The 72089-nt window shown below is 39.0% G+C and overlaps 1 protein-coding gene across 1 annotated transcript; it reads left to right on the forward strand.

Moving 5' to 3' along the window:
• The first annotated feature begins 5406 nt into the window (after positions 1-5406).
• On the forward strand, positions 5407-43926 carry atpsckmt (fATP synthase c subunit lysine N-methyltransferase). The gene is made up of 5 exons (XM_028803409.2): positions 5407-5491; positions 15841-16122; positions 20043-20180; positions 35686-35736; positions 43548-43926. Exons 2-5 carry the CDS (start codon positions 15850-15852, stop codon positions 43740-43742), a joined length of 657 nt encoding a protein of 218 aa, XP_028659242.1. The 5' UTR covers positions 5407-5491; positions 15841-15849; the 3' UTR covers positions 43743-43926.
• The last annotated feature ends 28163 nt before the right edge of the window (positions 43927-72089 follow it).

Genomic DNA, 72089 nt, shown 5'->3' on the forward strand with positions numbered 1-72089 from the left:
AGCATGAATTTTTTGAGCAGTTTATAATATATATACACAAACACACACATATCCTGCCCCCCCCAACATGTGGAGTGTGCATGTTCTCCCCATGTCTGTGTCAGTTTGTTCCCACAGTTCAATGACATGTATATTAAGTCGACTGGCAGTGCTAAGCTGGCTGTAGTGCCTGCGTGTGTTCCCCTGCGATGAACTGCTGCTCTGTCCAGGGATTGTTCCTGCCTTGTAACTTACGTTTGCATGGATAGGCTCCAGCCACCCACAAACCTGATCTAAATTAGGCAGGCTTAGAAAATGCTATGGTGTGATTTGGAATGTTCTATTCCACTTTGTTAAAAGGAGACCACAAACTAGTTTGAAACGCAGTATTTTGACCCAGGGGGTACCTTTGGGTTTGTTTTTTCTCTTTTCACTTTTAAGGACAGTGCCACCTGGTGGCTCAGATAGCAAGTGAAACACCACAACAGACTGAAGCCAAGTTACTAGACAAAAGGACCCAGAGCTTACAATTTATTACCCAGGCATTGTTCAGGGTTGGGTAGATATACATTTAACATGATGAAAATTCATATGAAATTTTTCTGTTTCAGTACACTAAGCAGGACAACACAATTTAAATGCATAAATAAGATGTTACTTTACAGAATCACAAGCAAATGACTGTTTGACTCGTTCATGGATTTCATTCAGTTCACAAATCAATAAGCAGGTAATGACTCAGGTGAAAAAGTGTGCACTAAAGTAAATTTGAAAGCAAATAAATGTTTAAAATTAGAATGATATTTTAATAAGGTTCATTTTTTTGTGACTAATCTGTTGAATGTACAAAGGGGCATACACATATTAGTTTTAACATTGTTTATATATTCAGTTGAAACAATTCCAATAATGGATGGAACAAAAAAAATTTAATAGATTCTAATTGTTGCAGAAAATATCAAATAAAGAAGAGTCTTGAGCCATCGTTACATGTGAAATTCAAACATGGCTGTCCAACATTTGCACCTATAGGGGCAGCCACCATGTAACTTTTTCAAAGCATCATAATAAACTGGAGAAATCTCTCAGAAAGGTTCTTTTTATCAGTTAAGTTCATTTACATAGCACATTTCAATATATTTTAATTTTCCCCAATTATCTTTAGCTAAATGCTACAGTATACCCCCAAAACACAACTCTGAATTAAGTATTAAAGTCACAAACTAGTTGAGCACTTTTTTCTCTTTCCCGTTACACTAAATATAAATGTTTTGTCATTGGATCGTACTTGCATGAGCAGTAAGAGAATCATCAGTGGCTGCTTTGCTGGTCTTGATGTAATGTGGTTTGAACTCCAAAGAATCCAAAGTGAAGCGAGTCAGACTCGCGCTCCTTGCACATGCGCTTTAAACGTCTACTAGCGTTCGCGAAATGAAAGCGGCCGATGACACGCATGCGTTTAAGCACTCCCACTGAGCTCGCAAATCCATCCATCCATCCATCCATTTTCCAACCCGCTGAATCCGAACACAGGGTCACGGGGGTCTGCTGGAGCCAATCCCAGCCAACACAGGGCACAAGGCAGGAAACAATCCTAGGCAGGGTGCCAACCCACCACAGGACACACACAAACACACCCACACACCAAGCACACACTAGGGCCAATTTAGAATCGCCAATCCACCTAACCTGCATGTCTTTGGAATGTGGGAGGAAACCGGAGCGCCCGGAGGAAACCCACGCAGACACGGGGAGAACATGCAAACTCCACGCAGGGAGGACCCGGGAATCGAACCCAGGTCCCCAGATCTCCCAACTGCGAGGCAGCAGCGCTACCCACTGCGCCACCGTGCCGCCCACGCTCGCAAATCGATTTGTTCAAAAAGAATGAATCGTTCACAAGTCGCCCATCACTAGATCAGTGTGGAGGGCAGAGACCCCTTTAACCAAGGTGACAATTACAAGAATGTTTTAACTGGCTTTCCATCTTGCAAGCTTCCAAGTTTGCATTCAGTATCAAGGTTAAAAAAAAAGACATGCAGTGAACAGAAATTAAAACGTTCATATCAAACAGTGATTGCCTTTTTTACTTTGTATGGCTACTTTGTTTTCTTTGGAAAGATTTTGAAGTAAATGTTTGTATCGTTTTTGTTTGTATAAATTGTTAGATTGTGTAGCATGCCATTGTAATGTTTTGCTTTTCGAAAAAATACGTATATAATGTCAAACAATGATAAAGTCTGAATTAGCGGTGGGAGTTCTTGAGGAATGAAATAATTTATTTCATGAGGTAGAAGTACATAATTAACAAGAACAGTTGCATCAGATAATAAAATGGATGCTTCTGTTTAATTGTTAAAGTCTAAATATTCTCGATTGTAATAGAAGTGTGTCATTTTTCACTCTTATAGAGGTCCATATATCTCTAGAAAATGATCAAAAATCAAAAAGAAAATCACATCTGTATTCGCCAGCCTTGAAATAGTCTAAACTGATATCCCACATGGTTATGTTATAAATGTGTCATTTTTTAATCGTGGCACTTAGAGGACTGGGACTAACCGTGAAAAATCCAATATCAAAAATATCATATCCGTGATCAGCAATGTTGAAATGGCCTAAAACGAGACTCCGCACGCCTGTATTAGCGATCCTCATTGGTCTGACGTTTTCTGAGAAGGAGTAACTCTGACCCCTCGTGACATGAACAACTTCAAGTTCTTCTGATCTTTTTGGATGAAGGCTCTTATTGATTTACATTTTATCATAATGATATGATTTCCTGCACAAAGTATGGCCCAAAATTGCCTATAAATCACATTTTTTTTTCAGATCCAGTGGGCCAAAAATAGGCGGAAAAACCAAAAAGCTCGAATACTGACATTATTAGACGTCAAGGCGAGTCGAATGGGTTTCGCATTTATTAGAAATATGGTAGCCTGGGGAGGCACGGTGACGCATTGGGTAGCGCTGCTGCCTTGCTGTTAGTTCGCTTCCCGGGTCCTCCCTGCGTGGAGTTTGCATGTTCTCCCCGTGTCTGCGTGGGTTTCCACCGGGTGCTCCGGTTTCCTCCCACAGTTCAAAGACATGCAGGTTGGGTACATTGGTGATCCTAAATTGTCCCTAGTGTGTGCTTGGTGTGTGTGACCTGTGATTGGTTCCTAATTGTGCTCTGTGTTGGCTGGGATTGGCTCCAGCAGACCCCCGTGACCCTGTGTTCGGATTCAGCGGGTTGGATAATGGATGGATTGGTGTTACCCTTTGATGAACTTTATACAAAATTAAACTTCTCATGCAGTCGTAAACAATAGGATACCTGTATTAAGAGTATTAAGAGTATAACTGCTTTTTTGATGAGTAAAAATATGATTCCTTACTTACATTCACCCACTAATTTTGCACCTTTGTTAACTGATGATCAAGATTTTATAAATATAATTTTGCCAGATAAAATAATGTCTCAGATTTACACAATTCTATCTTTATGCATCTTTAGTCAATGTGTTTTGAAGAGATTGTGTTTTCTTTTTAGAGTTTGCCTCCAAAAGCTGAAGAGGTGCATTATAAAATATTTAATGACACAAATCCATCAAGAGAGTTTCTGACTCTGAGGTAAAGATTTCCTCTTGATCACAATAACTGCACATTTTCTGTAATGGATACTGAGACTGCAGACTATTTGTTGCCCTCATGCCCTTATAGTAATACATTTTGGAATGATTTGTTCGACGGGATTCACCCAAAACTTCTCTCCCTTTCCCATTTTACAAGAAATTATATCATCTTTGGAATTGTACCGGAAGATGAGAATGTTCAGGGTTTGTTAAATGATCTGTTTAATTTAGTGAAACATTTTAATCATAAATGTAAATACATCCAAATAAAACCTTCATTAGTAGTTTTTAATAAAGAATTTACATTGTATTGTAAGTCATTAAAGTATATGAAAATGAAATCAGGAAAAAAATTGCTTAATATTATTGTTGATTTTAAATTGTTTGAAGAGACTCAATTAACACTCCCCATCCTACCTTTTTTTCTACTGTATGCTCTGTCCATTTTCCAACCCGCTGAATCCGAACACAGGGTCACGGGGGTCTGCTGGAGCCAATCCCAGCCAACACAGGGTACAAGGCAGGAAACAATCCTGGGCAGGGTGCCAACCCACCGCAGGACACACACAAACACACCCACACACCAAGCACACACTAGGGCCAATTTAGAATCGCCAATCCACCTAACCTGCATGTCTTTGGACTGTGGGAGGAAACCGGAGCACCCGGAGGAAACCCACGCAGACACGGGGAGAACATGCAAACTCCACGCAGGGAGGACCCGGGAAGCGAACCCAGGTCCCCAGATCACCCAACTGCGAGGCAGCAGCGCTACCCACTGCGCCACCATGCCGCCCAGTACTGTATGCTCTGTTTCATTACAAATCTTGTTTAACTATGGACATTTAAATTTACTGCTGCATTGTTGTTTGTCATTTTGTTATACTATTGTATTTTTGTACTTTTGTATTTATAAATAAAAAAACATTGTTACAAAAAAACAGACGAGTCGAACGGAATGTCATATCTGGGGGTTTTCCCGGACCAGTAAGTCAGGAGGACACACACAAAGAATAAACAGAAGTGATGACAAAGCTTCCTTTAGTAATTCTAGTAAATTCAATAGCTACATTTACTGCAGTTAAACGCTTCATAAACACAATAGTATCATTTTCTTTGACCTGATAGCTTTGAAGATGAATGGTACTGTAATCACCGTAGCGAATATGCGCATCAGGCACACCCATCAGTGTGGAGAACAGCGACACCTTAAGGCAGCACAGCATTGTGACAACTGCAGGAGGCCGATTACCATCTAAACTTCGGAGGCTGCATTTGATACCAAAGTCAAAAAATATTGATATCAAATTTGCAATGATTGTTAACAAAATTACAAATTCTGATATCAAACATACCGCGATTCCGAAAGATGAAATTAGATGACATATCAGACATATGAAATTTCAAAAGAACACATCAAATTGGAAATTGATGTTATCTAACTTAACGCATACGAAATCAGCTATTTGTTTTATTTAATTTTTTTTAGATTAAAAAAAGAGTAATTTAATGCTAAAACGACTTGCTATGCACATATGCTTTCCGTCTCTTCCTTCGGTGGACGAATCCTGCTTCTATGTGATTTACTGTATTTTAGAGTTTACTTCACTAACTTAATGTGCAAGAAAGGGCTAAATTCAAACAGTTCCTAATGATCAGGTAAAAAAGACAGGGATGTTTTCTAAAGGAAATTTTTATAGGCTGTCATTGGCTTGAAATTATTTTTTAAAAGTGCCGTTATTCGCCGAGGTAAAGTTCCATTGACTTTCGACATTCGTTTTGACAGTTGAGGTTTTTTTTTTTTTTTCGCGTCTAGGACACATTTAGGTGCGGAGATTTCGATCCGGGGTGAAAGAATTTGGTGTTGCACGGAGGCTGAGCACGTGGAGTTTCCGGAAGTAAGGAGTTCACGATTCGTTTTTTTTTTCCCCCCATGTCAGTTGAGAAATGTATGAGATAGTAATAATTTTGTTTGTAAGCTCTTTTAATAACTAACATTTGTAATTAGTTTGTTTTGTTAATTAATAAATGTAGTAATCACTGTGAACCGCGAAGAATGCTGATCAGAATGTGAATGCGTCAAGTGGTGTCGTATATAAAAGACCTGTAAATCGCCGCGCACGTTCAAGTCGAAACGTGAGCATTAGTTGATTAAATTGCGTGTCGTTAGGATGTTTAGAAGGGGTGCAAACTTGGATTCTGGGGAGGAAAAAAAAAAACCGCAGGGGTCGCCAGTCCTGTTTTTACTTAGTATGGCGGAGACATGACTGGTTCTCAAAGGAGAATACACGTCTGGGGAGCAACCCATGAAAAGGTGTGTAGTGAATAGTGGCGAACTCCTGCGCTGCAAAGGCTACAGACACAGAGCTTCTTCCTAGAGCAGCTGCCTCTCTTGTCAGTCCTGGGGTTCACTCTCACCCGATGTCTGTGTGGATTTTTCACGATTTCCTCCACGTATGATTTGTTTTCTCTTCTACACTCAAACCTCGGTCTTGTTCGAAACTGGCAGTGTGCGCGACAGTGGGGTCTTCTTTGGACTGTAGTGAACGAACCGGTTCACTGACATGAAAGAACAAATATTTGAGGCATGCGCAGTGCGTCCTACATTTTAGATAGCATTCTGCGACAGTCTGGAGCTGTCATCTTAAATTAAATACTTAATTGTTAGGCTCTTTCCCGAAGACAGCTATCAGTAAACTCAGTCAGTCAATCATTATCCATCCCGCTATATCCTAACACAGGGTCACGGGGGGGTTTGGGTCTGCTGGTGCCAATCTCAGCCAGCGCAAGGCAGGAACAAACCTCGGGCTGGATGCCAGCCCACCGCTGGGCACACACATGCACCAAGCACACACTAGGGACAATTTAGGATCACCAATGTGCCTAACCTGCATGTCTTTGGACTGTGGGAGGAAACCGGAGCACCTGGAGGAAACCCACACAGACACGGGGAGAACATGCAAATTCCACTCGGAGGATCCAGGAAGCAAACCTGGGTCACCTAACTGCGAGACAGCAGTACTACCACTGTGCTGTCGTGCTGTTTTAAGCAAAACGGGCATGATGACAACAATCCACTATGACACCAAGCACCTCCCATTGATCAGATCACTCTGACTGAGTGACTATGACCGTCTCAGTATGTACACTGATTGAATGAAAGAACTAGTATGTCCCCTACTGATCTGGAGAACCATTTCAAGTTCATTCAGGAACTGCAGACAAGAGACTTGCAGTACAGTACGCTGAACTAATTCACAGAAACAATCGGTTTGTGCACTGAACTGCAGAGAAGAGATGGAGTGGTGGCTCTGAGGCTAGGGATCTGCACTGGCAATCGGAAGGTTGCCGGTTCTAATCCCGTAAATGCCAATAGGGACACTGCTCTGTTGGGCCCTTGAGCAAGGCCCTTAACCTGCAATTGCTGAGTGCTTTGAGTAGTAAGAAAAGCGCTATATAAATGCAAAGAATTATTATTACACTGAATCCCAGTTCAGTTCACTGATGATACACAGAAAGGACGGGATATAAAAGAAGGAAATTGCGGGAGATTAATCCAAAACTAAAAATAATTGTATTTAGTCATATTTCAATATTCTCACAATTGTGATGTGTGCACTATTCTAAGGTTCTAGGTCTGTGTACTTTTTGGCATTTGAAATTGCGTTTCAGAAAATATCATTTAAAAAACAAAGAGACATTTGATTCTCAACTTTAAAGGGAAGAATGAAAAACGCAAAACAATTACTTTTGTTCTTTTGCACATCAGAAAAGAAAAATGCAAGAAACGAGAATGAGAAAACGCCCTTTAGTTATTTTGTCTGAGCCGGAAGTTTTTGTAGGTCAACAACCTGGTGAGGTAATGCGCCACTTGCAGCAAACACTGGTCACTGGTGTGTAGACTGGACCATCATCATGACGTTGGAGCAGTACTCGGACGTGATTTGAGAGATGGCAAGACAAGGCCTGTCATTGAAAATGAGATCTGTAAATCACCAAATGTAAGCTGTAAGTAACAACAATAACATTCATAAAAGAACTGCTACATCAATGAAGCAAAGTTTGCAAAGCTTGTATTTTTACCTGAAAGATGCGACTCGGTTTTTCTGCAGTCATGTCCTCATCCTGGAGTGTCACTTTTTTTACTGTTCCAAAGCCAGTGTAACTTCAAGGCCGTCGATCGATGTGTTGTGAGGAGGAGGACTGTTCGCATGTGTCATCAAAAATTGTGCAGAAGAAGAAGTACCTCCGGTTTCAGACAACAAAAATAACAACAACAACAACATTTATTTATATAGCACATTTTCATACAAAAAGTAGCTCAAAGTGCTTTACATAATGAAGAAAAGAAGAATAAAAGACAAATAAGAAATTAAAATAAGACAACATTAGTTAACATAGAAAAGGAGTAAGGTCCGATGGCCAGGGTGGACAGAAAAAACAAAAAAAAACTCCAGAAGGCTGGAGAAAAAAAATAAAATCTGTAGGGGTTCCAGGCCACGAGACCGCCCAGTCCCCTTTGGGCATTCTACCTAACATAAATGAAATAGTCCTCTTTGTAGTTCGGGTTTTTCACGGAGTCACTTGATGCTGATGGTCATACAGACTTCTGGCTTTTAATCCATCCGTCATTGTTGGAACATCATGGTGCTTTGGGTAGATGGTGGTGGCACAAGCCACCACCAATAGGATACCGGAAAAGGAAACAGAAGAGAGAGTAGGGGTTAGTACAAATTTTGAATGAATAGTTATTATAATGAATTGGATATACAGAGTGTCAGGATTAAATTACCGTGAAGTTATGAGAAGGCCATGTTAAAGTAATGTGTTTTCAGTAGTTTTTTAAAGTGCTCCACTGTATTAGCCTGGCGAATTCCTACTGGCAGGCTATTCCAGATTTTAGGTGCATAACAGCAGAAGGCCGCCTCACCACTTCTTTTAAGTTTTGCTCTTGGAATTCTAAGGAGACACTCAGTTGAGGATCTGAGGTTGCGATTTGGAATATAAGGTGTCAGACATTCCGATATATAAACCGGGGCGAGATTATTTAAAGCTTTATAAACCATAAGCAGAATTTTAAAGTCAATTCTGAATGACACAGGTAACCAGTGTAGTGACATCAAAACTGGAGAAATGTGTTCGGATTTTCTTTTCCTGGTAAGGATTCTAGCAGCTGCATTCTGCACTAACTGCAAACGATTGATGTCTTTTTTGGGTAGTCCTGAGAGGAGTGCATTACAGTAATCTAGCCGACTAAAGACAAACGCATGAACTAATTTCTCTGCATCTTTCGATGATATAAGAGGTCTAACTTTTGCTATGTTCCTTAGGTGAAAAAATGCTGTCCTAGTGATCTTATTAATATGCGATTTAAAATTCAGATTACAATCAACGGTTACCCCTAAGTTTTTACCTCCGATTTGACTTTTAATCCTAATGCATCCAGTTTATTTCTAATAGCCTCATTGTATCCATTATTGCCAATCACTAAGATTTCGGTTTTTTCTTTATTTAATTTGAGAAAGTTACTATTCATCCATTCTGAGATACAGTCTGTTTTGTTGTTTTTGAGCTATTTCATTATTTGAATCACAGATAAATCCAGAAAAGTATATGTAAGTGTATGACTGCTATTTGTTACCATAGAATTAAAAAATACCTTATTTTCCCTCATTTTATTCTTTAATCAAAAATCATGCATCCATCCATTTTCCAACCCGCTGAATCCGAACACAGGGTCATGGGGGTCTGCTGGAGCCAATCCCAGCCAACACAGGGCACAAGGCAGGAGCCAATCCCGGGCAGGGTGCCAACCCACCGCAGGACACACACAAACACAACCACACACCAAGCACACACTAGGGCCAATTTAGAATCGCCAATCCACCTAACCTGCGTGTCTTTGGACTGTGGGAGGAAACCGGAGCACCCGGGGGAAACCCACGCAGACACGGGGAGAACATGCAAACTCCACACGGGGAGGACCCGGGAAGCGAACCCAGGTCTCCTAACTGCAAGGCAGCAGCACTACCCACTGCGCCACCGTGCCGCCCTAATCAAAAATCAAAATCTGAAAATTCCTTTCATTTTTGTTTTTTTGTTTTTGTTTCTAAAATGAAATTTCAAATACCAAAAAGTACACGGCTCCTTCTATTTGTACAATTTTTTTTTCTATTTATTGTTGAATTTTAAAATATTGCAAAAAATTCAATAAAGAGGATAATTATTATGTGTGAATTACTAATTTTGTTGCTTGCTGTTTATATTATTTGTGTTGTTTGGTGGTTCAAGTTGTTACACAGTTTTGATTCTAGAGTATAACGTGTTGTTTTTGAAGTGAACGAAATGAATCGAATCACTGAAAAGAATCATTTTGCACCTTCCTAGTGGAGTGGCCTCCTGTCAAAACAGTTTGTTCAGCCTTGCACTGAGTATCGACAACTTCTTCTTCTTCTTTCGGCTGCTCCCGTTATGGGTCGCCACAGCGGATCATCTCTTTCTGTCTTCTGCATCTTGTTCTGTTACACCCATCACCTGCATGTCCTCTCTCAGCACATCCATAAACCTTCTCTTACGCCTTCCTCTTTTCCTGTTACCTGGCAGCTCTATCCTTATCCTCCTTCTCCCAATATACCCAGCATCTCTCCTCTGTACATGTCCAAACCAACGCAATCTCTCCTCTCTGACTTTGCCTCCCAACCCTCCCACCTGAGCTGACCCTCTAATGTCCTCATTTCTAATCCTATCCATCCTCGTCACACCCAATGCAAATCTTAGCATCTTTAACTGTGCTACCTCCAGCTCTGTCTCCTGCTTTCTGGTCAGTGCCACCATCTCCAACCCATATAACGTAGCTGGTCTCACTACCATCCCATAGACCAGGGGTTCCCAAACTTTTGGACGTCAAGTACCACCTGAGGTTAAGTGAGTTGTGTTGCGTACCACTCGAATTTTTAACAAAAAAATTAAAAAGCAAGTACTGCAATGAATGATTAATTCTTAATTAGATAATATACAGCAAATTCACGACACTGACTACAACCGCCCCGAAATCTGAATAAAAGTTAAAGAATTGTAAGAAATCATGCATAAAATTAATGAAAAAATTTGTGCATGTGCATAAATTGACAAATTCCGCCCCGAAACTAAATCCTGCCTTCGGCCTGTATGTGACGCAGTTACCGAAGACGAAATGGTATCGGCTTTGTGCTTAGATCTAGTGACTACGATGCGATACAGCGGCAGTGCACGTATAACAACAAACGCGAGCGGTTTCTGTGAGGCAGAGTTACTGAAGACTAAATAGTGTCGGCGTTGTGCTTTCATCTAGTGACCAAAAGCTCAAACGGTGAAGAAGTAGAAGTTGACTTCCGCGAAACGGAATTATGGTAGCGTTAAATGAACTAAATACTGATTCGAATAATAGGTTTTCTTTATTCAGATGACGAAATTTCACACCACACTAAATCTGGGAATTCACGTATTATTGTATTTAAACAGTTTCATTGGTTTTTGCTCACAACAGGCTTGTCATAAAGGGTTTTGCACAGATAAATTAAATTTCAGGGACCGCGATGCGTACCACCTGAAAAGGCTCCGCGTACCACAGTTTGGGAACTGCTGCCTTAGACCTTCCCTTTCACTCTTGCTGATACCCGTCTGTCACAGATTACTCCTGCCACTCTTCTCCACCCATTCCACCCTGCCTGCACTCTCTTTGTCACTTTTCTTCCACAATCCCCATTACTCTGTACTGTTGATCCCAAGTATTTAAACTCATCCACCTTCGCCAACTCTACTCCCTGCATCCTCACCATTCCACTGACCTCCCTCTCATTTACACACACATATTCTGTCTTGTTCCTACTGACCTTCATTCCTCTCCTCTAGAACATTTCTCCACCTCTCCCCATGGGTGAATTTTGCTTAAAAGTGGGTGAGAACAATTAGACGTCTCACCGAGTGCCACATTTCTGAACCAATCCAATGCCTTTTGAAGGCGGCACTGAAGGGAGGACAGGCTACTTTGAACTGCAGAGACATGTCTAGATGACCCCTGCTTTCTATTATGTGGATTTCAGAATATTAAGTTTGTACCCCCCTCTGAACATCCTAATGAAATGGCGCAAAACATGATCTTATCAATTAATGCTCACATTTTGACTAACATCCACGCTGACTGACAGGTCTTTCTACAACACCGCTTGGCACAGATGCGATCTGACAGGAAGACTTCATATTCCAGACTGATCGTTTGAAAAATATAATTGTGTCTTTCTGTGTTTATGCATGCCCTAGAAAATGTATCTTTATTAGATAGATGGTACGTTATTTGTCCCCAGAGGGAAATTCTGCTTTTTACAGAAGCTCAATAAATATTGTATTGTTAGCAGCAGCAGCTGGCATTGCCCGAGTAACTATCTATCAAACTAGTGCTAATGGAGTTTTTTTAAGTGTACCTACCCAGAGACAAATTCATTACTGTTTTGTGTGACTCCAATTGGAGTTCACCTCTGAGGTCATCAGAACAAGCTGTCACGGGAATAATTGGATTTAGTTATTGGTTTTATTTTATTATTCCATAATACATTTTTTAGATTATTTTAGTAAAACAAACTATGGGAGATATATAGAATTGGCTAGGCCTCTGTCTTCAGGAAAGGAGGGAGGTGTGTGTTAACATACACTGTTAAAACCTTCGCTGTGTCGTGGGCCTTAACTCTAACGAAACACCAACAGAGTGAAGGGGCCCACCTGATGACCTCAGTGATGCTCCTGTGAGGTAGATGGTCAGCCAAGTCGCAAAGCCATTGTAAGCAACAGCATGAAAGGCTTACTACATTTACAGTTCCATTAGTATAAGGTGGGGAGGGATTCCTCTGAGTCACCTGTTTGGTGCAACACACTATGTGACTACATTCAGAGCTCAAAATCTGGGAAGGCACTGTCATTAAAATTCACTGTAGGAAAAGGGACCACCCCCAGCGTCAAGTTTTGGGTGCCAGAGTAGTCTAGTGTCAGCTCCTGACAAAGTGGTACCTCGGTATACGTCCGCTTTGGAAAAAGTCCAACTTGTTATACGTCCTGTTTGGAAGCGAAAAATTTTGCTTGGTATACGACCTTTGTTTGGAATACAACTCGCATGCTACCCTTGTTTACCAGACTGCCTGTGGTATAGCGGGTCCGCGGCTTCAAAATAAGGGCCAGGTATTAAATCCGTATAGCTGTGTCGTTCTCCGTGGGCGCGATTGCACGACCGCGGGGAGTTAATGAGGTAGTTGGAGCGAGTCGCACCTGCACGTGTGGGTGCGATCGTTCTCAATTGTTTCATTGGCTTCCTGCGGCGTGTGATTAAGGCGCTGCAGCCACGGAGGTGCGGGTGGATGTATATATACGGGTCGGTACCAGGAAGGGTCGGATAGATGGATCGAGGAAAAGAGGAAGATAAAGGAGGTTAAAGGACGGGGAAGAGCAGTCTTAGCAGGCACTCGACTCTTCTCAGCAAGGTAAAGTGAGGTTAAATTTTCATTTATTTCATCTAATTGCTTTTGTATTTATGTATTTTAGTATTAAGCAGTGTTTAAATTATTTTATACAACCCCATCAATGTATAATATTCCAATAACAATAGGATATTTTTTCATGGGAATGGATTAATCATTCTCCCTTTATTTCTTATGGGAAAAATTAGTTTGGTATAAGTCCTGTTGGGTATAAGTCCAAGGATCTGGAACGGATTAAGGACGTATACTGAGGTACCACTGTATATGTTTGCAGAAGTTTGCTGAGATTGGACCAAAAGTGTGGAATTGTGTAAAGAACAAACACACACACAAACATGGACCTTTATATATTTGATAACAAGCGACAACCTCCCTGTCCCAGTGGCAACCGGAATGACTAAAAGAAAAGAAACCTAAAAAGAAGAAAAACTTCTGACTTGGCTAATATCGGTCGAGTTTCTTATCAGCCTTTGTCGATTTTCGTAAGGTGCTCAACTCAGTTGATCGAGCTGCCCTTGTGGCACATCCTGAGACTTTGCGCGATCCCCCTAAAGTTGTTGAATATCATGGCTGCCCTGTAGTGATGTGCAGAGTGGAGACAAAACGTCTGTGTTTTTCCCCAGCTGATTTTGGGGTTCGTCAGGGGTGTATTCTGTTCAGTGCTTGAATGGGGTATGAGTGTTGGGCAGAGTTGTGGGGTCCAGTGGCTGTGGGCCATCCATTGGTGAAGAAAGATTCACTGATCTTGACTTTGCTGATGGTGTGATCTTTGCAGAGTCAATGGAGGCTCTGATTGGGGCTCTCAAGTGACTGAGTGAGGAGTCTGAGTGTCTGGGCTTATGAGTGTCCCGGATAAAAAACAAAATCCAGGCCTTTAATGACCTCTTAGGCACAGCCATCAGCAGTGTGTCTGTCTGTGGAGAGAATGTCAACCTTATCAAGGGGGTTTATTCACCTCAGCAGTGACATTCATGTCTCTGGTGACTCTTCCTATGAAGTCAGCAGACGGATTGGAAGAGCATGGGGGGGTCCATGAGGTCTTTAGAAAGGGGCGTGTCCAAGTCTTTAGAGTCCTGGTGCTTCCTGTCTTGCTATATGGTTGCGAGACATGGATGCTGTCCAGTGACCTGAGACGAAGACTGGACTCCTTTGGTACTGTGTCTACAGTTGGTTTGGCTTTGTGACGAATGAACGGAGTCGTGAACGAGGCACATTACCTGCATTGTGAGAGGGTGTCAGTTACGGCACTATGGCCTTATGGTGCAATTCCCTGAGTGTGATATGGCTCACAAAATCCTTATTGTTGTGGACCTGAGTGACTGGATCAGGCCAAGGGGACACCCACGTCACATCTGGCTACGGCAGATAGAGGGTCTTTTCTGGAGAGTGGGACTGGACCACATGTCTGCCTGGGGGATTGCCAACCAGGATCCCAAGCTGTTCCGCCGTGTGCTGGGTGCAGCTATGAGCTGTATCAATGCATGCTCCCCAACCTGACCTGACTTGACCTGATTATATATTAGTAATTTGGAAAGTTTGTATTCATATCTACAGTACCTGTGAACTTGTCACAGTGCACATGTCCTGCAGTCAGTGGAGAGCACTATATAAAAATAAATAAATGGATTAAACTTAAACTGAGAATTAGTTGAACTCGACAAAAATTCCATTTGGGGTTGGTTCAAGCCTTGCACCTGATGGTACTGAGATGGAATCTAGCACTTCATGGTCTGGTGGAGAAAGCTACCTAAGAAAAGCGTGAGAAGAGCTATATGGTCCAGTGGAAATTTGATTTTTTTTTTTCAAGTTGTGTTTAATTTTTTAGTATTAAAATCATTTTATTAAAAACAATGGTGAAAGTCTGATCTTTTAATGTAGTGTATGTTAAGGAGTTTCTCTAAAGAAGTATTCATTTCATTTTTAACTGTTGTAACCACTAGGGGCGTTGCAGCACCAAAAACACAAAAATTGCAGATACAGTCTGAGGTTAAGAAAATGAATATGTATTTCAATAGAACACCTGAAGCAGGTTCTCTCTGCTGAAACGGCACAGCAGTGTAATTCCTTCTCTCCTCTCTCTCTCTTTTTCTGTCCTCCATTTCCCCACAGAGAGTGTTGTCCAGCTGCTCTCCAGTCTCTGACTCAGTCTGAGTGAGGCGGAGGCACTGCTCCTCTTATACAAGATCCAGACGTATTTTCTGTACCTGGACATTGTCCATAGGAAGTACCCCTGGTTCAGACATAAGACTCACAATAGTAGGGAGCACAACTCCCTGTAGTACCTCCTGGCAATGGCACTCCAGGAACCCAACTAGGCCAGAACATGAGACTACAATTCCCAGCATGCCCTGTAGGTGTCCATACAGGTACTGTACTCCAGGGATGCTGCCATCTAGTGTCTTTGGGAAGTGAATAGTTCATATACTGTAAGTTATCTCCCCCGGCATTCCAGCATGCTGGCTTCCGAGCCAGGTGGTAAGGATCCTTTACTGAGCCCTTCCAAGGATTCCGCAGTCCTGGTTGTAGCAGAGTATTCCCCACCTTCCTTCTTGTTGAATTACTGGTTTTTGCCCCCTGACTGTGTAGCGAATTTTGAACTATCCTGCCCAGAATGCCAGCCCATGCTTACAACTGCTATTAGTAGAACATCTCTCAAAATCGTAACTTATCTGCAAATAGATGTATATGATGATGTTGATTTATTTTTGATCTTTGTTGCATTTGCTGTTTTATTTTTCACACAGAGTCTTGATATGCCCGTGTTTGTCAAGTCTGGAGAAGATGAACTGCAACAGTCTAAGCCAAGCAGTGGGTCAGGAAGGTACTGGGGTCTACTGGGGACAGGAGTACTGGGAGGAACATTGGTTTTATTATATGCTGTGGCAACCCCATTTGTAACCCCAGCTCTCAGAAAAATCTGCCTCCCCTTTGTACCAGCAACTCCAGCTCAGATAGAAAATGTACTGAAAATGCTTCGACTGAGAACAGGATCGCTGGTTGATATTGGAAGTGGTGATGGGAGAATTGTGAGTAACCAGAATGATTCCTTTTGCTATTAATAATGGTAGGATTTTTGCACATAAGAATGTTGTTGATTTAAAAAGTAGCTCTTGGAAGGTTTGGGAGAGGATAAACTTACATACTGTATGGATATAAAGTTTTCCTTACATTTAAGCATCTGTGACCCATGTTCCCAAGAGAACTTGTCACTAATCCAGGCTTCAGTCACACATTATGTCATTTTCATCGTGCAGGGGTGTTCACAACCAAATTTTGTATTTCCTTATGTGTTCAATCCAAGTTTTAATATGGGGATAGAATACAACACCAAAGAATACCGCTGAGAATAGCATGTGCTTCCAATTCTGGGCAGCTAAGGAAAACCCGTATTTAATGTCCTGACAGTCTTGGCAACAATGGCTTTCAAAATTGCTACCCATGCCCGTTAATGGAATTTGAGAGTGTTGTTCCAAGCACGGCAGCTAAAGGTGTGCGTATTCTCTCAGAGTGCTCATGAATGACCTTCATTTGCCTGGGATCCATTAGCCTAACTCATACAAAATCCACCAGCCAATCACATTCAGCATTAATAATAATAATAATAAATTTTATTTCTATTGCACTTTATATTTTAGCAATCCCAAAGTGCTACAGAGTAAAAATAGAATAATAAAATAAAAAAAAAAAACAGAAGAGTCTATAAAATACTTTAACAAAATGACTTTCTAAAAAGATGAGTTTTTAGGTTTCGCTTAAAGGCCTCAGTCGACTGTGGGGCTCTCAGGTAATCAGGGAGGGCATTCCACAGCCTCGGCGCCACCGATGAAAATGCCCTGTCACCCATGCTGCTGAGCTTAAGCATTAAGCATTAAGTCATTTTCTTCACAGAAAAACAACAGCATTTATTTATACAGCAAATGATATAGCTTAAAGTGCTTTACAAGATGAAGAACGAAAAAATATAAAAATTAGGCAACACTAATTAACAAAGAATGAAGTAAGAGAGGAGAGGAAAAACAAAAAAAAAACTCAAAAAAAAAAATCTGCAGGGGTTCCAGGGCCATGAGACCACCTAGCCCCCACTGGGCATTCTACCTAACATAAATGACCTCAATCAGTCCTCATTGTTTTCAGGCTTCATGTGGAAGAATTAGACGATGATGATCATGTGGACCTCTGACCTTCAATCCATCAATGGAGGGACGTCACGGAGCTCTGATCAGGTGGTGGGGGCGCAGATCGACACCACAGAAAACCGGAAAATGAACAACAGAGAAAGTAGGGGTTATTACGGATTCCGGAGCCATGAAAAAAACGATCATTAAATGAATATACAGAATATTAGAGTTAAAATAAAATGAAGCTATAAGAAAGCCATGTTAAAATAATGAGGTTTTAGCAGTTTTTTAAAGTGCTCCACCATATTAGCCTGGTGAATTTCTGTCAGTAAGCTATTCTAGATTTTAGATGCATAACAGCAGAAGGCCGCCTCACCACTTCTTTTAAGTTTAGCTCTTGGAATTCTAAGCAGACACTCATCTGAAGATCTAAGGTTATGATTTGGAGTGCAAAGTGAAAGGCATTCTGAGTTATAGGATGGAGCAGATTATTTAAAGCTTTGTAAACCATAACCAGTATTTTAAAGTCAGTTCTAAATGGCACGGGTAACCAGTGTAGTGGCATCAAAACTAGAGAGAGATGTGCTCTCTCCAGAGATGTGCAGCACTGCATCAGTCACCGCACCAATTTCTGGTTTCTTTAATTGAAAATGGAAAAAAAAAAGAGGAGAGCACTCGTCTTAATCTTTTCCCTGCCCATCTCCCTTTACTTGCAGTCACAATTTCCACGCAGCCCATATCAATGATGCTTCCGTTCCCACCTGGCACTGCCTTGTCATTCTATATTTGTTCGCTAAAGGTAATAATAATACTGTCCTTTTTTGTTCTTGTCTTTGTGGGGCAGATACTGTTAAATTAATGGAAAAATGCTGTGCTCAGTATTGTATTGCAATTATGCTGTCAGTAATACCAACAGAAAGAACACAACAGAAGGCAGGGGCACATAATATTTTGGTAAAGCATTATGTAAATTAGCCGCCTGTTTCCAGTGCCCACCATGGAGGAGAGCTCATAAAACGCAGGCTGTCACCCCGTAGCTAGTTTTAGTCATCCACAGTGCCTGAGCGAGCAATCCTTTTCAGGACAGTGAGGCAAAAATCTGTAAGAGATGAGCTGTGTTCATCTGATCACCCTGAGCTGGTGCGGTGCTTCACTGCAATATGTTGGATTTGTTTGCAAATGTAGGGGTACACAGTGTAATGCAGTAGCTGTGAATGAGCCCACTGGAAGTTGGTAAACAGCTACATTATTGAATCTTTGATGACGAGAAGTGACCCATTCCGAGATGTCTTTTAATAATTACTGTTTTAAAGGAAGTTGTTGTTATTTTCGGAAAGATGGGTGTTAATTTGGGGACAGAGGAGCTCATTCATTTCTTCGCCCCTGAAATCAATGTTGATTATGTTTATATTATATCATCTAATGAGGATTTTCTTTCAGGAATGAGGAGTACAGTATACCCAATACCAATAGAACATTTTCTTTAATTAATGCTTTAACTTACTGTTGGACCCTGACTTATATGTCAGAACACCATACTAACACATTAAATACTAAATTAGAGAAGATAAACTTTATTATTCCCATAGGGAAATTCATGTACATACCGAAGCAGAAACATATAAAACAAGGATACAGACTCCAAGGACAGATAACACAGCCAACCAATCAATTAATCAGTTGAAAAGTGAATAAATAAAAATAAAGAAATGTATATTGTGCAGATATTTCAAAATGAACTTGGCAAGTACATTGTGAGGTAGCGTTGAATTGCCTGATTTCAGTGGGCAGAGAAGACCCCCAGAGGTGCTTCTTAACACACTGTGGTTTAATGAGCCTGAGAGCACCTCTTGGAGGAGATGGAGGGGATTTTTATGTTTTCCAATTTTGCCACTATCCTCTTTTCCGCACAGTTTCCAGTGTGCCCTGTGATGGGGGAGGCTTTCCTGATAAGTTTGTTCAGGCACTGTGCATCTTTTGAGCTCAAGTTGCTTCTCTAGGAGACTGCAGCATAGAGCACCACAATGGCTACTCTGGACTGGTAGGACATTTCCAATAGCTCGCTACACAAATCAAAAGACCTGAATCTCCTTACTTAGCAAGTCCAGTCTGCTCTGGCCATTCTTGTACTTCATTGTGTTGTCAGACCAGTCCAGTTTGTTGTTTATGTGAACTCCCAGGTACTTGTAGTTATGCACTACTTCCATGTCCTCTCCCTGAATGGCGACTGGTCTTAGAGGCTCCTTGACTTGCCAGAAGTCTACCACCAGCTCTTTTGTTTTGCTGAGTTGCAGGTTGTTGTCCCACAAGACAAAGTCCTCCACAACTTTCCTGTACTCTGACTCGTCACCTTTATTAATGCAGTCTATAATGGATGAGCCATCTGAAAATGTCTGTAGATGGCAAACGTTGGTATTAAGCTGGAAATCTGTTGTGTAGATGGTGAACAGGAAGAGAGACAGGATGGTTCCCTGAGGTGCTCCAGTATGACACACCACCATCTCTGACACACAGTCCCTCAGCCTTACAAACTGCTGTCTGTTGGTCAGGTAATCCAAGATCCAGGACATTTTTTAGATTACAAATTGGTTTAAAGCACTATAGTCTGTCGTTGCATTCTTTAACTTTCTACTTGCTCAGTTTATGGTTTGCTTAAATGTGGTGAATTAAATTCCACAGACTCAGCAGTATAAACATAGTTTACAATTGATGCCTTACATTTCATGGTTGTCTTATTATTATAACCTATTTGATAGTCCTGTAGGAATCACTGCACCGCCTGATGTAATTTTACACTGTGTTTCTTTATGTTTTTGGTTCATGAAAAGGTTATTGCAGCAGCAAAACAAGGATTTAAAGCTGTTGGATATGAGCTGAACCCTTGGTTGGTTTGGTACTCCAGATACAAAGCATGGAGAGAAGGCGTACATCACAACACAGAGTTTTATAGGTCCGATTTGTGGAAGGTAAGCTGACCTTATGTCCATTTTAATTACTTTATACTTCCCATTGGCTTACTGGTTTGATTGGTACAAACAATGCTTTGCTTGTAATTAAATCAGTAAAAATGTATCCATATTACTATTTTTTTAAATATAATAAGTAGTTAATGCTGTGTATGACCAAATGACAAGTTAATCTCTCTAGATTGTATCGTTTTATACTTGTTTAGCCACTTTATAAGTTTTTTTTTTTGTCCGAAATAAACTAATGCTTCTTTCAAATTTTTTAAGGTTGACATAATTTTTTTTATGACCACAAGGTGGTAGTGTTGTACTGCATTTACCAATGTGATAGAAAAACATTAACGTGTTTTTGATAAATGTGTCTTTGTCCCAAACATTATGGACAGCACTGTATGTTTACTACATATTAAACTATATGACCGATGAAGAAAAGAAATTAAATGCTGTCAATTTTCTACAATTCACTGCTGAAATAACAATTAAACATAAATAATAAGGAAACAAAACAGTCAATATCTGGAAAACAATAACTGTGAACATTAACAACATTGATCTTGCAGCCAGTACCTGACATCACTAGCAGACGCAATGAGCCCCTGAATCTGCACTTGTTTGATGTTCTCCCGTTCCTGCAGAAGGGCCTGATTAAGTTACTGGCCTGTGACAGACAGGGGGTCCTGTCTCCACATGTTGAAATTAAGGGCATCTCTAAGGTGCTCTGTTTGTTTAAGGTCCTAGTAACAATTGTGAAAAGAGTAGTTTTGTGTTGACAGGCATAGCCTTGCTGTAGGGTCTAGGATGTGTGAGTAGAGGATCTCTAATAGGTTGCATTGCTCTAAACTCCCATCAAAATAGAACCTGTCTCTCTCTTTCCTGTCACTGATGTGCAGGCATTTTGTCTACCAGCAGTGTAGTTACACCCTGAGTGGCCCGATACTGGACTAAGTGATCATTTAAAAATCTTTTGCTACATCGTACAAGTGAACTGTGTCACACACCGACACAAACAATACCTCATTTGCAAGCGGCGGGTGTAAACTTCACATTCCTAGCAATGAAATTGCTATCGTGGGCTGCATCAGGAGTGGGCAGGAGGAGGAGTATAGAAACCTCATCAAGGACTTTGTTAAATGGTGCGACTTAAACCACCTACAACTGAACACCAGCAAAACCAAGGAACTGGTGGTGGATTTTAGGAGACCCAGGCCCCTCATGGACCCCGTGATCATCAGAGGTGACTGTGTGCAGAGGGTGCAGACCTATAAATACCTGGGAGTGCAGCTGGACGATAAATTGGACTGGACTGCCAATACTGATTCTCTGTGCAAGAAAGGACAGAGCCGCCTGTACTTCCTTAGAAGACTGGCATCCTTCATTATCTGCAGTAAGATGCTGCAGATGTTCTATCAGATGGTTGTGGCGAGTGCCCTCTTCTACGCAGTGGTGTGCTGGGGAGGCAGCATTAAGAAGAAGGATGCCTCACGCCTGGACAAACTGGTGAGGAAGGCAGGCTCTATTGTTGGCATAGAGCTGGACGGTTTGACATCCGTAGCAGAGCAACGGGCACTCAGCAGGCTCCTATCAATTATGGAGAATCCACTACATCTATTAAACAGTGTCATCTCCAGACAGAAGAGCAGTTTCAGCGACAGACTGCTGTCACTGTCCTGCTCCACTGACAGACTGAGAAGATCATTCCTCCCCCAAACTATGCGACTCTTCAATTCCACCAGAGGGGGTAAACGTTGAACATTATTCAAGTTATTGTCTGTTTTTTACCTGCATTTTTTTATTACTCTTTAATTTAATATTTTTTGCTGCTGGAGTATGTGAATTTCCCCCTGGGATTAATAAAGTATCTATCTATCTATCTATCTATCTATCTATCTATCTATCTATCTATCTATCTATCTATCTATCTATCTATCTATCTATCTATCTATCTAATTTAGTATGAAATTATATGTGTGGTGTTTCATAAATTGTTGCAAAAACTGTTTGAAAGAATCACAGAAAGTATCCTGTATTAGGAGTACCCAAGTGTAATGCATCAATCAAAATGTCCTGACCAACAGATTTCAACCAAAGCAATGAACCCTCCCACTGACCGAGCAAACAGGAGCTATAGGCTGAAAATGGGAAACAGCGTCTTCTGCTTTTTCATGTGCTCTCACCTATTACTTAACAAAACAACAGCAAATATCTACGATTAACATACTAGTACTTACAGTAGAGTTAATCTGATCAAAACAAGTCTAAGGACATTATTATGAGATATTCTCCAAATAAGAGGAGGCATGAGGCCACCTTTGGCAAACACCTCATACCATTGGCTGGCAGCGACTATAACATCTCCAATAATACCTAGATGTCCATGTATGAAGATAATGAGACACAGAGTCCGTGCATAATTAGGTATAAGTCTCTAACAGACACATGGCGCATCAGCAGACAAAGAGCATCGAAGAGCATCATTGAGCATCGTTTTCGGTTATGTTCTGGAAAAAATGGTTTCAGGTTTTTTTTTTTTTTTTTTTTTTTTTTTTTTTTTTAGCAATTTTAATTAGAAGCAGATAACATTCCATACAATCAAGTCAAATTTAACAAAGCAAAATTCAACCCCCACCCAAGAGAAAGAGAGGGAGAGCCAGCATCCAGAGCTACTCTATAAAAGAAGAGTATCCTTTTCCCTGAAGTGGAAGCTTATTCTAAAATATTATTGATTAGATCCTGCCATGTTTTAAAAAGATTCTGAACAGATCCTCTAAGTGGGAATTTGATGTTTTTCCAATTTCAAGTAGTATGGAACACCAGTTACCCACTGACTTAAAAGTGGTGGGGTGGGATTCTTCCAATTGAGCAAGATAAGTCTGCGTGCTAGTAGTGTAGTAAAGGCAATTACAGTTTGTTTGCCTTTCTCCACTTTAAGCCGATCTGGGATTCCACCAAACACAGCTATCAGTGGATTAGGAGGAATTGTAACACCGAGCCTGTCTGATAGGCATGCAAAGAGTTTTGTCTCAAATGTTGTCAATTTAGTGCATGTCCAGAACATGTGGCCCAGTGAGGCTGGCGCTCGATTGCAATGTTCATAAGTTAAATCTTGTCCTGGATACATTTTGGACAATTTTAAAAGAGATAAATGCCCTCAGTAAAAGATTTTAAATTGAATGATTGAATGCTTTGCACATATGAAGCTAGAGTATATTATGTGCATGGCTGCCTTCTGCTCCTTTTCTGAAATATTATGTGACAGATCCTTTCCCCAATGTACTCTGGGGTCTTTGAAAGGAAGGGACTTTAAAATATTTTTATAAATTATAGAGATGCTATCTGACTCATCAAGACTGATGAATATTTCTTCTGGAATAGAACAAGGTGAGAGGTGAGAAAAATTGGGTAGATTTCGATTAGCAAAGTTTCTAGCTTGAAAGTAGTGGAGGAATTGTGTTGATAAGAAGCATAATTCTTCGTAGAATGCAAAGACATTATCTATGTACAAGTCTCTAAATGTTTTAATCTCTGACATTTTCCAGACATTAAATACTGTATAAGTTTGAGGGGGTGTTGTCATGTAGAGGTGCAAAAAATAAAAGCTTCTCTGTCTTAAAGTGCTTCCTACATTGGTTCCATATTCTGAGAGAATGAAGGGCAACTGGATTATTAGTGTATTGAGGGTAATTTGTATTAACTGGGGCACAGAGCAGGGAATATAAAGAAGTACTGCAAGATTTAATTTCTATTGCAGACCAGGCTTGTTTATATTCAACCATTTGTGTCAATGTTCAGGTCTTTATCACTTGTATATTTGCCACTCAGTGATTAAAAAATGGCTTCAATTTGACCAAAACTCACTTTCAGCAAAGTTTTGGATGCTGTCCCTGAAGACAGTGATAAAGACCTGGCTGATTTTGAGTCTGATACAGACAGGAGTTCAGAAGAAATGTTTCCTGAGTAAGTAAACTTGCTAAACTGTTACTCCATTTCATTCATAGTTAGTTTTGTTTTGATGGGTGTGGATCACTGTTACTTGAAATTATTACCTCTTGTATTGACAATGGCACAGCAAGCACTAAGGACGCAAAATACGCTATTTGAAGCAGGAGCCAACAATGGGGTATGGGGTACTTGGGTGTAAAAGTGTATTACAGGATGGGGTTCAGAGTTTCTATGGGATTCACTGTTTTATATGCAATAAAATTGTTCTCAACCTGAATCCCGGTTTGGAGAGGTTTTGGATAGGGCAGGGGGGCCCATGATACCAAGTGCTGTAACTATTTATTTCTTTGTGTTATCAACATGAAACTTTAGACAGGTACACTTGACATGTCTGGGAACACCTCAGAGGTAAAAAAAAAAAAAAAAAAAACTGCCTTGGCATTACTTGTACATGAGACATACTGTAGTGTATCAGAAAAGATAATGTGAGCACCTATTTTTTTCCCCTAGTTCAGCAGCAGTTTCTAAGTAAAGGAATGTACAAATATGACACAAATACAGATTCTGTCAGGTTTTACTGAAAAATTGACTGTCCTGCCTTTATTTTTTGAATAATAAGGCTTTATTTTGGGGTACATAAAGTGGAGATTGGTGAAAAATGCCCCCCGGGTGTAAGAGGAGCAGCAGCATGAATAGAAAATCTAATAATCACTTAGACGAACCAGTAAAATATTGTAAGGTCATCTGTCCTGCTAGTTTGCCCGTAGACAGGAGACAGTGAAGTGGTTTAATCCATACAGCTTGACAATTCTGGGATATGTCATGTCTGTCTACAGCATGCCAGTGGCCCTCTCCAATGCGAACAAAAACTGACTAGAAGTGTCCATTGACTTTCTGTGGTCTAAGTTTTGAATTAAGGCCTGTTTAAAGTTGACCCAGTCAGGTATTGTTCCATCTGGACCTTTCTGTGTAATAGTGTACTTAATAATCTTTTATGTGTTCGGCAAGTTGTTGTGTATTAAGCTATATTTCTGGTAAGAGGGTCTAAAACAATTTGACAACTTTTTGTGAAAGTACACAAATTATAACTATACTTTCCCACTCCATTTTTTTTTCTTCTTCAGTGTGTGTATGTATATGTATATTTATACTGTGTGTAAAGTATAATAACATGTTTGACTTTTAATTTCAGCATTGAATTACAGAAATCACACTTATAATTTAAAATCTTGCATTGTTTAACTTAAGTGGGAAAATACCACTTCTCTTTTGAGAAAATAAAAAAGGTAGAAAATGCTTACTTACATTATGTCAATTATAGCACATTATGGTGTGATTTCAGAAATAAAAATACATAATTTATGCTTACTTATAGAGTGTGATGATGTGACCAATCATTTGTGAGTTGCAACTGTTTTAACTTGAAACACCTTGCAGTTAACTGAAGAGTTTAGCTATGAGAATGAGATGGGAATCAGACTCGGATGGCCTGCCAGTCTGTCTCGGGGTATTTAAGCAGACACCCACACTTATTCATACAGTGACAATTTAAAACAGAATTAATATAACCTACATGTCATTAGGATGTGAAAAGTACTTGATGGAAAACCAACATAGTCGTGAAAACAAGAAGGAATTTGGCAGATCCAATGAAAGTTGTAGGATGTAAAAATTGAGGAAAGTTTCAAATGATGTGCCTATCTTTATGTGAAGACCAAATAAACTTTACTCTGTTCATTTCAAAATAATATCTGTTAGTTTTTTAAAACTTTCATAATTGAGAGATATTTGTGTGGCTTAGTTTATTATACTCCTTTGAAGCACAAGGGAGACCACTTTAATCATCCATCCATCCATCCATTTTCCAACCCGCTGAATCCGAACTCAGGGTCACGGGGGTCTGCTGGAGCCAATCCCAGCCAACACAGGGCACAAGGCAGGAACCAATCCTGGGCAGGGTGCCAACCCACCGCAGGACACACACAAACACACCCAGCACACACTAGGGCCAATTTAGAATCGCCAATCCACCTAACCAGAATGTCTTTGGACTGTGGGAGGAAACCGGAGCGCCCGGAGGAAACCCACGCAGACACGGGGAGAACATGCAAACTCCACGCAGGGCGGACCCGGGAAGCGAACCCAGGTCCTCAGGTCTCCCAACTGCGAGGCAGCAGCGCTACCCACTGCGCCACCGTGCCGCCCCACTTTAATCATGTAATATCTAATAAGTTAACAGAGTTGCAGAACTTCAGAATCACGCAGTGAGATTGCTTTGAAAAATGAGTATGCTTCATTGCTGAAAACAAATTAGCAAGCTATTAAATTAGAGACGCTTGTTAGATTTTTGAAACCAAAGTAGTGTTCATTAATACAACAACTAAAATGGGACAAATGCAATAAAAGCACTTTTGGCACGTGTTTCAATGGTACTAGAGTGACTGGGATGCAGTCACCAGTTTCAAGTACATTAATGGAGTTGAGATCACTTCAGTGCGTAATTATGTATGTGGCATAAGCAATAACAAATGTCTGATGACTTACAGTATGTGAGGCACTTAAAAACAGCACAACAAAGACTATTTTTACTGGAATTCTGAAATAATGGATTATTCTTCAAATGAAGTTTGATTTCACAACGGTAAAAAGAAGGAATAGGTTTGGAAATTAAAGCATCAGTGCTTTGTCATGTCTGAAATCTGAATTGTTTATTAAATGTTAGTTTTCAGTAAGTACAGTATTATTAATGTGTTGTCTACTAGTACTGATGCAGACATCTCACAAGAGCAAATGTCATAAAATCACAAAGTTACTTGTTGAAAATTTACTATATGTTGTTAAAAAACACCTTTGAGATTGGTTTGTATGAAGGTAAATCAAAAAGTAAATTTGAAAAATTATGCGGTAACCTCAACAGATAGGAGCTGATGCAATACAACATGTTCACGATGGTTTATGGGTAGTTTGAACATGGCCATCGCAGTGCTCTGCTGTTAGTTTAGTTGAAGCACCGTTGCTGAACAACACACAGTAGTGAGATCGCTTTGAGCAGTGTGAGCGAAACCGCGGAAATTCACTGATGGATGTTGGTTTGTGCTGATCAGTAAGCTGTTTGATTACCCATCTTGCACAAACCCCAAGTCATCATGCACTATGACATATGCAGATCAACAGCTGATGTCCAAATGTGCAACACCAGTGGACAACGGAATCCGTCTCTTTTTTCTGACATTTGTCATGTCAATGTGGGCTTGTGTGTGCAATGCTGATAGTCAACCAGTTCAAGCTTCGTCAGTTACACTTGTTTTTCTTGCTTTAAAACTTTCTACTCATTCAAAAACTTTTTTGCTGAGTCATGCTGTTTTTACTTCTGTGCTGTGCTGTTCAATCTACCCATAAGCCAACACAAAGTATAGTATTGCGTCAGCTTCTGTTTTTTTTGCAGTTACTATGACTTTTTTTTTTATTTTCCCTCATAATAATTGATGATACACTTCCATAATAATTTAAATTTTGTTTGTTAGTATTAATTTATTATTATTATTATTATTTTACAGTTACTGAACAGAAAATGTCTATGTACAACTTTGGCATGTAGGCAGTAGAAGATACAAGCATTCTTTATAACACCTACAGTAAAATCCACCCAATCTATAACACCTTCATCCCTCCTCCACAACTACTATTGTGAAATGGAGTCACAAACATGACGAGAGGAGCTATGAGGCTTCAAAGAGACCTATAAACCAGGCCAGGACCTTCACTGACCTGTCCAGAAGAGGCCTCAACTACAAAAAAAATGGCACCAAAAATGGGTAGTTGGGTTTCAAGTTGAGAGAATCTGTGAAACTCTGGCGTGCAGAGACAAGTCTCGCCAGGAAGGTTTACAAATTGATAGATTTATTTAAAAAAATAGAGCAAAATGCTTAGCAGAGCAAAAAGGATTTGACCAAAAAGGCAGCCCACAATAAACAGGTCCCAATACACAATTTAAGGCTAAAATTCCCCCCCAGAAAAAACAAAAACACAAAACAAGAAAATCCAAAGAAATAGCAATACTTGCACACAAAATTAATAATCCACTACCTGAGCTTCCTCTTGTCTTGCCTCAAATAGCCAGAGTGAGGGTTCAGGGGTAGTGACATCAGATATTCTGAATCCACTGTAAATGAATATTAAACATTTTAAAGTTGTGTACTGCTTTAAAAAACAAGCAAACATTTGAATGAAATTGTAAACAAATGTAGCTTTCAGAAGATGGGCCTTAACACAAAGAAGCCTTGGGAAAGAGTTTGAAAAGGCCATTTATAGTTTTAACGTCTGCCACACCAATAAGAGACGGATTCCTCTTCTTTTGTGGACAACAGAAAGTCCATACCTGATGTGGGTAAAGTTTTGTGGATGCCGTAAATAAGGGAGATGGTATACTAGTAATCTGTAGATATCTGGACCAAGAAGCCATGAGTGGATGGTGTTGAGCAAGAAGTTGTTTTTGGGATAATACATAGACGCTGCAGAAATCAGCCAAAGTTGGTTTCCTTTTAATTTTGATATTTTGAATTATGTAAGGGCAGTACAGTGGATACCACAGCTGCTTTAGAGCTCTAGGAATCTTGATTCAATTCTTTGTTCAATTACTTTCATGGCAGTGTTTGTATGATCTCCTCATTTTTACATGGATTGTCCTTGATTACTGTATTTTACTGTTACATCCCAAAGACTGCTATTTAGTTGTCTCACTTAGCATTTCCCAAACCTACCTAACCTAATTGTGTTAGGAAAGGGGAAAGGTTTTATCTGTGAAGGGCTGTAGTGGCCAAATCAGATGGAAGAGAAGAAGGAACATTGGATGGGACACATTTCTACCTTCGTGTTAACTTGGCTGGTATCTCTGAAGGCATTTAAAATGTTGGATATTGCAGTGTTCATTCAGACTTACTAGTAGTTAGAAATGTCCTTAAGGTTCATGTAAGTCTGTGTGCTTTGTGAGTGTTTTTCTACTTTGATAGCTTCCACTGTTTTTTATTCGCCTGTGTTTGGATTTATGTGACCCACATGCTTTGACAATAGAATAAAAATAAAAGCAACAAATAGTGGCATAGACAAAAACAACACTAGTCACTGGCTAATTATTAAATACTGCAAAAATATATACCTATTAGCTATCAATATTATATATAGAGGATGCTTTATTCAGTTTTAAGAAGACAAAAATAAACTTTTTTTTGCCCAAGATGCCAGTTCTTTCCAGAGTTACTCTGTCAAAGTAAATATAGTAGAGCTCTTTTAGTGTACTCTTGGCAATTTCAGTGAAAAGGTGATGAAGTGTATTATCAAATCCATTAAATGTAAGAGTTTTCAGCCTCTGTAGGGTTCTTCAAAATGTCAGAAAAGACTGTGTAGCAGTTACAGACTACATTGACATTCCGAACAGTCAAGTTCACTTTGTACTCTGAGACTGTTTTATCAAGCACTCTCGAGGGCTCTCCAGTGCCCAGGGAAGGTAATATCAATTTGTTTTTTCCTTTGATAATGTATCACCTTCCTAATTTGACAGTAGTAGCCTTGACATGCATAAATGCAGAAGTTAGATCATTTTCTTGAATATTCCAGGTCCATGTATACTACTTTTCCAGGGTGTGTGTGTGTGTGTACTTCCATGACCAAAAAACAGGAGATAGAGCTGAAGGTGGCAGAATTAAAGATGCTAAGATTTGCATTGCGAGTGACGAGGATGTATAGGATTAGAAATGAGGACATTAGAGGGTCAGCTCATTTTGGACGGTTGGGGGACAAAGTCAGAGAGGCAAGATTGCATTGGTTGGGACATGTGCAGAGGAGAGATGCTGAGTGTACTGGGAGAAGGATGCTAAGGATAGAGCTGCCAGGGAAGAGGAAAAGAGGAAGGCCTGAGAGAAGGTTTATGGATTTGGTGACAGAGGACATGCAGGTGATGGATGTGACAGAGCAAGATGAAGAGGATAGGAAGATATGGAAAAAGATGATCTGCTGTGTTAACCCCTAACGGGAAGAAGATAATTATATATAAGGATTGCAAAATCTATTAATATAGTGACCCATCATTTGGCATCCTCTTGTAGATGATACATGCTTATAAGCTGTAATGTCATGCATCTTTCTAGATGAGTAAGGCGGTCCTGGAATGACAGAAGCCTGGGTCAGAGCAGAGAGCCAGTTTGAGTTTATAGATGACTCTAAGTGCAGTTCGATTCCTACTTGTTTATCTGCCACAGACTGTTGCCAGTAGTATATTACCAACTAAAGGCAATGAATGGCATCAAAAGACAGTGAACACTGCACCATGTCTTAAGTACAACTTGAGATGATGAATATTTATGTAACACACTGCAGTTACCCTCATGAAGTTGTCAAATGAACAGCTGTTGTGTAATTGTAGTTTCAGGCATAGTTTTTACCTTGTTCTGGGTTACATATAGAGAAAGATGCTCAAGGAGGCTTCTAAGTTTTTGAAATGTGGATTCATTTAATGCCATTCATCATCTTACAGTATATCAATATCTCAAAACATCTTGTATGTTGCTTTAGTTTTTGGTCATTTCTATTTGTCCTGCAAAATGCACATTTGCAGAAATCTCATTTATTTATCATCGATGTTGGCATTATCTTTACACAAATATTTTGTGGAAGTCAAACTTTAAAAACAATGAAGACCTACTTTTCCAACTAAAGTCTATCTTGACTTTTTTTTTTTTTTTTTTTTTTTTACCTTTTTACCTCCCTCTTCTACTAAGACGGGGAATAATCAGTAGATCACTAGTGTGGGACGTTGTAAGAGAAAATAGACTTGAAAATGCCTGCCTGTTTAACTAGGACATCCTGACATCATTTGTACCAGCACATTTAAATTAGAAGATGAGGTCATATAACATTTAACTTTATATTTTGTCCTCTAAATAACAGGTTGCATATAAGAAATCACATTTCTCTGAATCAGATATTTACTTAAGGCTTTTAATATATTTAACTAATTTGGGAATATATGTAATACTTGATGGCACAAAGGATGTTAATAGACTGTACCATTCATCTGTGTGCTGATTGGAGTGAATTAATATGTATTAAAATATACCAGGGTGGCCCATATTTTTGTATATGATGTTTCACAGGCTGTAGCATTTAAACTTCTGCGTGAAAAGTATAGAAAGTTATATCACTGTGTAGCCTGAGAATGGGAGTAGAGATATGTTGGACTGGGCAACCCCTGCTGTGTTCGAATACAGAATGGTGGTGAATCGATTGTCACTAGAGCAGCACGTATGTTGTGTGTGTTTATACTCAGGTGTGTATCAATCTGGATGCCGCATTGGTGGACCACGCCATGGAGAACAGGGCATGAAAAAACATTTAAGGTTCTTAATGTTCATGTTCCGTTAAGTTACTTGATAATAACATTGGTAGTTTCCTAACAATAACGCCTTTTCAATCATATATATAAATATGGGCCACTCTGTATTTAAATGTGTTATGTAAGAGAAAATAAATGATAAAACTCTGCTTTTTTGTTTTAGTCAGTCTCACTGTGGGGAGCCTAGCTGCTCACATAGTGAGACTCCACCGACTGGTATAATAAGAAAATGTCTCTTTTGGACTTCATTTGTAATGATGACTTAAAACTCCTTCTTAATCTACTGAGTAATTTCTCTACAGACATCAGTTCTAGACAAGCCACCTAAATTAGAATTCACTTAACAGTATTTTATTGCTATAATTTTAATGTAAAACTTTTTTGCAACCTTTCCATTCTTTTTTACAAAACTTTAACAGCCATAAAAAAATACAGCAGTCTTTTCCTGAATTTGGTGTTGACTTTGAATGTGTGTCTTTGAAGAACTGGGACAGGGTTTGTCCAGAATTACCTAAATTTATTGTTTTATATTTTGCTGTTTAATTTAATATTCTGTTGATGACTTCACCAGTGGTGCTATTTTGTGTTTCTTATCTTGCTCTTACACTGTGCGTCACCAGGGAAAGGACTCTGTGTACCTGGGGACACTGCCACGTATGCCTTATGTCATGGCAGCCATCTTATTTAAGGCTTCATGATGACTTCCTTGGAGTCTGTACTTTTGTTTCTACAAAGAAAAAACTCGCCGGCTAATGCTGGGCATGCAGTATGTGATTTTTTTGTTCAACTTTAACTTTATTTTTTTCCAAGTCAACCAAAACGTCGCCTTCATTGGCCATCATTTTACATGCTGTATGAGAGAGTATTGCAACACCCAGTCGCACTTTATTATTGAACTGTCATGTCAGAAATTTCCAATGGCTGTCTTGCAGTTTAAGCAGTCTCATGGCCCAATTTTCTAATGTCACTATACAGTTTCATTGTGCATCTATCACAGTACATTGTACATTGGGTATTGCTGTTGTCATGCCCATTTTCATGTTTTTGTTTTCAGAAATCTAAATAGGATATAGACACACATATACAACTAAAAACAGCCAATGACAAAAGCATCTTATGAAGTCTTTACTGGAAGAATCTGAAATAAACACTTTTAACAGTAAATTACATACAGTAGATTATGTGCCTCTAATTCTCTCTGTAAAATAGGCAGGCTGTATTGTCTGCATCTCGGCCATCTGCATGTCCACTTACGCCTTTTTCTTTTCTTTTACTTTCAGAGCACAGTGTAGCAAGAGTCAGGGACACAGGCTTTTTTCTTTGATGGCATTTTGAGAAGCTTGTGGCCATCAATTTTTTTTATTTTAATAGGTAAAACTGATCCATGTACACATATAGTTGGAGCACCCGTGTCGTGGCATGTTAATCAGACCAAATATACTCGTACATATACTTCTGTTGTATCTGTTGTGCATTGTGAATAGTCCCTTATCCATGATTACTAAAAAATTGCACATTGTACGCCTGGCATAAAGAAGACAAGTTTCTGTTGCACTTTTGATGCCAAAGTTTTTGTTTTAATTCCCTAGTTTTCAATATTTTGTCTGTTCAAGATGATAATTTCTGCTCCCTGCCTTTTTTTCGGTTGTTTAGTGCTTTAGTGTTGTGTCCTGTAGCAGATGCTAACTCCTTGGGTGAACCTGGTTCTGTGCTGGGAACTGCACTGGGTAAAGGTTGTTCCATGTAAACTGCCACCTCTGAGCCACAATGGTGAAAAATTAACCACATCAACAACACAAATCAATCATGTGTTAAAGAATCTTATAACACAAAAATCTTCAAAAAGGTGTAACAGAGGCGCTATATAGGTGCCCAACCCGACACAGAGGCACGTATGAAACTAACAAGACTTTTATTTTTCTTCACCCTTGGGCGCACGTCTTCCCTGTGACCCACATGCAATACAATACAATACAGTTTATTTTTGTATAGCCCAAAATCACACAGGAAGTGCCGCAATGGGCTTTAACAGGCCCTGCCTCTTGACAGCCCCCCAGCCTTGACTCTCTAAGAAGACAAGGAAAAACTCCCAAAAAAACCTAGTAGGGAAAAATGGAAGAAACCTTGGGAAAGGTTTCCACAAGCACAATTACACAAGCAAATACACAGTCCACAAGCACAATTACCACAACACCAACAGTTTCTCCCTTTTACCACCACTCCTCCTCAAGCTTCGTCTCCTTCCTCCCATCTCTGGCTCCTCGAGTGGTGGTGGCTGGCCCTTTTTATATCTCACCCGGAAGCGTTCCAGGTGCTTGACCACCTGGTCCTAATTGCCCTTCCGGGTGGGGCTGAAGATACGTCCAGCTGGGCTGCTGACTCCATGCAGCTCCCCCTAGCGGCCATCCGAGCCCCCAACCAGGCTGTGGAGGACTCCATCTCCCATGGAGCCACATGAGAGGCTGGGGGATCACTGTCCGCCAGGGAGGCTGCCACCAAGAGTCCCGGGGAAGGTATTGAGCTGCCTATGGTTGCTCCCCCGGAACAGATGCAGAACGGGTGTCCCTGCCGGGCATGGGACCCAGCTGTCCGCCACAAAGGTTATGCTGGGAGACACAAAATAAAAGTCAACAGAGATGAATGCAACAGCCAGCTGAAGAACTCTGTGTGATCTTGTTGTTTTCTTCTTCAGATATTGTAGTAATGTGCAGAAGTGTGGAGTATAGAAGGTTTTGGAGACCTACACTTCAGAAATTCCAGGGTTATGCAGATAAACAGCTGTGGTACTCCAGCATGTCCAGGGTCCAGCAATTAGTGGGTCTCAGTGCAACACGTTTTGCAGCACTGGGATAATATTCTTTTGAAACCATAAACCAGTCAAGGGAAGTTAACTAGGGGTTTTGCCCTTCATGTTCTAGAAGACCTTGTAAATCAAAGTGTTCCTTCTGACAGTACCCAAGAAATACTTTTTCATGGATTTATGCAGCACAAGAATGAAAACAAAGGCAAGCAATGCATAACAAAAATGAAAAGTGAGCAGAGTAACATAGTAATAATAATGACATTAGTCATAAATTATAGTATACTGTATATTGCAGGATGTTAATCGGTGTACATACTACACTGACATGCTGAATATCATTAATCTTCACTGCTGCCCCCAGGTGTTCACTGACATGGTCCGTCTAAGCTTCTCTTGGAAATCCCCCTGAATTACAGCTTCTTGCCACTTCTGCTCTGCACCTTAGTTACATTCAGATAATTATGCAAAAAGAGTAACAACATTTAAAAATTATACATTTTTTGTACAAGCAAGGAATTAAAGCAGCTGTTCTGGATTTTGGAGTTGGTCAGGAACAGCCATGTCAGCACTGAACAAATCAACAGAATCTTATTTTAAAAAAACTGTAAAGTTCATGTTACTTCATTTATGAATTTATTTGGTTTCTTTTAATTTTTATATATTGTCTACATGTAGTACCCAAGAATTGTAGACACTTCGGTGATTGACAGATTCACTTAAGAATGTGTTATATTTTTTAAAGAGGTGGCTTATAATGATTTTAACTACTTATAATTTGCCTTTATCATGATATTGTTCAATTTAAAGAACAACTTCATATCAGACCAATGATTGCTTTCTATCTCTTGGGTGTTCTCTAGTGATTTGGAGCATGCTTACTTGAAAGCTGTTCATCCTTGTTCACCTAAAGAAATGTCGGACATTTTCAGCAAATAGTTAAAACTCCTTGAGGTTGTGCTGTACTTTAATGTGCTTTAAATCTTAATAGGATTTATCAGAGCTAATGCTTTTTGATCCAACTAAAGAATCCATTGAGATATAAATAAAATGTATTATTATTATAAACAAATAGGGTTAGGTTCAAACCACTGGATCCATCTTTATTGCATAAATTCTGCAAGCATATTGTCCAACAGTGTATAGAAATCTAGAGTGCAACATTAAATAATTGATATAGATGTTGGAGAGTCAATATGGCTTTTCCATGATTATGTTTACTGAGAGAAAAAAGTATGTATTGGGTATATAAATAATATTTTTCAATAATGATGTCAGTATTATTGAATTAGAAAAAGAAGAGGTTTTACTTCTAAAGAAATCTTTTTTTAAAAATATTTATTATATCTTATAATATTTATGTCTTATTTATTTTTCAGGTCTGCTTTTCACAGTACAGCAATGTAGTAATCTTTGGGGTTCCACAAATGGTACTTTTTTACTATTTTTTTTAATGCAGATTTTATATTTAGAAATATAAAATATAGTTTTTCAGTGTCTAATTAGAATATTATGCCCCAAAATATACTGTTTTTTTCTAAAACATATGATAAGATATTTTAAAATTAATGTAGTAACCCAATAGATTAATATTTTCTTCTTTCTTAAAATATAGTCTCAGTATTTTCTAAATATGTTTTATGTGCAGTGTATATCAGAACTTTTCACATTCATGTTAAAATGTTTGCTTTTTAGTATAAATGTTAGAAATCTAGAAAAACATATGTTGAATCGTTAAACTTTACAGTTTTTATCACAGAAATCTTTTGTGGGTTGAAGGGTCATATGACCATTTCCATTACATTTTTATGTTTACAGTTTGTGGTTAATTCATATATATTTTCAAATCATTTGCTTGATAGATAGATAGATAGATAGATAGATAGATAGATAGATAGATAGATAGATTACTGATCCAGAGGGAAATTCAAGAAAGTATACGTAAACAAAAGCACTGCACACACAGTAGACAAACAATCGAGAAGGAGCTCAACACTGTAAGTAAAGAAAGAGAGAAAAACGCGGTAGTGCAGACGGAGCTGCTGGTTAGGCTACAACTCGCAGAAGTGCCTGAACTGAAAGCGTTATCACAGTGATAATCTGGGTATTTTAAAAAAAATTATTGAATTTGTCCAAGTATTTTTTAACTATTTTTTAATCATTTTTAATATCATTAATAACAATTAAAATTTTAAAAAAGGCAACCAATAATAACAATAATTTGAAAAACATTATTTTTCAATAAAAAAAATGAGTGTCTCTCAATAAGGATTAAATCACTGTAGTGGGTGCAGCGATGGGGTGTATTAGCACCTGCTCCCCAACCTGACCTGAGTGACAGACACATACTGAGTAACAGATCTAAATGCAGCTGCATATTCAAAAGACATTCACTCTTTACAAGTGAGCAGTGTCATTTCTTCCATTTTGTTATGGACACATGTCATATTCAATAAATGAATCCCTGATGTTTTAATGGAAATTGTGGGAGCAAAGTTAAGATAAAATAATCAAATGAAGTTGCAGAAGGATTCTGTTTAAAAAACACGCAGTATGCTGTAAATCTGAAGTTGCATGTTGTACAGTCATATTTTCTGAACTTCCTCCATGAAACCACAAAAGTTATGATGTCATTTACAGTCATGGCTGAAATTATTGGCACCCCTGGAATTTTCCCAGAAAATGCACCATTTCTTCCAGAAAATTGTTGCAATTACAAATGTTTTAGTATACACATGTTTATTTCCTCTATGTGCATTGGAACAACACAAAAAAACAGAGAATACAGAACTCCAAAAATGGGCCGGACAAAATTATTGGCACCTTTTCAAAATTGTGGGTAAATTGTTTTATTTCAAGCATATGATGCTTGTTTGAACTCACCTGTGGCAAGAAACAGGTGTTGGCAATATAGCAATCACACCTGAAGCCAGTTAAAATGGAGAAAAGTTGACTCAACCTTTCTGTGGTGTGTCTGAGTGTGCCACACTAAGCGTGGAGAACAGAAAGAAGAGCAGAGAATTGTCTGAGGACTTGAGAACAAAAATTGTGCAAAAATATCAACAATGGCAAGGCTACAAGTCCATCTCCAGAGATCTTCATGTTTCTTTGTCCACTGTGCACAACATAATCAAGAAGTTCACAATACATGGCACTTGTAGTTAATCTCCCTGGACATGGACAGAAGAGAAAAATTGATAAAAGACTGCAACGAAGGATAGTCCTAATGGTGGATAAACAGCTCCAATCAACTTCAATACATATTTAAGCTGTTCTGCAGACTCAGGGTGCAACAGTGTCATATCAAACTATCCATCAACACCTGAACGAAATGAAACGCCATGGCAGGAGAGCCAGAAGGACCCCACTGCTGACACAGAAACATAAAAAAGCCAGACTGGAGTTTGCCAAAATGTACTTGAGGAAGCCAAAATCTTTCTGGGCGAACGTCTTGTGGACAGATGAGACCAAGGTAGAGCTTTTTGGTAAAACTCATCATTTACAGAAAACAGAATGAGGCCTACGAAGAAAAGAACACAGTACCTACAGTCAAACATGGTGGAGGTTCTAAGATGTTATGTGATGTTTTGCTTCCTGTGGCACTGGATGCCTTGACTGTGTGCAAGGCATCATGAAATCTGAAGACTATCAAAAGATATTGGGGCGCAATGTAGGGCCCAGTGTCAGAAAGCTGGGTCTGCGTCAGAGGTCGCGGGTGTTCCAGCAGGACAATGACTCCAAACATACCTCTAAAAGCACCCAGAAATGGTTGAAGACAAAGCGCTGGAGAGTTCTGAAGTGGCCAGCAATGAGTCTGGATTTAAATCCGATTGAACACTTATGGAAAGATCTCAAAATTGCTGTTGGGAGAAGGCGCCCTTCAAATCTGAGAGACCTTGAGCAGTTTGCAAAAGAAGAGTAGTCGGAAATTCCAGTTGAGAGGTGTATCAAGCTTGTTGATGGTTATAAGAAGCGCTTGATTTCAGTTATTTTTTCCAAAGGGCGTGCGACCAAATATTAAGTTGAGGGTGCCAATAATTTTGCCCAGCCCGGTTTTAGAGTTTTGTGTGAAATGATGTCAGATTTGGCTTTTTTTCTTTGTTTTTTTGTGTTGTCCCAATGCACATAAAGGAATTAAAAATGTGGATACCAAAACATTTGTAAATGCAACAATTTTCTGGGAGAAATGGTGCATTTTCTGGGAAAATTCCAGGGGTGCCGATAATTTCGGCCGTGACTGTAAATGTCAGTAACTAGTCAATATAAAGTAAAAAAAATGTTGGCAGCCCTTACCAGAAGTATATGTACAGTATGTTGTCGTTGGGCTACCCTATTACTGCTTGCACAGCTATGATCTTATACTGGATAAGGCTGGTTTGGAAAATACAACAAGAGGTATTGTGTGTGAAGGTTGTGCGCAGAGACTTCAGTGTTCCCTTGTTGGTCAAAAGTTATTTGGTTCATCAGTTCAGACGAATCTCAAGTAAATCTGGTTATGAAGTCATTGGCTATGCAATCATACAGTGCAGAGACAGTATACACATAATAGATATATTTAAGTGGTGTATGTATTCAGTTTATTATATGCAGGCAGCTAAAGCACACAGAGCATGCAGTGAGTATTACCTTTAAGTACAGCTATATAAACCCTCTAACAAATTAATTAAATATAAAATAGCCATCTCTTTGTGCAGTTTTTATGGCATTAATTTCAAGAAGCATTAAGTACAATATGAGGAATGGTTATGGATTTTCATTATTTACATAGTTTTGTGGCAGCAGAAGAAAATTGTTTCCCGGCTGCTCACCACTAAATTTTCTTAGTGTGATGAACACTGCTTCTTACTGCTGATCTTATTTTAATGAAAAGTCAGTGGATTATTTCAGGTATAGTATGATATGGTTTAAAACATTTTATTATATATTATTCCAAATGCACATTTTCCTGTGTGTGATTTATATTGTAGAGTGCAATTAGAAACCACTTTAAGTCTTCAAATTCTTGTCAAAGTATCATTTTACCTTCATTTTAGATGAGAATCAATGTTTACAGTATATGTAAAGGAAAAACTAATTAAACCAACCATGTAGCTTTTAGCTTGTGTTTTAGCTTAGGGTTATCTATTCTAGTTGCATATACTGTAACTGAATAAAATGTTTTTTTAGTAAAAGTACATTGCTTCAACTTTTGCACTATATAAAAGCAAAAGAAATATCTATATTTTCCAGAGTGTATTGCTGGAAATGTATTTTAATTGTATTTCAAGCTAAAACAAACATATTATGGGGCAAACATGTGTTGTCCAATATATTCACTGGTTAATGAACATTTTTCAGTATATTACAGCACAGGTTCCCAAATTCAGTCCTGGTGTACCACTGTGGCTACAGGCACTCATTCCAACCAGACTTACAAAGCAGTGGGTCACTGTTATGTCTCATCAGTCTAATTATTTAGGGGGCCTTTTTTCATTTCTTATTCTGCATTCAGAAAAGTTCTCTAGTATGATATTTGCATTTAGAAGAAATTGTGTTTTCTTTGTCATATTTTTAAACGCTTAACTCCCTTTTGCCATTCTAATTTCAGTTCACTTTATTTCTTCAGATTTTGCTCTTTAAATTGTATCCAAATACAGTGTGACCTCGGTTCACAAATGTCTCGGTACACGTACAAATCGGTTTACGACCAAAAAGTTCGCCAAACATTTGCCTCGGTTCACGACCACACACTCGGTATACGAACAAGCCAGTTTCGCTTTCGGTTTGTACATGTTCAGTCTCTCCCTGTGCATTTCCTGTGCAGCAAGCAAAAGAGAGAGAGAGAGAGCATGACACACACACACACACACACAGGCAGCGCGAGAGAGAGACGCACACACACAGGCAGCGCGACAGAGAGGGCTGGACGCATAAGGTAGGAAGGCAGTTAAAGAATGCACTGGGCTTGATTTTGGTTTCACTTCTGTTTACAGCGATCGGTTCATAGCGTGCATTGTTGCAATGTTACTTTTCTTGATGGTTTATTAAATTACAGATTTTTTCAAATGTTCATTTTTTTCCCTGTGCTTAAAACTCATTAAAAAAAAAAAAAAGTGTTTTTAGCCAGCGGTTGGTAGCGATATAGTGCGAACTATTGCAGTGTTAGTTTTCTCTGTTGTTCAAGGTTTTCTCAGTGTTATTCAATGTTTTTACATTTAGTTTACTATTACGCTGTGCATTCTATGGTTTAATTAACTATATTTGTGCTTAAAAACTTAAAAAAAATATATATATTTACATACAGTTCGTATGGTCTGGAACGGATTAATTGTATTTACATACAATCCTATAGGGGAAATTGCTTCGGTTTACGACCAGAGTTTTGGAACGAATTATTGGTCGTGAACCAAGGTTCCACTGTACTGACAATTAGTTATGAGGTATGAAGACACGGGCCAAATGACACTGAAAGACATTAAGATTTGCACAGGAAAATAAGTAATATGCTGGTTAAGTGTGCAGATAATACTGAGCTAGGTGGATTGGCAGAGGGACATGGACAGCATATGGGCTTGAGCCTATTTGTGGCAGATGACATTTAATGTAAGTAAATTTAAAGTATTACATGTAGGAAGTAAAAATGTTAGGTTTGAAGGATTTAGGAGTCGTAGTGAACTCAACACTTTCATCTACCAAACAGTGTTCAGAAGTCATTAAGAAGGCGAACAGAAGGTTCAGTTATTTAGCATCTTGATGGGTAGAGTACAAATCCAAGAAGGTTATGCTGAAGGCTTGTAATGCATTATTGAGGGCTCATCTGGAGTTACTGTGTACAGTTTTCATCTCCAGGCTACAAAAAGGACATAGCAGTGCTAGAAAAAGTCTAGAGGGGAGCAACTAGCCTAATTACAGGGCTACAGGGGGGATTATGAGGAAAGATAGATGAAAAGAGATGAGCCTTTTCAGTTTAAGTAAAATGAGATTAGGAGGAGACATGACTGATGTGTTTAAAATTATGAAAGGAATAAGTACAGTGGATCGAGACTGTTATTTTAAAATGAGTTCATTGAGAACACGGGGACACAGTTGGAAACTTGTTAAGGGTAAATTTCACATAAACATTAGGACATTTTTCTTTACACAGAGAACCAAAATTAAATGGAATAAGTGACCAAGTAGTGTGGTAGACCGAAGGACTTTAGAGACTTTTTGATGTTTTTTTAGAAGAATTAAGTGGACATGACTGACGAGCTTTGGTGGCCTGGTCTCTTCTAGATTGTTCTAATGTGGAGCCACTGCTTCAAGGTTTGTGTTCTAATCAGTAAAGAAAGGCTTAACTCAAATGGTCCTCAATTTCAGTCCTGCAGATCACCTTAACTGAACGTGTTCCTCCAAACCACCATCTGCTTTTAACTGGACTCCTGCCTTTACTAAACAAGCTCTTATTTCTAGCTTCTGCCATTTTTGTGTCAATCTATAAATTACAAAACAGGTTTAATAAATTTTTAGAAGAATATAACAAGCATTTGTGTGTGTAACATGTACTTTTTCTTGCTTTTTAAGACTTTGCTTATTTTCATTTACAGTTACATTTATTTGTTTGGCAGATGCTTTTATCCAAAGTGATTTACAACATTTGAGACACAATTGGTTACATTTCTTTTGTTTTTCCAATTGAACTACAGGTGTCACATATTCAGTGGTATAATTTGAAGCAACAGCATCGCGGTTTGAAGATCAAAACCTTAACCACTGCACCACACTGCCTGCTATTTATGTTTTGATCATTTAAGCCTTTTCTTAATTAGCTCACACATTAATTTTATACTGAAGGCAACCTATTCCTTTTTGTTTTCAGTGTCATTCAATCGGAAGGTTGCCGGTTCGAATCCCATAAATGTCAATAGGAACTCTGCTCTGTTGGGCCCTTGAGCAAGGCCCTTAACCTGCAATTGCTGAGTGCTTTGAGTAGTGAGAAAAGCGCTATATAAATGCAAAGAATTATTATTAGTTATTATTTACACCACTTGTGTCGAACTCCGGGCCTCGAGGGCCGCAGTGGCTGCATGTTTTCATTCTAACCATCTTCTTCATTCGTGAGCCGTTTTTAGTGCTAATTAACTTCTTTTGCTTTAGTTTTAATTAACTTGACTCGGGCCCCTTAGCCTCTTTTTCCTTAATTAGTAGCCAAACAATAATGAGACAAACAAGCCACCATATGACCAGCTCACCCTTGCCCATCACTCAATATCTGAAAATAAAGAAAGGTGAACTTCTCAGTAAGGTTGATCTCTCAGATCACCAAAACATGTTGACGGTGTTCTTAGAAAAAACAGAAAAATCAACAAATTTGGAATTGTCTGCTGTGGCAGAATGAGAGCAGCAACAAGCCATTGAATTAAATAACGGGCTTAATTAACAGCAAGAATCAGCTTCTCATTAAGAGACTGTTTGGAGTGAAATTGGTTGGAGTTTGAAATTCCAGTTTAGCTGGTCATCTGTTGGCTCGTTTCACGTCTCATTTCTGTTTGGCTGCCATTTAATGAAGAAACAAATCAATTCAGAGGACTGAATCCTTGAAAACGGGACTATTGAAATGAAGTGAAACTGAATTAATTAGCAGTGAAAACTACTCACTGATTAGGAAAAGGGTTAGAATGAAAACCTGTAGCCACTGCGGCCCTCCAGGCCCGGAGTTTGACACCCCTAATTTACACCATTGTCTGCACTGTCCATATTTGGGCACAATTAAAGGAGCCAACCCCACTGGTAAATTAAAAACAATGCAGTAAAAAAAAGCTAACATTTAAAGACATGAAAAAGCACATTTCTGTATTTTGTTTACATATAAATTCAGAAAGCAAAATAAGAGAAGAAAAAGACTAGTTAAATAATTAGATCATTTAGAAATAAGACTGAACCATATACTTGTGAAACTGGTTGGAATGAAAAGCCGCAGCCATAGGGGTTTTCCAGGAGTGAACACAGGAACCCTTGTACTACAGCATATTTAATTTACCCAGTAATGTTTAATAAAGACAGTTATCTTAAATAGCAACAATTTCTTGCTTTCTTTGTAAGTTAACATTTTACCACAAGAGGGCTCCTAAGACTGGCCTACCACCTTTGAAATGATATCTTAATTCAATGTAAGAAATGTGTATTTATTTTTTTCTCTAGTTTTGCTTTTTATATTGTTCTCAAAAATAAAAAAAGATGTTAAATGTAGATATATGTGTATTTTTTTTTTTTTTTTTTACAGATGTCACAGTTGGAGAGTAAGCTTCAAAATGAGTTGAAAGTCACTGCTAAAGTGGTTGCCTGCAGATTCCCGTTTCCTACGTGGTTACCGGATGACACCGCTGGGGAAGGAATTGACACTGTATGGGCATACGATGCCCAGACATTTAAACTGGCAAAGTTAGAAGCTTCTGCAGTGGCAAGTACTGAGAAATGATGAAACAAAGCATATCAAAAGACTTTTTTAATAAAAGATATTCCAGAGATTTTTACAAAATGAGATTCATTCTGTATTTGTGTGAAACCTTTTATTGAAATGGGGTTGTTAGTCTAATTTAAGTATAAACAAAAATGTACATTGTGTAGTGTGCAAAAAATAACATTTTTATTTTCATTTGTTATTATGCCGAAGTTCTGTTTATTTCAACATATTAAAATATGTTTTTAAAATGTTGTAGTTAATTGAAATTTAGGAGCTAAGTCTACAGAAACTCCATATTTATGGGGTCTCATAGTTAATGTCTAAGTGGTGCTGCAGGGCAGAGCGTTCTCTAGAAATATGAGTGCTATTACCAGCCTTTCCCATAGGCATCATAATCACATATACAGTATGTTCAGTAGTAGAGTGCACTCCATTTTATTAAATGTACACTACATAAAAATTCTTTGGGCATCTCTTCTAAATAAAGTACCAGTTTCATAGTCCGTGGACCAAATAGATTTGTGTAGTTCACATAGCCCATGTGTGTATCCATCAATAACTAGCAATCTTTTTGTTTCAGCTTCACTGTACAGTTAGTACAAAACAATTTATTTTATTTATGGCAGCTCATATTCTCCCCTTCTGTGTGTTCTGGTAACTTTTAATGACACTTTATTTCTTATTTGTTTGCTAAGTAGTAACTAGAATCAAGCAGAATGTAATCTGGAGAATGAAAGACCCAAGAGATCTTTTCATTTTATGCCCCTTTAGAAGATGATTTGTGTTAATTTGGTTATTTATTAGTCTCAGGACAGTAACTAAATTAGTATTGTCCAGTCTGAAAAGATGCCTGATAAATGAGATACTTAAATCTTGATTTACTAGTAGAAATCAAAAATAATATTTGCCTATGCTTAAATTACACTTATTTGCTTCACATTTTTCTAATCTTTGTAGGGAGTCTGACAAAAAAACAGGGCCGGTTGAAGCCCATTGAGACTTTCCGTGTGTGATTTTCGGCTATACAAAAAATAAACTATTGTTATGGTATAAAGATCTTTAGCATTTTAGGTGCTGGTTCATGTTTGCTTGTGTGTGTTTGTAACTTGTTATTAGGGTTTTTTTCACAGCATGTCAAGTATTATAAAATATTATAATTTTCAATATGTTTATCATTTCAGCTCTAAGTTGCTACTGTGATTTTTTGGGTCTTATTGATGTCATGCCTTTTCACCGTCTGCTCACATCAGTAGCAAAAATTCTTCTAACAGTCCTTTCACCATAAACAATTTGAGGATTCAGAAGAGATCCCGATCATCTGATCAGAGTCCCTCTCGCTGTGAGTCACCTTGACTGTTACTATAGTTATACTTTGATCAAAGCAAATCAAACAAACAAATAAAGCAGCATTTTGGCACCGGCAGAAAATCACACCGAGGTTATATCATTTGTGCTTGTCAGTTGATGCTGTAGGCTGTTGACTTGCCAAACACACACACACACAAGAAGAAAAATGGAAGCATTCAAGTAAAACATGTTTATATTTTGAGGAACTCATTCTGCAGTGCAGACACGTTAACCTGCCTCCCCCTTGTCTTTCGTTCAAGGTGAGGTTTAACAGTTTTTCTTTTAACCTTATATAAGTCAAACATTTCCCAGTCAAGGGAAATGTTATTTCCTTTTAATTTTTAGATAGCATAGATATGTGTGAAGTGATCTTCAAAGTCACAGAGACTGAAAATTATTCAGGCTTTTTTTTTTTTTTAAACTTATTTTACATTTATTCATAAAGTATTTCATATCTTTTAAAGAACTTTAAAACATTTTTAACAGCACTGATGTCATAATTAAAAAGTAATAGTAATACTTTTTACTAGAGGACATGAAGATATGGAAGAAGATGATCCACTGTGGCAACCCCAAATGGGATCAGCCGAAAGAAGAAGAAGTAATAATTTTTACTATATTTTAAAAGTGACAATAACATAAGATATACATACAGTTATTATCTGCAGATCAATTTTATTTGGATTAAGTTTGTATCTCTGTCCTGTACCAGTTTAGCAGAAATTATTAGTTATTATAGTAAAATACTAGTACTGGAGGTAGTCTGAAGTATTTATTAATGTAAATATAGTATGTGTGTGTGTGCATATAGTGGCCAGAAAGGGGCACTCTAAAGCCATGCCAAACTCCCAAAATGCCAAATGTACAGTATATTCATTACAAAAATCATTTTAGTTGCATCTTTTCCAATTTCAAACAGCTACTGGGTTGGCAAGGTAGAATCCAGCATGAGTCAAACACAGTCCAACAAAATTTGTTTTAAAACAAGATTAGCGAAAATTTTAAAAATAACAAATCCCAAAAATTCAGAAAATATTACACACATACTGTAGAATAAATGGCAAATAAGAAAAACGTTTTTTTCTCCATTTCTTTACGATCTTAGCTTTTTCATGTTAAACTTCAGTTACTTTCTGTACTTCAAAGTTTTATTATTTTTCTATGACAGACTTACATAGGCTTCACTCCAATATATTCAGTACGCTCCGTATGTTCGATAAGGTTTGAAACTGTTTGGCCTCGATGCTTTACCTACTGTAAGGCAGATCCTAGACTGAACTAGTCTCCAGTCAGAATGACGAGATAATTCAAATATTCCAATTACAAGTTAGCATGTAAGAGTTATAATAGAATCTCCCGTTAACTATGCACTAATATTTGGGCAAACACTTTAACATAGCTATGAAAAACACTTCTATCAATTTAACATAACCCAACTAACTAACAAATGGCTCTTACCATAATAATAAATTGAAGGGGATATAAACAAGAAAGTACAAAACATCAAAATAAACAGGGAAAAGCATTTAACTGCCCTTTTGAGCTAACTAAGGTCTTGTTGCCTTGTCTGACCAATGACTTGATCACCTGCTCTCTTTCAACATAATTAACACCTTCCCTCTCACACCTTATGCAACTTATCTACATCAAGTAAGGCCTCTGTTTCTCCCTTGCCAGTTCTCCTCTCCCGGATTCAGAATCGGCCTAGTTACCACAAAAAGCCTTTACGGTCCCAGCCAGGAACTATATCCAGTGGAAGCTCAACTGTCACATCCAGGTTAAGGAATAGCTTAGTAAATTGCCAGGGCTATCCTAGTAGACCTCCCCCTATTGACCCCAAAAATCACAGATTGCTAAGACGCCAACCTTCCCATAAAGGCCAGGCAGACTCCTAGTTACGTATCCATCATAAAGAAGATCAAGAAACCACATGTTAATTAACAGATCTCTCTCTTTCCTTCTCTCTCTCTCTACTGCCACCCAACAACCTGAAGGACCCCCGGCTTTATACACATTTAAATACCAGGATTAGTTAACTATGTAGTATCATCCATTATATTGGGGCATGGCACTCCTATTGATGAAGGTCTGATGACTGTTGTTGTTGTTGTGGTTGTTGTTGTTGTTCTTCTTCTTCTTCTTGTCTCGATGCATGCTCAATAATCCAGGTAAGGAAATCCTAGAAATTTGATTCTGTTCATCTGGACAAAGTTTTTAAGTGGGAGAAATATTTTGAGACTTATCCAAGTCTCTTCCTCAATCTCAATTGACTGCAGGTTTCCCCAACCTTATAAACAGTACCTTTGCTTAATCACAGAGACTAGCACCATTGACAAAGGGCCAGTTGATCAGTGATATGCAAATTGTCCACTGATTAGTAGACGTGTGAACCATTCATAGAGGGTTGAGGAATGGCTGCAATCACAGCATTGTAAGATGGCGACAGATGTACCCTTAGGCCCCCTCCTCTGTTCAGAGATGGTCGTTCCTTTTTCACGTAAATGGCCTCCTTGATTCCTCTCTCAAACCAGCGCTCCTCCCTGTCCAGGATGTGCACCTCTTCATCTTTAAAGGAGTGACCACTATCCTGTAGATGTAAATAGACTGCGGAGTCCTGGCCTGACGAGGAAGCTCTTCTGTGTTGTGACATGCGCTTAGCCAGTGGCTGCTTGGTTTCCCCGATGTACAATTCACGGCACTCCTCCTGGCACTTAACTGCGTAAACTATGTTACTTTGTTTGTGCCGTGGGACCCGATCCTTGGGATGGACCAATCTTTGGCGTAGCGTGTTTTGGGGTTTGAAAGCCACTGAGACCCGGTGTTTCGAGAAAATGCGCCTCAGCTGTTCCGATACTCCTGACACATACGGGATCACTAAGGGTTTTTGCTTAGGCAGTGGATGTCCTTCTTCTCTCATGAATCGCTTGGAGCGTTCTTCTTCTTCGCCACCAACTGTACTGGAGTGTGATGCAGAAAGGAGAACAAAACTGACTAGAAACAGCTATATTTTCCAATTAAATGCTTTCTAATAACCCTGTAGCTTTTAAATAGCAGAATGTGGATCTATGTATCAATATAAACTCATCTCCCTACCTTAATAATTGTTCTAATGTCAAATTACCCATTCCCAGGTATGTAAAATATTGTACTTGTAGTTTATATGCCACACACCCTATTAAAATATGCTCTACTGTCTGTAATTGATTACCCGATCTACATACTCCAGACTGATGCTGTCCTGTCTTGACTAGTGTACTCTATAGTTTAATTTAGTGTGCCAAATTCTGAGGCGTGTTGATATAAATTCTTCCCTTATCATTTTGCTCCCTTTTCCCATGGATCCAACTCTGCTTTGTGTTCTATACATATGTCTTCCCTTACCATCAGTGTAAATAAAGAGGGTTGGATTATTTGTCAATATGTAAAACTGAACTGATAGCCAGTACTTTGGGTCTACAATGGATAGAAGAACTTCAACCAAAATGGGGTACTTATCTGTTCTGATTCCTTTGCTGTCTTACAGAGCATTAAAATGAGTAATTCTTCGACAAGACCAGACTTGCTCCTGAAAGTGATTCAAGCATAGTATTGGTTGCAGAATTTCGGTCTATGTGTTCGTTTTTTATGGGTCCCAGCACATAAAAGGGTCAAAGGAAATGAAATAGTTGATGATTTGGCAAAAAAGCTGCTAAACATCCATTTATTAATTTAAAGGTGACATTTAGTAAATCAAGAATTAAAAGTGTGGTGAGACTGAAAATCGATGAGATGTGACCCAATGTTTTATTGTTTCAGATTGCCAATGACATGCACCAACATAAAGGGTACAAATTAACATCTTTAGGACTATGTCACAATACACAACTTTCACAATGACTTTCAGTTGTAGCCTTCATTTACGTTTTCTTAGTGATTTGGAGCAGTCTGTGGTGCAGTCCCATAGAGGGCTTTCATCTACTCAGACATGGCCAACAACTCACTCCAACTAGTCTGTGACTCACTCCGATAAAATCGAGCAGGATTGATTTTCTTTTTACTTGTAGGGGAAGGCTGTGTGTGCATGAGAGCTGGCAATCAATGAATACTCATCTGGAAATACGAGTCCTATAATGCGGCAATGAGGAATAAAGAACAGGGGTGTTTGGGACCTCACTAGCAGAAGAGAAGTTCACCTGTCTGATGTCTTGTGTTTTATGTACCATGACAGAATGGACAATGAGTAAAAAGGGCCCAGACTACGGCTGAACTTGCTGTACCTGTTAATCTTATGTTTAGTGCCAGCTCCGTCAGGCATCACATTATTCGCTGTCACAAAAATTGGTGAGCACAACTGCGTTGGAAGTTTGGTATGTGATTACTAAATGTGTCATACTGAATGATTTTTAGTTGTTTAATTTGACACGGTCCAGCAATGAGACTGTGGTTACTGTGGTTGGCAAGTCTGACATACCCTATGACTAGAAGTCATGTAATGTGACATCAACTTTAGTTTCTTTTCAAAGTGGAGGATAGGAATGTTTGCCAAAACCAGCTAATTACTTGCTACCTATATCCCCTTACCTGTCTTACTGTCCGTGCTAACCTTGGCATTTTTCACCTTCAGGGCACGATGTTTGCTGACTGGGATTGTCTTTATTTTCAAAATTTTACTTCAACCAAGTTTACCACCGATAGAGGGCTTCACAAGGGTACCCCCTTGTGCCATTAAGGGACTGCCTTTAGAAAAGTAATGAACAATCTAACCTCTTGGTGACAGTCAGACAGAGATACTGACTTTAAACTTTCACTTAAAAATTATATTTATTTGCCTGAAAACAACAGCAGCAAATGTGAAACAACAGAAAAAATGATACAAGCTGAGTGGATTCATGCAGTATCTCTTGCAACAGCAAGATGCTCAAGAATATTCTCAAGTGAATCAGTTCCTTTGTTGCAGATTAATATATTCTTAATTAAAAAGGAAAAGAAAATAACTTTTTGTTGAAGATTGAACTTCTTTAAGATGTATGTCAACCAAGCAGCAGCAGTAGATGAACACTTGTAAGGAGACTTTCTTTTTGCAAAAGTGTGAGAAAAGCAACAAGTGCCAAAGAGCTCTTTCTAATAAAAAGCTGCCCCTCTCCTCCTCCCTGCTTGCACACATGAAACTCCTGTCTTTCTTGTTTTCATCTCTATTAACAGAGAGCATTGACATTTTGCAGTTTCTTGAAACATACAACAAATGCAACCGAATTATTATCACCTAGCTCAAGGTCACACAGTAATCCCTCGCTATATCGCGCTTCGCCTTTCGCGGCTTCACTCCATCGCGGATTTTATATGTAAGCATATTTAAATATATATCACGGATTTTTTGCTGGTTCGCGGATTTCTGCTGACAATGGGTCTTTTAATTTCTGGTACATGCTTCCTCAGTTGGTTTGCCCAGTTGATTTCATACAAGGGACGCTATTGGCAGATGGCTGAGAAGCTACCCAACTTACTTTCTCTCTCTCTCTTGCGCTGACGTAGGGGGGTGTGAGCAGGGGGGCTGTTCGCACACCTAGACGATACGGACGCTTGTCTAAAAATGCTGAAAGATTATCTTCACGTTTGCTATCTTTTGTGCAGCTGCTTCCTGAAACGACATGCTGAACGGTGCTTCGCATACTTAAAAGCTCAAAGGGCACGTATTGATTTTTTTATCTGTCTCTCTCTCTCTCTCTCTCTCTGCTCCTGACGGAGGGGGTGTGAGCTGCCGCCTTCAACAGCTTTGTGCCGCGTGCTTCGCATACTCAAAAGCCAAACAGCACCATTGATTTGTTTGCTCCTTTGAAGAGGAAGATATGTTTGCATTCTTTTAATTGTGAGACTGAACTGTCATCTCTGTCTTGTCATGGAGCACAGTTTAAACCTTTGGAAAAGAGACAAATGTTTGTTTGCAGTGTTTGAATAACGTTCCTGTCTCTCTACAACCTCCTGCGTTTCTGCGCAAATCTGTGACCCAAGCATGACAATATAAAAATAACCATATAAACATATGGTTTCTACTTCGCGGATTTTCTTATTTCGCGGGTGGCTCTGGAACGCAACCCCCGCGATGGAGGAGGGATTACTGTACTCCCATGGGAATCAAAAGCTGCACAATCTAAATATGCAGAATATTCTGCTTTGCTGTGAGCTTTCCCAGAGCACACTACGCTTCTGTTCAGCTTGACATGACTTTCAAGCAAAGGCCTATCAACTGAAATCTGTCGCTTGAAACAGTTAATATATCCATTATATACTGTACCATATAAGTATGGAACACTATACCAGTCTAAGTGGTGAGAGATTGAGAAAGAAGGACATCCCTCTGTTTCTTTTAATTTCCCAGTACCAAACTGGCACAAAATAGCTGTCAAGGCTGCAGAGCTTTGTGTCAGAATGAATAGTCGGCAACACAGGAGCTTCCAAATGATATGCCCTAGCTTCTTTCGTCTACACACCATACATGTCAGACTTGAAGTTCAATTCTGAGACAAGTTCTTGGACAACTCTGTCATCATAGCATGTATAAATGGAGGACAGGAAGAGAAGTACTTCAAAGATTTGATGAATTACTTGGTTGGGCTGTGCAGGTTGAACTATTTGCATTGCGACATTAGCGCAACCAAGGAGATGAAGTTGAACTTCAGAAAGAGCAAAGATTATATCTGACTCTCATCTTCATCCTCCAGTTGGAAATTGACATACCCCAATCTGCAGACACAGGAGCTATTTTTGAAACGGTCGGTCATATTTCTTGAGGAGGGTTGGGTCGTTTGGCATGGGCAGACAATTTTTATTCTAACATGTATTTGGTTGTTTTGTGTGTTGTTTTACTCAATGAAATTTTGGATATGAGCATTCATGGTGAGGACAAAAGATGCTATAAGGTCAAAGTTAAGCAGACCATATTCTGAATCAACCAGATCCGAAAATGGATGGCACTGGAGTGTCAGGCCCATTCTCAGCTGTCTCGGGTACTGGTGGCCACAAGGGCAGTGCATGCCAAAGCCCGGGGTGAGGTATGAGTATTTCTGTAACTGTTAATCTGGGTAGAGCCACTGCGCATGCAGATTTTGGTGGTAGTGGCAATTATTCAAACAATCGCTTTGGAGAGTGAAGTGGAGCGGGGTTTATTGTGAACAGCAGTTGAACATAGGCAGTCAGCCATAAAGGATGGGCCTGCATCTTTCTGAAGCATTGTGGAGTCAAATTTAGATCTTCAGATCCTTGTGTGGTAAGGAAAGGTGACCCTCGGGGCACTGAAAAACTTACCTGAAGTCCCATTTGGGAGCAGCACAAAGAAATATGTTGAGTACGCTGCTAGACATCAAGAATAATGTGTCACACTTTCTTAGTGACACTGTGGGTACTTCGACATAAAGCAGATTCTACCTGCAGAGGGTGCAGTCTGGGGTCTTTCTTACAAGTGGGAATTAAATTATACAACATAACCTTTGTTTAACCTAAGCTGTTTTACCTGATATTTTAGCATATTTTTATTTATGGACTTATTTATGTATTTTACTGTTTCAGCCTCCTGCAATATTGCATATCTATCTATCTATCCATCTATGTACAGTTAGGTCCATAAATATTTGGACAGAGACAACGTTTTTCTAATTTTGGTTCTGTACATTACCACAATGAATTTTAAATGAAACAACTCAGATGCAGTTGAAGTGCAGACTTTCAGCTTTAATTCAGTGCGGTGAACAAAACGATTGCATAAAAATGTGAGGTAACTAAAGCATTTGTTTAACACAATCCCTTTATTTCAGGGGCTCAAAAGTAATTGGACAAATTAAATAACTGTAATAAAATGTTCATTTCTAATACTTGGTTGAAAACCCTTTGCTGGCAATGACAGCCTGAAGTCTTGAACTCCTGGACATCACCAGATGTTGGGTTTCCTCCTTTTTAATGCTCTGCCAGACCTTTACTGCAGTGGCTTTCCGTTGCTGTTTGTTTGTGGGCCTTTCTGTCTGAAGTTTAGTCTTCAACAAGTGAAATGCCTGCTCAGTTGGGTTAAGATCAGGTGACTGACTTGGCCATTTAAGAATTTTCCACTTCTTTTCTTTAATAAACTCCTGGGTTACTTGGGCTGTATGTTTTGGGTCATTGTCCATCTGTATCATGAAACGCCGCCCAATCAATTTGACTGAATTTAGCTGGATTTGAGCAGACAGTATGTCTCTGAACACGTCAGACTTCATTCGGCTGCTTCTGTCCTGTGTCACATCATCAATAAACACTAGTGTCCCAGTGCCACTGGCAGCCATACACGCCCAGGCCATCACACTACCTCCACTGTGTTTTACAGATGATGTGCTATGCTTTGGATAATGAGCTGTTCCACGCCTTCTCCATACTTTTTTCTTGTCATCATTCTGGTAGAGGTTCATGGCTCTTCACCATGGAAATGATTCTGCGATCATCCACTACTGTTGTCTTCCGTGGACATCCAGGCCTTTTTGCGTTGCTGAGTTCACCAGTGCTTGCTTTCTTTCTCACGATGTAGCAAACTGTAGATTTTGCCACTCGTAATATTGTAGCAATTTCTCGGATGTGTTTTTTCTGTTTTCACAGCTTAAGGATGGCTTCTTTCACCTGCATGGAGAGCTCCTTTGACCGCATGTTGTCTGTTCACAGCAAAATCTTCCACATGCAAGCACCACACCTCAAATCAACTCCAGACCTTTTATCTGCTTAATTGATAATGACATAACGACGGACTTGCCCACACCTGCCCATGAAATAGCCTTTGAGTCAATTGTCCAATTACTTTTGAGCCCCTGAAATGAAGGGATTGTGTTAAAAAAATGCTTTAGTTGCCTCACATTTTTATATAATCGTTTTGTTCACCCCACTGAATTAAAGCTGAAAGTCTGCACTTCAACTGCATCTGAGTTGTTTCATTTAAAATTCATTGTGGTAATGTACAGAACCAAAATTAGAAAAAAGTTGTCTCTGTCCAAATATTTATGGACCTAACTGTATGGCTGTTAGATAGATTTGAAAGGGACTATCTATCTATCTATCTATCTATCTATCTATCTATCTATCTATCTATCTTTAAAAAAATCTTTCTCATCATTAAAAAGCACTTTTCAAAATCTTCATATTAAACATATTTGTGACTTATTTACTATATCAGTTATCTTCTCTAAGCAAGAGATCAATTAATCTATTTTATGTAGCTTCCTTCATGGTAATCACCCTAATGAGTTATTTGTTACAGCAAATGATGAGACTGCGACACAAAATAAACTATGAATCACATTTACAATCCGTAGCGTACAGCCGAAGATAAATGAAATACTGAGTTTCATGTTAAAAATAGTCAATATAGGCAGCACAGTTGTGCCTTGAAAAATGTACTTGCACCTTAGGATACTTGGCAAATGAGCACTCATTCCATTCGTTAAAAAGTCAAAAGTTAATGTATATTTGATACGTGTGGCAGTTTAATAAATGAGTGCCTATGTAGTGAGTTGCACTTTGGTAACAAAACCATAAAAAGAAAGATGTTGCAGCATTTCTCCAATACTAGTTACAGCACTAAAAATATTCAGTCTGTTTGTTTAGTAAATTGGCATCATATTTGCACTGTTTTTCGTTCCCCCATAGTCATATTTGAAAAATGATGTTCTGTCATCTGTGCTCTGAAAATGCAGAAACGTCAATTACTGTGGATTCTGTATTTCAAAATATCAAGATATTTACTCATTTAAAATTTGTGTTTATACATTTCCTGAGCAAATTATTAGGAACACCTGTGCACTTGCTTATCTATACAATTATCTAATCAGCCAATCACGTGGCAGCGGTGCAATACATAAAATCATGCGAGTTGAGGTCAGAAGCTTCAGTTATTGTTGAAATCAGTTGAAATCAGTGCCAGAACTGGGAAAAATATCATCTCCATGAGTTCGACCGTGCCACAATTGTTGGTACCAGAGTGGCTGGTTTGAGTATTTCTATAACTGTTGATCTCCTGGGATTTTCACATACAACGTTCTATAGAGTTTACCCAGAATGGTGCAAAAACAAAAAACATCCAGTGAGTGGCATTTCTGTAGACAGAAATGCTTTGTTGATGAGAGGTGAGAGGAGAATGGCCAAACTGGTTTGCTCTGACAGATAGACTACGATAACTCGGATAACCACTCTGTACAACTGCAGTGTGCCGAAAGCATCTCAGAATGCACAACATGTCAAACTTTGGGACAGATGGGCTACAACAGGTAGCCACGTTGGGTTCAACTCCTTTCAGCCAAGATCAGAAAGCTTAGGCAACAGTGGGCACAGGCTCACCAAAACTGGACATTGAAGTTTCTAGTTGAAATGTTTTTTGATTCGGTGAATCTTGATTTCTGCTGACACACACAGATGGCAGGATCCAAACTCGGCACCTATGGCATGAATCCATGCACCCAACTTTTCTAATGTCAACAGTCTGGGCTGGCAGTGATGTAATGGCATGGAGAATGTTTACTTGTCATACTTTAGGCCTTTTAATTCCACTAAATGATTACTTGAATGCCAAGGCCTATTTGAGTATTGATGCTGAGCACGTGCATCCCTTCATGTCCACAATTTACCCATCTTTTACTTCCCATATGATAATGCACCATGTCACAAAGCGAACAGTCATCTCAAACTGGTTTCATGAACATGATGATAAGTTCAGTGTTCTTCAGTGGCCTTCCTAGTTGCTGGATCTGAATCTAATAGAACACCTTGGGGATGCGGTAAAATTAAAGGTGTAGCTTGCAAACCTGCGGAAACTACATGATGCAACCATGTCAACATGGACCAGAATCTCCATGAAATGTTTCAACATATTGTGGAATCCATGCCATAAAGAACTGAGGCTGTTTTTGAGAGCAAAAGGATGCCCTACCCAAATATCAGTATGGTGGTCCTAATAATTTATTCAGTGAGTGTATGTCTTTCTTTTAGACAAAATAATGTTTTTATGAATTTATGAGCAAGGTCCTTAACCTGCAGTTGCTCCATCCTGGGTATGACATTAATCTGCATCCAGCCCTACATGTAGGCCGTCCAACCTGCAGGGAAAACTGTTTATCCGGTAAACCAAACCCGGGGGTGGGTGAGCGAAGCAAGTTTACTTAAATTAATTTTCATTGGGCACACATTTGCTCAAGCCTGTATGCTATCAAGGTCCCCCTATAATAATTTAGCTGATGTTAGATTATCTGTCCTTCCATCTAGTTTGGTATCCTCTTCTTACTTGCTTACTCTGTATTCTTATGCAGATACAAAATGGCCCAAAGTGTATTAGCTCTGTAAGAATTTGGCTCTTTTCGATTTGCATGCTTCCGTTAGGTCAGATTATCTTGGGGCATAACGTGAGCTACCACAGCTATGCTGATAACACACAACTGTAATTATCAATAGCACCTGATGACCCTGACACTCTTGATTCATTGACACAATGTCTTACTTGTGTTTCTGAATGGATGAACAGTAATTTTCTTATACTAAATAAGGAGAAAACAGAAATTTTAGTGATTGGCAAAAATGGATATAATGAGGATATTATAAATAAACTTGATGCATTAGGATTAAAAGTCAAGATGGCGTTAAAGAATTTAGTGGTAATTATTGACTCTGACCTAAATTTTAAATCACATATTAATCAGATCACTAGGACAGCATTTTTTCACTTAAGAAATATAGCAAAAGTTAGACCTCTTATACAGAAAAGTATTCACAGCGCGTCACGTTTTCCACATTTTGTTATGTTACAGCCTTATTCCAAAATGGATTAAATTCATTTTTTTCCTCAGAATTCTACACACAACACCCCATAATGACAACATGAAAAAAGTTTACTTGAGGTTTTTGCAAATTTATTAAAAATAAAAAAATTGAGAAAGCACATGTACATAAGTGTTCACAGCCTTTGCCATGAAGTTCAAAATTGAGCTCAGGTGCATCCTGTTTCCCCTGATCATCCTTGAGATGTTTCTGCAGCTTAACTGGAGTCCACCTGTGGTAAATTCAGTTGACTGGACATGATTTGGAAAGGCACACACCTGTCTATATAAGGTCCCACCGTGGACAGTTCATGTCAGAGCACAAACCAAGCATGAAGTCAAAGGAATTGTCTGTAGACCTCCGAGACAGGATTGTCTCGAGGCACAAATCTGGGGAAGGTTACAGAAAAATTTCTGCTGCTTTGAAGGTCCCAATGAGCACAGTGACCTCCATCATCTGTAAGTGGAAGAAGTTCGAAACCACCAGGACTCTTCCTAGAGCTGGCCAGCCATCTAAACTGAGCGATTGGGGGAGAAGGGCCTTAGTCAGTGAGGTGACCAAGAACCCAATGGTCACTCTGTCAGAGCTCCAGAGGTCCTCTGTGGAGACAGGAGAACCTTCCAGAAGGACAACCATCTCTGCAGCAATCCACCAATCAGGCCTGTATGGTAGAGTGGCCAGATAGAAGCCACTCCTTAGTAAAAGGCACATGGCAGCCCGCCTGGAGTTTGCCAAAAGGCACCTGAAGGACTCTCTGACCATGAGAAAGAAAATTCTCTGGTCTGATGAGACAAAGATTGAACTCTTTGGTGTGAATGCCAGGCGTCACATTTGGAGGAAACCTGGCACCATCCCTACAGTGAAGCATGGTGGTGGCAGCATCATGCTGTGGGGATGTTTTTCAGCGGCAGGGTCTGAGAGACTAGTCAGGATAAAGGGAAAGATGACTGCAGCAATGTACAGAGACATCCTGGATGAAAACCTGCTCCAGAGCGCTCTTGACCTCAGACTGGGGCGATGGTTCATCTTTCAGCAGGACAACGACCCTAAGCACACAGCCAAGATATCAAAGGAGTGGCTTCAGGACAACTCTGTGAATGTCCTTGAGTGGCCCAGCCAGAGCCCAGACTTGAATCCGATTGAACATCTCTGGAGAGATCTTAAAATGGCTGTGCACCGACGCTTCCCATACAACTTGATGGAGCTTGAGAGGTGCTGCAAAGAGGAATGGGCGAAACTGGCCAAGGATAGGTGTGCCAAGCTTGTGGCATCATATTCAACAAGACTTGAGGCTGGAATTGCTGCCAAAGGTGCATCGACAAAGTATTGAGCAAAGGCTGTGAATACTTATGTACATGGGATTTCTCCGTTTTTTTATTTTTAATAAATTTTCAAAAACCTCAGGTAATCTTTTTTCACGTTGTCATTATGGGGTGTTGTGTACAGAATTCTGAGGAAAAAAATGAATTTAATCCATTATGGAATAAGGCTGTAACATAACAAAATGTGGAAAAAGTGATGCGCTGTGAATACTTTCTGGATGCACTGTAACTCTGCAAGATGCTGAAAAATTAGTTCACGCTTTTGTTTTCAGTCGACTAGATTACTGTAACGCACTCCTCTCAGGACTACCCAAAAAAGACATCAATCAATTGCAACAAGTGCAGAATGCAGCTGCTAGCATCTTAACTAGGAAAAGAAAATCTGAGCACATTTCTCCAGTTTTGATGTCACTACACTGGTTACCTGTGTCATTTAGAATTGACTTTATAATACTGCTTATGGTTTACAAAGCCTTAAATAATCTGCTCCATTTTATATTTCAGAATGTCTTTCACCTTACACTTCAAATTGCACCCTTAGATCTTCAAATGAGTGTCTGCTTATTATTCTGAGAGCTAAACTTAAAAGAAGTGGTGAGGCGGCCTTCTGCTGTTATGCACCTAAAATCTGGAAAAGCTTGCCAATAGGAATTCACCAGGCTAATATGGTGGAGCACTTTAAAACACTGCTAAAAAATTCTTTAGTTTAACATGGCTTTCTCATAGCTTCATTTTAGTTTAATCCTGATACTCTGTATATGCATTTAGTTATCAATATCATTCCTGATGGCTCTGCAATCCGTACTAACCCCTACTTTCTCTTCTGGTCTTTTTCTAGTTTTCTGTGCTGGCAATCTGCGCCACCACCACCTGATCAAAGCACAGTGATGTCCCTCCATTGATGTATTAAAGGCCAGATGTCCACATGACCATCATCATCAAGTTCTTCCATGAGAACCCTGAATACCATGAGGACTGATTGAGGACATTGATGTTAGGCAGAATGCCTAGATGGGGCTGGGTGGTCTCGTGGCCTTGGAACCCCTGCAGACTATTTTTTTTTTCTCCAGTTGTCTGGAGTTCTTTTTTGTTTTTTATGTCCTCCTCGGCCATCCGACCTTACTTTTATTCCATGTTAATTAGTGTTCCCTAATTCTATTTTCTTATTTATTTTGTCTTTTTTCTCCTTCTTCATTGTGTAAAGCACTTTGAGCTACATTATTTGTATGAAAATGTGCTATAGAAATAAATGTTGTTGTTGTTGTAGATCAGATCTATATGAAGACCCTGCCTTAGACTTCCTTCCCCTCTTTCTTTCTAGATGTCTTCATCAAGCAGCCCCCACTATTTTTTGAGGTGTATTTATTTATTTTTTTTATCTGGTATGGGTGCTGCCTCTGGTCCTGCACATCTGCGAGTGGACGCTTACAGCAGCAGCACTGACCTGAGGTGCTGCATATGGAAGCTAGTGTCACGAGTAAAGCAGAGCAATAAGTATGGGTGAAGCGCGGAGCTGAGTACACCAGTTGGGTGGCTGCATATTGCGTGAGTATAAAACAAGTATAAATCTGTTGGTATTTTCTTTTTTCAGTCTCGAACAAATAAGTAGACTTTGTTTCTTTTGATCTTTCAGTCATAGACTTTCTCTGAAATTCTGTAGAACTGCTTTGGGCTGCCAATATTGCTAGTAATTAACTTGAAATCACAAACTGGAGTTAAAATTCCTCCCTGGTGTTTCATTGTGTCACGTCTTAACATTCCAATCCTTAGATTTCGAAAAAAAAAAAATTCAGACTCATAAACAATACGCTTCCACATGGGAGCTGACAAACATGGTTTTCATAACACTAGAAGATTTCAGTAGAGATCCTCACACCTGAGAAAGAAAAAAAAAAAGAATAAAATTCAATTTAGTTTCCAGTTGCACCACACCTGTGGCTTTCTTGTATTAATAACATGCGTAAACATGCAGCAGCTTCATTTGGAGTAAATAATTTGAAATGAATCACACATTATACACCCTGCAAAGCGGTATAATATGACAAAATCACTATTTGAACATTGAAACCAATCAAAAAGATGCAAAGAAATGTTGCCACCTGGTTGAGCTTTGTTTGCAAATGTCTGCCGCCTGCTGCCTTTCCTCAAACTAAATTAGCAGATTAGCTGCGTAACGCCGGATTGGAGGGTCATGAAAGTTTACCTGCCATGAGTTTTATGTTCCCTGCAGGAGTAAGATTGAGGAGATGTGCAAAACACCAAGCAGCCACACCATGGATCGGAGTCAAGAAAATCAATGAGATGGTAACTCTTACAAGACTGCAAACCAGGGAAGAATAAAATAAAATAATACAACCTAATAAAAGTGTTTGTGTATCTGTGTTTCCATCCACTTGCTAAGTCTCTGTCATTTCAACAGATGACGCATCACAAACATTAACACTGCTTACCAATGCATTTGTCATTCCAGTAGAAGGCGCATCACAAATATTAACACTGCTTACCAAATGGCATACACTTGACACAAATACATTGCATTTGTCATTCCAATAGGTGGCACAATGCAAACCTTTATAGTAAAGCATTTTATTATTACAAATGTTTATATATAATGCACCATCTGTTGGAATGACAAATGCAATGCATTTTATTATTACATGCATAAAAAATACATTTCAAAAGATGGTGACAGCAAACCTGATTTCTTAGATTTCAAAACGTCTTATTGGGGTAGCATAGCTACCATATATACTCGTGTTTAAGTTCTCCTGCGGATAAGTCAGGGCTTGATTTTACTGTATAATTTCCGGTATTTTATAATATCGGTCGTATAAGTCAATTGTGGAAAACTCACACTATTGGTCCAAGAGATTATGATATGCTAACGGCCACCTGAGTACGGAAGCGTATTAGGGCCACGGAAAAGAAAATAAAATATGAACACAGTGAAGAGAAAAAAAAAGTGTATGTTGGGAATAAAAGTCAACCTGCCAACTTTACTCTCGGCATTTCCATTTTATTCTCGACGCTTATGTCGAGAATAAAGTCAATCTGTTGACTTTATTTTTGACATTTCCACTTTAATCTCAACGTTTATGTCGAGATTAAAAGTCAATGACCTTATTCTTGTAGTTTATTTTGTCATTAAAGAAGAACATCGTAAATGTCATTATAAAATCAATACTTAATTTACTAGATTTTCTCAAACCCCGTCATAAGTAATGTAGCACATTAAGTGCTTTCTGTTAAGTGTTCCCTGACTCATGTTACTTAGTACATGCTTCTTAAACTGACTTCTTCTTTTCCTCTTTTCGACTTCATTCTCGACATATACTTTTTTTACTTCACTGTGTCCTTATTTTTTTTCTTCTCCGTGGCCCTAATATGCTTCCGTACCTGAGAGAGTAACCACGGAGCACACGGCCTTCTATGTATTGTGCCTATGTGACCACACAGTAATACCCAAACTATTTCAAAGCGATGTTTGCACTGATTTGTGTTTTTTGTATCTCACACCCTCATACACCTTTATCGTAAGAGCATCCCTTATCTACGATGGAGCGTTCGATCAGAAGAACATATGAAGATGGTTTTAAATTAAAAGTCGTTGAAATGGCGAAAGAAATTAGTAACTGTGCTGCTGCAACAAAATTCGATGTGTCTGAGAAACTGGTGCGAGACTGGAGGAAGCAAGAAGATGTAAAAAAAAAAAAATTAAGTGTCGCATTTTTGAACGGGCGTTTAAGTCGCCGTGTGATTTTGTGATCGATTTTTCAGGTTTCAAGACCCGACTTATACACGAGTATATACGGTAGTTCATAAATACAGTAGTAGGGTGGACAAAAAACAAGGCAAAGAGGTGATGTTTGTAAAATCATTTTTTCCGAAAGACTAATTTTGTCCATTAAGGATAGCTTGCTTGCCTGCGATATTTCGGCCTGATTGTGCAACATTTAGAGGTTGCTTCGTTCTGAGCATTTTATTTGGACTGTTACAATCTACATACAGGGTTCTTAACTGGCTAAGTGATTAATAAACAATTAAAAACAAACGAAACGGAGAACAATCTAGTCCTAAGTTAGAGTTCCCAGAACATTCTAGTAGTAAGTAAAACTTTCCAGAACATTTTGGTATTAGGTTTGAGTTCCTAGAACATTCTAGTTTTAAGTAGAAGTTTCAAGAACTTTCTAGTGCAAAGTTTGAGTTCCCAGAACATTCTTGTTGTAAGTAGGTGTTTCTGTTTTATTTCTAGTTGATGTGATGTTTACATGGAATTGTTTAGAGCCGTCTGGTAAAGACTGTTGCCTTTATAAGCTGTTAAAAACTTAACTAATTAGTCATTGCATATAACAGTTGTGATAGTAACAGTGTGTTACATCAGCATAAGAGTTAATGAACTAATATGGCTTCATCTATTTTAGGATCTCACCAAAATAATTGGTTACTTGGAAAGCCAATCTGTTATTTATCCACAGCAAGAGTCCCACATGGACTTGACATGCTGCGCCTTGTCCAGTTTCATCATTTCGATAAAGGGAAAACCCTATAAGAGAGTTATGAGACCACCACAGTGTAGACCAACACACTGGCTACAGCTGGTAGAATGTTCCCAGTAGCTTGCTGCATGCATCCAAAGACCTGAGTCTCCTTAGCAAGTCCAGTCTGCTCTGGTCCTTCTTGTACCTCACCATTGTGTTGACAGACCAGTCCAGTCTGTTGTTTATGTGAACCCCCAGGTACTTGTAGCTCTGTACCCCTTCCATGTCTTCCCCCTGAGTGGTGACTGGCCACAGAGGCTCTTTGACACACCGGCTCTTTTCTCTTGCTGATGTTTAGTTGCGGTGGATTCTATCTGCGCCACAAGACAAAGTCCTCCATACCTTTCCTGTACTCTGACTCGTCTCAATTATTAATGCAGCCTTTGATGGCGGAGTCATCTGAGAATTTCTGTAGCTGCCAAGAACTGGTGATCTATTGAGAGGTTTGCTGTGTAGAGGGGTAAACAGGAGAGCAGACAGGACAGTTCCCTGTATTACCCCAGTGTTACACCCCACCAGTTCTGACATTTCCAGCATATTCTATCATTCCAGCATTCATTCGCAGCAAAATTTTCCACATTTTAGGTTTCTGGTAAAACGATATTCTTCAGAAGAAAAATAAAGTCTAACAGAATAAAAAAAAGATAATGATAGATAAACTAGCAATATGGCAGGTGCATATTTTGTGTAACTGCATGACTGTGGCCTCCTAAGAACTTGCAGGCAGAATCTTCAAAACAGGAACACCGAAACAAACAACAAAAAAAAAACACTTCAGTCTGGCGCTTAGTCACTGTCAGTGTCAGAGATGTCTCAGCTTTGACAAACTAATGCTGCAGATGAATGGTAATTTATGCCAAACTCTTCTGCTGTACTTCTTAAGTTTTTTTTTGTTTGTTTGTTTGTTTGTTTGTTTTTTAGTCTGAAACTTTACCCAGAACACGGCCTCTAGGTGTTACATCAGCTAACATACTGATGCTCTTTGTTTTTCTTTAGTAGTTCACGGCAAGAAGTTTGAACATCTTCGTTAAAGATTACAAATAATGAGCTTGATTGCAATAAAAGCCAAATTACACAACATTTAGCAAGAAGTGCATAACTACATGCACCAAGTCTAGAAGCTAACTTACTAACCCTTCTCTATTCTGTTTCTCTTCTTGTTATCTTCATGTGGCACTTGGTGCCACTCCTCTACTGCCAAGTTGCCTGTCTATGGAAAAGTCGTCTCCGCTAAAGGAGCACCGGAATCATCAGGTAAAAGGGTCCTTTCATCTGATTGGCTAGTCCAGCACTACCTCAGCTGTAGAATGGCCAATTGGGTGGTTGCGGCTAGTTGGCTGTGGTCTCCAGAACTCTGATTGTGTCTGGCTTGTCTGACTCTTTCTGTACAATCTGTTCATGGATCTACAATCAGCTGATGGACAGATATTTCTGTTTTTCATTTATGTTAATTAGTTTCTACTTTTTTGATGTATTTGAACAAATCTATATCCTTATTTGTGACAGTTCTGTATTCAATGAGTAGTGTAAGAGAAGGCCAACAGCCTAACCCTGCCGGGACGCCCAAAAGATGGAAGGATAAGGGAACATGGCTGTTCCCACAGGGTACCATGGAACTTAGAGTTCTATATCTCAGCCCTGTTGGGTACCATGGGTGCAATCCGGGGATGTGCTGTGGAAGTGGAAGGGCCACATGGTATGAGGTTTCTGCCTAACCCGGAAGAGCAGAAGCACTTCCGGGTTGGCCAATGTAAGAGGACTTGACCAACCTTATAGAGAGGAGCCAGAGTCGGGTAGAAGGTGGAAAAGCTTGCTGGGAGGAGAGGAGGAGAAAGAGAAGAGAAAGAAGAATAATTCTGTGCTCTGCCTGTTGTTTACCTGTGGCTGTGGTGGTGGGAAACACTTTGGGGAAGAGTTTCCTAAAAATAAATAACCTCTTTGTACTTTTAACATGTGCCCTGTGCCTGTTGTGTTGGTTTTGAGGAGCAACAGTGCCCTCTATTGTCCACAGTAATATAATCTGTTCCTGCATTTTGCCTTGACAGCGGTCGCGGCGCCTTCTGCCTGCACTTGGTAAGGAGTGCTGTGCAAGAACAAAGTAGTTTGTACTGTTGTACTGTACGTCTTTAGTGGCCATGATAAATTGGCCATCTACGTCTGTGAAAAGGATTACTTGTGTTCTGTTTTGGGTTTTATATTTTTTGACACACATAGCACACCCAAACTATCTGGAAGGAGGGTCTCTCTCTCTCTCTCTCTCTCTCTCTCTCTCTGAATTTCCCTTTTCCTTGCCTTCTTAGGGAGTCAAGGTTTGGGTGGGGTGTCTGTCAAAAATCAAGTCCAATGAGGCATTCCTTGTATGATTTTGGGCTATAGAGGAAATAAATCGTTTGTTGTTCTAACTGTGGCATAGTTCAGCATTGCAACAAATATTTCACATAAAAATTTAGCCATCCCCTTGTTGTATTTGAGTAAGGGTTTATGACACAAAGAAAAATGTGTGAAATATTTCATTTTAAAGAGGCTAAAAACACGAAATCTGCCCACCTCTCACTGTTTTAAGTTGAATTTCTAGGACCTCTAATTGTATGAATGAATAGCTTTGTGACATCCACAATCTAATGGTACTTTATGGGGTTGCGTGGTTCCCAGTAGAACCATTGCTTGACAAAGAATCATCTCATTCTAGAAAAAGATTCTTTTGCATATGACTTGGTTCTTTGGACTTTGAAAGGTTTCCCAATATGTGAACAAAACAGAAATGTTTAATGTAGAAAAGGCTACCTAGTGTGATAGTAACAGAGCAAGAAAAACCTGAATGTAGCCAGTGTTATTGTCTTTTTAAAAACCGGGAATCCATTGCTATTTCAAAAATCTGTTATCTATTCATGGCTATTTAGGAAGCCTGTTTGGGGTCTAAATCAAAAAAGGTTCTTTTTGGAGCCTTCATGTGGATGGTTCTTTTCGGAGCCAAAAATTGTTTCTCTATGGCAGGGGTACTCAGTTACAGTCCTGGAGGTCCACAGTGCCTGCATGTTTTCACTTTAACAGTTTCCTAATTAAAACTTATTTACTACTAAAGTAATATTTTTTTGCGGCTTAGTTTTAGTTAACTACTAGCAAAATACCCGCGCTTCGCAGCGGAGAAGTAGTGTGTTAAAGAGGTTATGAAAAAGTAAAGGAAACATTTTAAAAATAACGTAACATGATTGTCAATGTAATTGTGTTGTCATTGTTATGAGTGTTGCTGTCATATATATATACATATACACATATACACACACATATACACACATATACAGATATATTATATATACATATACACATATATTTTTTATATATATATTTTTTATATATATATATATATATATATATATATATATATATATATATATATATATATATACACACATACATACATATACACACATAGATGCACTTACAATAACATAGAAATCAATATAAACAACATTAACATCATTATCATATGAGAATATGAAGTAATATATAAGAAGCACATTTCATATAAATATAAATTATTAAACAGTAAAATCTTCTTCAATAATTTGCTACCGTGGCTTTTCGTTGGTCTGTCCAGGATGTTAAATCAGATGTAGCTTGCAAACCGTTTCACGTATTGACTTGAAATGTGGTGCACATATAATACGTCACGTCTGCTATCCGCTTTATGGGTGATGATTGTATTGCTCTTTTTATGTTTATTTTATTTTAGAATCAACTCCTATCTGCGCACACCAGGGCGGCCGTGGGCAGATGCGTATGGTGTATTCACTCCATGTTATCGTGCATTGCGCTGTCACTGGTATTTTCATAAAAGAATTTGAACAACATATAAGAAGCGTATAAATTATTAAACAGTAAAACATTAACATTTAAGAAGTAAAGTTACATTGAGTACTACTGCAGTGCCTTCGGGTATACCTCATTTTTTCTTTGCCCATTACATGCTTAAATGTATACATTTTTTGGTGTACCTACCCGAGAACACGCGACATATAACCGACCGTGGGAGAAGCATGGATTTTAAACACGCGTTGAGTTCATCTGCTGGTCTCCCTCGTGGAATAACTGGTAATGTTTGACTAAAATCTACAGCGAGTAAAACGACATTACCTCCTTTTTTTTTTTTTACGATCTCTGAGATCTTGCTTTTTTCGGTTCAAGGCTTCATAAGCTCTTTTATGTTCAATGTTGTACTTAATAAGTACTAATTATCCCAAACCATCATCTTTGAATGTTGCAAGACTTTCGCCTTGTATGTAGATCGGGGTAATTACATTCATTGCATTCCTAGTCTGAATCACAATCTGATTGTATGGGTGGTTACCTGGCACTGTAGGGTTGTCACCCGTCCTTTAAAATACGGAATCGTGCCGCGTTTGAGAATGAAATTGCGCGTCCCGTTTTGAATCAATACTGGACGGGATTTCTCCCGTATTTTTTTTATCATTTTTTTTTTAAAGCAGCGTGTCATGCAAATCATCCCACACGCATTTTATGAAGATGCCTCCTTTCCTACTTTTGATTGGGTAATACTTGATGTCATCGTTAGTTTGATTGTTGTTTTTAACTGTCCAGTGAGGAGGGCGTGTCTTTTAAGTACAGTCTGCAAAGTGTTGGCAGTGAGATATGGCGTCAGCGCCATAGTTGAAGCCCCTAACGTTGCGGTCAGCAAGTCGGCTAACATCCGCCATGTGCCGTCTTTCAGTTGCGAGAAGCAGATCATAGAATGGTTGAAACTGTTGCCCCTAACGTTGCGCCATGGCGTGTGCTTCGTTTATACCTCGTGTCTTCTCATTAAACTTTTATCTCACGAATATGTTATTGCAATCCGCAGCGGGAGCGTTTCTATTAACTTAATTTAAACTTACGTTTTACACCGTGCTTTGTTTCCCTTATGAACATGCTTGTATGCTTAACTCGCTCCGTTCTCAATTGTTTAATTAATTTTTTGCTCTTCGCTGTTTGCGGCTGTTCCTCCATTTCCCCCTACTTCGTTCTTTTATCTCGTGAATATGTTATTGCAATCCTTAACGGGAGCGTTTCAATAAACTGATTGAAAATAGTTTTGCATTTACCTTTTTAGTAAAAGGCGAGCTTTTAAGCCTGAGAAATCACCCCGTAAATGCACACGTTTAATTGGACATGCGTTAATATGTATGGTTACACAGTATTAAAAGACAGTGAACAACGTCAGTTACCTTTCTTCCCGCGTTTGATAAAAGGTGAGCTTTTAAGCCTGAGAAATCACCCCGTAAATGCACACGTTTAATTGCACATGTGTTAATATGTATGCTCACACAGTATTAAAAGACAGTCAAAAATGAACGTAATTTACCTTCGTTCCCGCGTGTGACTCGTGCTGTAAATGTCTTCCTTGTTTTTAGTTCACGTGATTACGTAGGAGGCGTGATGACGCGATACGTGACTCCGCCTCCTCCATTACAGTTTATGGACAAAAAATATGTTCCAGTTATGACCATTACGCTTTGAATTTCGAAATGAAACCTGCCTAACTTTTGTAAGTAAGCTGTAAGGAATGAGCCTGCCAAATTTCAGCCTTCCACCTACACGGGAAGTTGGAGAATTAGTGATGAGTGAGTCAGTGAGTGAGTCAGTCAGTCAGTGAGGGCTTTGACTTTTATTATTATAGATTTAGACTTCATGTGATTTTTGAAAAATTAAGTGGATAGGATTGAACAGCTTTGTTGGGCTGTATGTCCATTCTTGTCTAGATTATTCTAATGTTTGTTCCAATTCAGAACCCTAAATTGCCTATTTTAGTTGTAAACTGCTGCATTAAAGTTTTAATTGTTGGTTGTTTTCTTAACCAGAGTATTATCGTGAAATTTGTGAGACTTACCAAAAACGTTTATTGTGTTCGTCTACTCTCGCCTTGAAGATTAACACACGCACACAGATATACACGCATATACACATAAAGATTGTATACAGAAAAAATCTCAGGTGGTGCCAATTGCCAGTCATTCTGCAGTATTCCACATAGGGCACAGTTACGCATGCATACATATAGAGATACTAGGCAGACAAAGTTTTGAGTGCTGCCAAGCATCAGCCACTCTGCAATATTCTGCATAAGATTCTCGATATAGGAATTCACTCTCACCAGCTCTAACATACGCGGGGGTGTCGTCACAATACACAGAAAATTGCAACTCTTTTGGTTATGTGCCACTTCCTAACCAAATCAGGTCTTACCTTCACCACAGTTATTCTAATGATTGAGGAGCGACCTCAATAACCTTAATAAACCCTGTGAATAGGACAGTAGCCATTTAATTACACATGGTACCCATTTATTATTTAATTTACTCCAGATAAAAGACAAAGTATAGAAAATATAGAAGTAATTTGGTATTTATTTATATATAAAATACCAAATAAAAGATATAATAGAATACAAAATAAATAGCAAAGTCTGGATCTAAACAATCTTAGAAAAGCTTACAGAAAATCACAAGTGTCAAGAATTGAATGTTCCGGTTGGCTTTCAGTTTAGTGATCGACGTTGTTCACAGTTAACATTTTATGACATCCAAATCAGATGATCTCACCTCTCTTGATCTGATGTTGCCCTTCTGTCATTGCTTTTCTTTCTCTTCTTTTCTTCTCTCTTCTCCTGCTTTTCTTTGGTCCATCAGACGACCCATCTATACAGTACATTAAAATGCACTTTTGGGAAAGGCGACATTGCACATCATTTGATTTACTAACTTGTCCTGATGATGAATGACTCTGATCAAAGTGTGTGATCTTTTAAGTAGCTTGCACTCCTTCCTGTCCCATGCTGTAAACTAGTTTGGTAATTCCTAGTTCTATGGCATCCATCTTTTCTCAGGTTATAAATTAATTAAATCTGGTCCTGTGGTATGTGCTTATTTTCCATTCTCAAGTACTAAGGTATCTGAAAAAGAAGCTGACTGGAACAAATGCATAAATTACTAGTACAATACAAAAGAATGCTTGCAATGCATGTACGTCCTGTAAATTCAGTTCATCCTGGTTAATTTCGGCAAAGTTATTAAAATTTAAACAGTTTGCAGTTGAAAATGTGAAGATTTTGCACACCGGAACAATCCCAGAGAGCAATCCCTGGATGAGATGATTGAAACTAGTTTTAAGGAAAAGTACTTGTCCTGATTGGGTTAAAGTCACCAGTTACAAAATCAGTGTGTCCTCGTAAGCGAGTTCTTCTGTCCATCAGAGTTGTTGATCCTTGAATTATAGCTCATTGTTCTTGCTTGAATCCATGTTGTGCCTTCTGGCTCAAGTAGTCTGCTGGGGGGCATCTGGAGAGATGTCAGTGCAACTCTGATCTACTGTACACTTTTGTTATCAGATGAAGTCCAGGCAAATCCTGGTAAAAGCTGGACTTTAGTCACTTAGCTTGGAATGTAAGTGCAGCTGAATGTCTGCTAAATCTAGTAGGCCTGCTATGCCAGTAAAGCTCATTGCAGAATGGGAAATGCCCACTTTGTCCTACACTGCTAACATAAGTTCTTTGCAACACAAGCAGCTTAACCTCAGGCCACATGAATATCAGAGTGCCCAACTAGGCGAGAAATGCAGGACTGACAGTAGACATTCGTCCTGAGGGGAGCGAAATCACAATGCCACCTTGCCCTATGCAATTCAGCCATTACAATGAACACAAAAACGGAAATTTTGCCATTTTTCCCCCCAAAGAGCTTAGCTTATCATATTTTAAAAAAACTCTTTTCAACAACATTCATCTATAGAGATGTCACCAATGAAAAGGTTAAGAGAAGGAATTGGGATATTTGTCTCACAATTCCTGCAGGATTGTCACCCCAGTCTTTCTGCTGGAGATTTGATAAGCCAACTGATTCTTTGAAGCTTTCATTTCCAGCAGACGTTGCCATCGCTTATCTCCCGCATGAGGCCACCTTTATCAAATATGCTTTTGTATCTGCCTAAGCTGATTAACTCTGGAAGTCATATCAGGCCTTTTTTTCATTCTTGAAATGGATTTTACATCAGAGAAATATATGAGCAATAAATACTAGTGTCTGAAGCTGCAGGACTATAAATTAAAGTTCTTTCACAAAGAACCCCGAGAATTAATCATTTTGTAATTGCTTGTAAGCATATGTGCTTCACATCTTACAATGCACAGGCCCAAGTGAAATTAACGGTAGTGTGTCCTTGTATGTTTTTTTTTTTTTTTGTAGCCAATTCACAAATCCACAGGACACAGCGACCTCCCTCAATGTGTCCTGTTGGTAATTTCTTCTGTAACAGTGGGCATTTTGAAAGGTGAGGAATTGTATAACAAAAAGAGTGTTTCATATCCAAGCCCTCATCAGGACCGTCCCCTGACCCGTACCCAGTGCTGCCCGGGCAGGCTCTATTATGGCCTTGACCCTGACATGGATTAAGCAGATTTTGTTATGTTTTGTACATCTAGATATTATATGGCCAGGCATTTTTTTCCCCCTGGCTTAGATTTACATTCCTTTTCTATGTCTTTCCTGTTTATTGTAGAGAAAAGCCAAGCAAAATGACCCCTTTTATTGGCTAACTAAAAAGATTACAATATGCAAGCTTTCGAGGCAACTCAGGCCCCTTCTTCAGGCAAGATGGCTTTTCTCTACATTCATAATGGCTAACACGGTACAACACCCTAGTACTACTGTTTATTCTAAAGTATTTTTCAGGTGTTTATACAATTTTTGTTAATAGCGGTACGTTTATGTTTAACTTAGCATCTACTGTATGTGTATTGTATTGCTCTCTTTTGCCTTTTGTGTGGGTGGGAGATACCCCATGGGTTGGCACTACCTTGACATCACCATTGCTGAGGCCTCCATGGCTTTTATTGATATAAGGAGATCTCATCCTCCATGATGAAGCATGGTGGTGTCAGCATCATCTTTGTTTTCTTTTCTTTTTTTTTTTTTTGCAATAACCCATAATAACAAAGTGAAAACATGTTTTCAGAAAGGTTTGAAATGAATTAAAAAATTTCTCCTTCATCTAAATATTCAGACCCTTAATTCAGTTCTTTATGGAAGCCCTTTTGGCAGCGACTAAAGTTTTGAGTCTTTTTGGGTAAGGTTCTACAAGCTTTGCCCACCTGGATTTGGGCAGTTTATCTCATTCTTCCTGCTAGATGCTCGCAAGCTCCATTAACTCTTTCAAGGCTGATGTCGACTTTTGTCAAAAGGATGAGTTGACGATGGTAATCAACTGTAAACTGTGACAAAACCAATCGTTACGTTTTAGTTGGACTCTCTTTGCTAGAAGGAAAGTTAGATTAATTGGTTTGACGGAGATTCCCTGCACTCGTGTTGAGTAGC

This window comes from Erpetoichthys calabaricus, chromosome 6, assembly GCF_900747795.2.
Source record: "Erpetoichthys calabaricus chromosome 6, fErpCal1.3, whole genome shotgun sequence".
NCBI classification, from domain to species: domain Eukaryota; kingdom Metazoa; phylum Chordata; class Cladistia; order Polypteriformes; family Polypteridae; genus Erpetoichthys; species Erpetoichthys calabaricus.

Coding starts and splice junctions, on each gene's coding strand:
- atpsckmt (XM_028803409.2), top strand. CDS start 15,850: ATGCCCGTGTTTGTCAAGTCTGGAGAAGATGAACTGCAACAGTCTAAG. Junction 20,181..35,685: donor ATAGGTCCGATTTGTGGAAG/GTAAGCTGACCT, acceptor TTTATTTTTCAG/GTCTGCTTTTCACAGTACAG. Junction 35,737..43,547: donor TCTTTGGGGTTCCACAAATG/GTACTTTTTTAC, acceptor TTTTTTTTACAG/ATGTCACAGTTGGAGAGTAA.